General features: G+C 33.0%; 3 protein-coding genes and 1 pseudogene across 14 annotated transcripts; 2 read left to right on the top strand and 2 right to left on the bottom strand.

Annotated features, from left to right (window-relative positions):
- Window positions 1-4,945: 4,945 nt before the first annotated feature.
- LOC123211247 (ankyrin repeat domain-containing protein 13C-B-like) lies at window positions 4,946-12,423 on the top strand. 11 transcript variants are annotated; one of them, XM_044629849.1, is made up of 3 exons: window positions 4,946-5,515; window positions 5,819-7,448; window positions 11,705-12,423. In XM_044629849.1, the coding sequence occupies exons 2-3, from the start codon at window positions 5,835-5,837 to the stop codon at window positions 12,044-12,046; spliced, it is 1,956 nt and encodes a 651-aa protein (XP_044485784.1). In that variant the 5' UTR covers window positions 4,946-5,515; window positions 5,819-5,834; the 3' UTR covers window positions 12,047-12,423. The 11 variants fall into 11 exon arrangements, 9 of the variants coding, with proteins under 9 accessions (XP_044485784.1, XP_044485787.1, XP_044485779.1 ...); XM_044629852.1 differs by having other exon boundaries at window positions 4,946-5,513; window positions 5,822-7,448; XM_044629844.1 differs by having other exon boundaries at window positions 4,946-5,508; window positions 5,630-7,448.
- A 2,870-nt stretch (window positions 12,424-15,293) lies between these two features.
- Window positions 15,294-18,746, bottom strand: LOC123212472 (annotated as a pseudogene).
- A 27,514-nt stretch (window positions 18,747-46,260) lies between these two features.
- LOC123210081 (chromosome transmission fidelity protein 18 homolog) lies at window positions 46,261-62,716 on the top strand. 2 transcript variants are annotated; one of them, XM_044628274.1, is made up of 23 exons: window positions 46,261-46,815; window positions 47,181-47,242; window positions 47,722-47,859; window positions 47,982-48,257; window positions 50,020-50,106; window positions 51,396-51,497; window positions 51,579-51,644; window positions 52,524-52,634; window positions 52,713-52,774; window positions 53,514-53,558; window positions 55,064-55,137; window positions 55,326-55,393; window positions 56,513-56,581; window positions 56,676-56,776; window positions 56,865-56,946; window positions 57,051-57,129; window positions 57,240-57,327; window positions 57,419-57,572; window positions 58,560-58,751; window positions 58,843-58,902; window positions 60,569-60,864; window positions 61,882-61,984; window positions 62,379-62,716. In XM_044628274.1, the coding sequence occupies exons 1-23, from the start codon at window positions 46,314-46,316 to the stop codon at window positions 62,430-62,432; spliced, it is 2,871 nt and encodes a 956-aa protein (XP_044484209.1). In that variant the 5' UTR covers window positions 46,261-46,313; the 3' UTR covers window positions 62,433-62,716. The 2 variants fall into 2 exon arrangements, with proteins under 2 accessions (XP_044484209.1, XP_044484210.1); XM_044628275.1 differs by lacking the exons at window positions 61,882-61,984; window positions 62,379-62,716 and adding an exon at window positions 61,780-61,870.
- Window positions 62,717-65,100: 2,384 nt separating this feature from the next.
- On the bottom strand, window positions 65,101-68,605 carry LOC123212220 (cellulose synthase-like protein D1). Its single transcript, XM_044631300.1, has 4 exons — window positions 68,035-68,605; window positions 66,749-67,935; window positions 66,276-66,675; window positions 65,101-66,205 (listed from the first exon to the last, which is right to left on the bottom strand). The coding sequence occupies exons 1-4, from the start codon at window positions 68,565-68,567 to the stop codon at window positions 65,269-65,271; spliced, it is 3,057 nt and encodes a 1,018-aa protein (XP_044487235.1). The 5' UTR covers window positions 68,568-68,605; the 3' UTR covers window positions 65,101-65,268.
- Window positions 68,606-72,089: the final 3,484 nt, after the last annotated feature.

Raw genomic sequence — 72,089 nt, forward strand, 5'->3', positions numbered from 1 at the left:
TTACATTCCTGAATGTTTAGCTAATATACCAAATAATGCATATTCACAACCATCAAACAATTCAAATCATCAAAAACGGTATGCATGCTCATCGAATCTAACAACACATATGTAAGCATGTTATACATAGCATGAAAACATGTAAACAACATGTAACCATGTAAACAGTTTGCAAATATGTAAACAAAATGCATTTATTATGCAAACATGCATTTAGTAATGAATCATCAAACATCAAACAACATGCATTTAAACATTATTAGTATGGGGCGTTGTTAAATCAATAGACTTGAAGGTATTACCCCTTCTTATTGTCTCAGTAGCACTGCACTCCTGGATGTCTAGCCAATATACCAAATAATGCATATTCACAACCATTAAACAATTCAAACCATCAAAAACAGTATGCATGTTCATCTAATCTAACAATACATATGCAAGCATGATATACATAGCATGAAAGCATGTAAATAGCATGCAACCATATAAATAGTTTGCAAATATGTAAACGGAATGCATTCATTATGCAAACATGCATTTAATAATGAATCATTAAACATCAAATAGCATGCATTTAAACATTATTGGTACGGGGCGTTGTTAAACTAGGAGATCTAAAGTTATTACCCCTTCTTGTCATGCTAGTAGCATTGTACTCCTAGATGCCCAGCCAATATACCAAGTAATGGATATCCAATTTATATTCAATCATATTCAAACATAAAATACATTCTAGTAAGCATGTTCAATTAATATATTATAATACATTGTGTAAGCATGTAATACATAACATGAAAGTATGAAATACATTATGCACATATGTAATACATATAAACAGTATGAATATATTATATAGTAGGTAGTATTCATATATTATACATATAACCGTATATATTATAACAGTAAGCATATAACAACAAGCATGTAAGCATATTTAATTCATATTCAATCATATTATTCATATAAACAAGCATAATCAATAGCAAATAAACCTTAATCAGAAGTTTTATTTGCAATCAACAGTTAATTAAAAACATCAAATCCATTGGTACACATAAAAACTACACATACAGTATAAACCCTAAAAAGCTCATCATGAACTATACATTTTTTAATGTAAAGCTACAAAATAATTAACGAATACAGTGAAGAAAAACAAACCCTAAGTACTGTAGCAACAGTACGCATGAAAGCATGCAAAACCCACACATAAATTTGTTAGCCCTATTATATACGTAAAATACATCAGTCTAACATTAACCCTAAACCAACATAGCAGAACAATCAAAAAAACATTTGTTAACATCAACAAACACTAACGCATTTAACCTTTTTACCAACAGAGCAAACAATCTTAAATGATATAATGTTGAAATAATGTCCACGAAACAAAGAGACATGGACAGATCAAACCTGGAGGCCAAAGAACTTTTATAGCCCTTCATTGGTGTACCCTTCATTGTCATTACTGCTTCAAACAACATGAAAAACCACTATCCAAGAAGCAGATATCGTAGGTTCCAAGCTAGTAGCAAAAAACCCTTCACGTTGTCATTGGTGGGAACATTACTTCGTTCACCTTTGAAGATGTTGTCGTTATTGTTGTTATCACTATTTTCAGTCACTGTTCGCCATTGTCTATTTTTGGAACTCATAAGATGCTCAAATTTCAAAGAAAACACACAAGGCAACCTAATCATTTAAGAATGAAATGAAACCTTTGTTCTTTTTCTTTTGTTCAAAATGCTTTTGAAATTACCAGGCCATCCATTGTTTTTTTTTGTTCACTCTCAAAAGAATAAAAAATTCTTTTTTTGTTGATATTTATTCAAAACCCCGTTAAAAACGCCCCTACATGTGTCCAAATTTGATTGGTTTATCGATTCTGAAATTCTCCATGGTCATTGATTTTTATCTAAACAATATGATCTGTTGATTTTGAAAAATCATTGTGCAATAAATTCCACTGCAGGCATTGCATACGAGTGTGGCGAATTGCATTGCCTCTTTGTTTTTAAATCGGCGTCATTTTCTTTTTTCTCCCACATGTCCTCATTTTGTTTTGCCACGCCATCCATCAAAAACAAGTCACCAACTAATTCTCTACAACTCACCAAAAATGCTTCCTTCCTCTATAATCTTTGCCATGCTTCATGCTTTGGTGGATGGCATGCGACAGAAAAGTCTGTCACATTTAATTTTTACGGATATTGGTTTAATAAAATAATTTTTTATTCATTCACTTTTATAACAACAATATAACGTTTAAGATTACTAAAATGTCCCTTAACTCATATGGATTCTTGTAATGTTAATGGCTCATGGGTAAGAATAAGGGTTTTTGAATTGACGCAGATAACATTTTGAGAAAGCATTAAAAGTTGGGTGGGAAATTGTCCTTAACCCTTAAATTAATGATGAATAATTTAAGTTTAACATTTACTGGAAGATTATTTTATATTAGCTACGCATGTCATACCATGAATTTAATAGTTTAAAATAGTTTTGAGTTTAGCACAAAAATCATATAGAAACAATTAGACATGACATTGCTTTTATTTTGTCATCTTCATCACACATACAAATATATCATTAAATAAGTAAACAAATGGGGTTACGACCTAAAAAATTAAAAACTAATATCAAAACTAGATGAAATTCAATATATCTTATATTAAAAACATACAAAGGATATGAAATAATTATAACACAAATTTTTTAAAATACAACCAAAAGATCCTAAGAAGCCATTTTTTTACTAGGTATGATTGGGACATTACCAATACTGTAATGAACATGTAAAAACCCTTGAAAATGGCCATGCTCAATACTCAAGTGCGTATTATCCCACCACTTGTTTAATTTTAAGACAATATTATGTGCACATTTTTGAATACACAAATGGATACACATAAGATATATCATCAAGTGATTGGATGTTACTTTATTATTAATTCAAAATCATATAATTACATAATTTTATTGTTAATTTTATATTCTCCATTTTTTTACTGTGTATGATTAGAGCATGACCAATACTCTAATAAACATATAAGAACCCCCTAAAAACGACCAAAATTAATGTTCAACTGCGTATTATCCTACCACTTGTTTAATTTTAAAACAATACTATGTGTATACACTTTTGACTATATAAATAAATACATATAAGATATGTTATCAGATGATTAGGTATTATTTTATCACTAATTTAAAATATTTCAATTACAAGATTATATATTATACTCTATATATATTTGTATACTTAAAAGTGTGTATACATAATTTTATTATTAATTTTATATTTTATGATAGAAATTAGTTTTATTTTTTAAAGAATATAGGTGTCATAATGTTTTCCAAGAAATTACAAGACTAATGGAGGAAAAATTTTTAATATATTGGAAAGAAATATCATTACTATTTGTTACGGTCACTATTCTAGACCCTACGACAAAATTATTAAGCATACAAAATTTATTAAAAGCTAAGTGATAATTTATTAGAACCTTTTTCTTATAAAAATATAATATTCAATAATTTTTACTTAAAATGTATAATATTTATGAAAATAAATATGAAAAGATGTCACAAACTTCCGAACCACAAGTTAATTTAGGTGATTCATCTAGAGACAAGTCACATTTATGGTTCATCTTGTGCAAAGATAGGAAATAAATAGGTCAAAGTTTAAATTATAATGAGTTTTATAATTATATTAATATTGATTATTCTCAAAAAATTATGAATCAAGAAGGTGACTCATTCAATATTTTAGCATGATGGAAAGCATATCAAGTCACTTATCCTATATTTTTTATCATGATGCATAATCTACTAATGCCTCTAATATTTGTTGTAATATCGAAATCAATTTTTAGTGTAGGTAAATGCATATTAGATGATAAATGATCAAACTTGCACTCTAATATAGTTGAGATGATAATATACATGAAATATTGTTGATTTCAAATTACAAAATAGGGTAATAAAAGATATATTTAAAGATTTCAATAATTTAGTCGTTAAAGATAAATAAAAATTTTATAAATTAGAATTAAAACTTGTATATTATATTAATAAATTAATTTTTATTACGTTTGATTTTTTCTATCATATAACTATTTTTTTGTTGTTTTAAATTAGAAATTATCAATAAAATTTTTAAATATTATTCTTAATTATATTAATTTACAAATAAATATAAATTAATCATATTTAACTATTACCTATATAAAAATACTTTTTTATTAAAATTAACAAATTACCTCATTAAAAGACCACGAACCAATTTCTTAAGGCGTTGGTATGACATAACCTAGTACGGTGTGATACCAACCTCTAATACTTGGTAGGCAGCTCGACCTCCACTATGATAGGCCTTGGCACTAGGGCTGGATTCGAGCCGAACTGAGTTCGGTTCGGTTCATATATGAGCGGGTCGAGTTCGGCTCGGCTCGTTTCGGACTCGTGTTCAGCTCGGCTCGTTTCAGTTCGTTTTGACTCGTTTTTTTTTTATCAAAACGACGTCGTTTTTAATATATATTAATCAAAACGATGTCGTTTTATATAAAAAATTTTAAAAAAAAAATTATCGAACAAATTCGAGCCAGCTCGAGGTCGATCAAGCTCGGCTTAGCCGAGCTCGTTTCGGGCTCGAACTGAGCCGAGCCAAGCTTGGCTCGGATCCTGTGTTTCAGAAACACAGCTGTCGACCTCTCTCCATGAAGGGATAGAATTTTCTGTTTACTGTTGTTCTTTTATTTTAATCAATTAGCTGAGCTCAAGCCGAGCCAAGCTCGGCTCGGATCCTGTGTTTCGGAAACACAGCTGTCGACCTCTCTCCATGAAGGGATAGAATTTTCTGTTTACTGTTGTTCTTTTATTTTAATCAATTATTTATGCAAATAATCCAAAAGAAACTTTAAACGGTGGTCTGGTACCCAATAACCTTTAAGCCCCGCATTTACTTTCTTCTTAAACAACACAAGACATTAACTAAACTCTCTGTTTTCCAATCCAGTCCAATCTAATCTTTCTTCACAAAGTACTTGATTGTGCGCAACTCCTTAACTTTCGACTCTTCTTTTGTGATATTCGTTTTTCTCTAGCATAACTTGCTTTTTTATCTTTAATGGTGGGGTTTTAATGCCTTCTATTATTCCTTTCTTCATTCTTTAAAATCTTTAATCTTTTCATTTCTATACTAGATTCCCCCACCTGGGTGTTTTTTTCATCTCTTTTTGTTAGTTTCCCATCATTGCTGTTTAAAAAAAAAAAAAATCACTTTTTCAAAATTTAGTTCACACCCCACTTCCATGTTCTTGTGTTTGTCTGATCTGGACTGGATCACGCTAAGAGAGAGTACACCAAGAGAAAGATAGAGATAGACAGGTGTGTGGTGGTGGGGTTCAGTGTTTTGTGGAGGGAGCAAACTTGGTTTCTCTGAGGCGTCATTGAAGAAGAAGCAAAGGGAGAAACCAAGCAAAACTCTAAGAACAAGGTAAGGTAAGTTTTTTCTTCATTTTATTCTTTTCTTGGATCTTTTGTTTTTGGGGACCCATATGAAATAATTCTTCTTCTTCTCATTTTCTTTGTGTTCATAATTAGTGACTGTTTCTTTTTTTAGGTTGTTCTCTGGGTGTTACTTTAATTGGGTTCGATTCATTTCTCTTGTTTTATGTGTTTTCTCTCAGTGATTTCTGTGGGGTAATAATTGCTAGGGTTTAAATTAGGCTGTGATCATTTTTATCATGCTGGTTGAGTTATAGAATAATTGCGGGTTTGTCTGTGCGTGCTTTAGCGTGAGTTCATATTGTAGATACTCCTGAGGCATGGCGGGTCTTGATGTTTCAAAATATGCTCATAGCCCTGTGCACAAGGCCATTGCCACGAGAGATTATGCCAGTCTCAGGAGAATACTTGCTGCTCTCCCAAGGCTTGGTAATCCGGCTGAGATTTGTAGTGAAATGGCATCGTTGACTGAGGAGGAGAAGGCTGATGCCATCTCAGTGGTGATTGATAGGCGGGATGTCCCAAATCGGGACACCCCTCTTCATTTGGCTGTCAAACTTGGTGATGAGACTGCTACAGAGATGCTTATGGTTGCTGGGGCTGATTGGAGTTTGCAGAACGAACAGGGATGGAGTGCACTCCAGGAGGCAATTTGCAATAGAGAAGAAGGTATTTCCATGATTATAGTTAGGCATAACCAGCCTTTGGCATGGGCTAAATGGTGTCGGAGATTGCCTCGGTTAATTGGGACTATGCACAGGATGAGGGATTTTTATATGGAAATTACATTTCATTTCGAGAGTTCGGTGATACCTTTTATTTCAAGAATTGCTCCTTCAGATACTTATAAAATTTGGAAGAGGGGTGCCAATTTGAGGGCGGATATGACTTTAGCTGGATTTGATGGATTTAAGATCCAGAGATCAGATCAGACTGTTCTTTTTCTTGGTGATGGGTCTGAAGATGGAAAGGTTCCTCCTGGATCACTTTGCATGATCTCACATAAGGATAAGGAGGTGATGAACACTTTGGATGGGGCTGGTTCTCAAGCTACAGAAGAAGAGGTTCGACAAGAAGTGGCTGCAATGTCTCAAACTAATATATTTAGGCCTGGGATTGATGTGACTCAGGCAGTTCTTTTGCCGCAGTTGACATGGAGGTGGCAGGAGAAAGCAGAGATGGTGGGTCCATGGAAGGCAAAGGTATATGATATGCATAACGTAGTTGTTAGCATTAAATCCAGGACAGTCCCTGGAGCCATGACGGATGATGAGTTCTTCTCATCTTGCAATGAAAATGAAACAGGGAGTGAGGAGCTTGATGATATTTTGACAGAAGATGAAAGAAGGCAACTTGAGGTTGCACTCAAATCAGATAGGTCAGAAATGAGCAATGAGAATGGTGATGGGATTATCGCTCATTGTCACAGTTGTTATGACCATAGGGAGATTCCCATTGATGGTGTGAGTTGTTGTAGAAATGGAAACACTAAACAGGAAAAAAAAGGATGGTTTGGTGGATGGAGGAAAAGAGATTCTAAACCGGAAGAACAGAAGAAGATTGTACCACCAAGAAGTTCTCTTTGTGCTGAAGAGAAGTTGAGTAATCTTCTAGGGGACTCTCCTTCTGGAAGTCAGATAAAACCAGGAAGGCATTCTGTTGAGCTTGTTGCAAGGGATGAGCACCAGAGAGGAAGGGATACCAGAACATCAGCTTCTGTAATCTCTGAGAGTGGACATCGGCGCAAGGATGGAGGCCGTGAGAATGAGTATAAGAAAGGGTTGAGGCCTATTCTCTGGCTTTCCCCAAACTTCCCCCTGCAAACTGAAGAACTCCTGCCATTGCTTGACATTCTTGCAAGCAAAGTTAAGGCAATTCGTCGTTTAAGAGAACTGCTTACTACGAAACTCCCATTGGGAACCTTTCCAGTTAAGGTATGGAGCTCTTCTTTTAGTATTGTATCACAGCATATGTTGTTTGCATGTGAGTGTTTGTACAACTCTTACTTGAATTTTAGATATATTGTCCTATTTTTGTTGTTGGAAAATGCTTTCCCTCACTGATGCAAGAACTTTTATTTATTTATTTATTTTTGTCATTCTATTAAAAAGGCGTTTGCTCATTAGGGGCACTGAATGACGTGGGGAGGGGTAGAGGTTTTGAACCTGAAGGGTGCTCTTTTTTAAGGTTGGTCTTGTGGCAAAATTTCACACGAATGAGAAAAGTTCATGAACTCTAATAGTTTCTGGTTTGTATTTGAGATTTTCCTGTATAACAAGTGCCATTATGCTCGTTAATGCTTACTTGTTGCTCTTTTCCCTCTTTTACCATTCTATGGCAATAGGCATACAAACTCATAATTGAGAAGTATGTCAATTGGCTGACTAGTGTTGGTAGAAGAATAGAGTCAATAATGATAAACACTATGACTGTTCAAGTTGTCTCTGGTTTTGATGCTAATTGGTGAAACTTGAACAAAATTACTCGGTTCACTTAGGCCTTCACTCACAAATATTGACATCTGAGCAACTAGAGTCACATCAGTGCAGTCATGGACTCTTCTGAATTATGCTTCTTCAATTCTTTCTTTTAGTTTAGTCTAAGGGTTGATTGGATTGTCTCCTTTTTTACTTATTTACTTGTCTCCTTCACTTTACCGTTGTAGGTTATCTTATTCTAGTTGCTTTTCTCCCCCTGGATCCAAGCAATCAGTTCACGTTTTAAGTTACACGTTTCATACTGGATGCCAGTTTAGTGCTATATGGCCTTTGCCCAGCTGGGCTATTGGAGTTGATCAGAAAGACAGCAATATATGCCATGGTAAATTATGTTGAGCTAGTGAAACCTTTTTAGGATAGGATTGTGTAAGACTAATTGCTATACACATGCACAATGTTATAAATTTTTTAATGGTGAACATTAGCAATGTGCAGAATTTCCCATCGTATGATCCTGATGTTTTTGTGAGAGCCACTTGAACAGTAGTCATCATATTTGTTTGTATAATTGATATGAAAACTATAACTGATATAATCATATTAAAACTTCAAGCTATGCATGTATCAATGATACCTCTTATTTTTTTCTTTGTTATTACTGTTCAATTAGAACTCAGCTTTCTTCTCCTTAATTTATTTTCTCATGCTGCAGTTATGTCCATTACAGTAAGAATAATCCTTTTTTTTCTGATGTGGATTTTGTTCTGATAGAGTAGTGGATACATTGTCAAAAGTTGTATTCTTTGAAATTATTGAGTTACCCTTATTTCAAAGAGGTGTCAAGAGTAGATAATTTATTCATTAGTCCATCCATGATGAGATTATCTCTTTAATGATTATATGTATAAGAGAAGTGTGTAATTGCTACAAACATACTATGCATGTTTATATTTTATTTAGGAGTTTTTCATATAGATAACTTTACAAGTTGAGTGAGAAAGGAGATTTGTGGTTCCAAATTATAATTCATTTGACTCCCTCACTGAAATCATATATGTGCTATATCATGCACTGGAGACCTGAATTTGACTATTAAAATTGTTAATCTTTGTGAATAACTGATTGTTTTCCTTTTGTTCATTAGTGCACTATGTATAAAATATGTTCAGCTCCTGCATACTTTGCCTGTTATTGGAGATTGGAATATCTTTAGTTTGTGGTGTTGTCCGATTGTCATTTGGTATTTCAAGATGTGAGGCCTATGTCAACTCACAATCTTCTTACATCTAATGAGATTATTGTTTGTCAGAAGGTGAAACTTTCTTCTTCAACTGACTTTGCTTGTCTGTGGATGTTATTCTGTTTTTTTAAGAGTTAATTTTTGAAAGATAGCATTCATGTCAACCCCTTCAAGTAAAATTGCTATTGTTGTCACTGTTTTGTTCTTAGATGTTGAGCATTTTCTTTCCTCATATACATTTCATCAACTACTGGAAATAGGTATCTACATGGTATGATTTCAAGCTCTGAATGGAGAATGAATTATTCTAATTTCATTTATTGCACACGAATTCAATTCATAATAAGCGGCTTATACGCTTGAAGAAAACATTTAGCCCAGGATTACACATAATATTTCAGTGAGGATGATATCTGAGATATGTAGAGTCATTGATTTTGTTTCCCTTTATTTATATAATCAAGAAATGATATGTTGTGTCATATCAGTCTACGAGGCCTAAAGACAGTGTGATTCTGTTAGATACCCAGCCAATATTCACCCACCAACAGCAAACAACACAACATTTAAGAAGCATAAACTATTTTATTGATAAAGAGGGATTTACAAAGGATAAACCGGCAATTCAAAGAGTCAGACTTCCCAATTCTGGCCATTCTAGGTGTTGGAATCCTCCCAAATCAGCCTAAAAGGCTGCCCTTGGCCAAAGGTGCTCAAAACCCTAATTTTCTTTCTTCTCCTCCTTTAACAATCATTTATTTACTCAATCTAACCTCTAGAATTTGGACATGTGTCCCAAAAAGCCCTAAGTCCTTACATATTCATTTTACATTGGTCCAATCGTTCTCACTATCTGCAAGCAATCTTTATTTTGCCTATCTTACCTAAGTTTCCCTTACTTCTCTACAGAGCAACTTTTCATGGTCATCCAAGAAATCCGTGCTAGGCACCTACTTATCTAGTTGAAGAAGTGCTTATTAAATTTGCAATGTTAGAAGCAAGAATGAGGTAGAATTGAGTTTTCCTACTTTAGGCAAGGCCTCTTTGTTGTCAATCTTGAATGTTGGAGTGTTTCCCTCATATAAATTTTTCTTGAAATCTTCTAGTAGAAAAAACACCTTCAAGTAATCACCTCTAGTTGCCCACATGTAGTGTAAATGCTCAAATGCTGAAACTAGGAAGAAATCTCCTTGCGTATGGGTCTGTTCAGAGTGAACTTTGAAAGGGGTTAAGAACTTTGAGAAAGTTTCCTTTAGTCTTTTTATATAGAGATTGTTTTCCTTTATCAGTAAGAATGGGAACTTGTTTTTTGGAGATAAATTATCTGGAAATTCTGAAGTATCTCCCGTAGGATCTGTCAATGTTATGTTGGTGTGTGGGTTACACATCTTGGATTGCTTCAATAAGTCTTTTCATAGGAAAACCCTATTACTTGGCACTTTATTATTACCAGGTTGTTGGTTGTAGCTGGTACCCACTTAGTTGAGGAGTAAAAAATGAGCAACGGAGAGAAATGCTATAAAATAGTACTTTGAAAAAATGTTCTTAAGCTGCCACTCAAGAAGTTTGATTGATATACCAAGTCAACTGATAATCACATTCACCATAGTTATTACTCTGAAGAATTTAAACCAACTTGCATAATTGTGCATTGTGTCACAAGAGAATCAGTGTTACACATTTAGACTCCTGAGGCCAGCTATCATCGGTGCAGAACTGATCCAAACATGTTTAGTTTGGTACAATTAAAGTTGTAGTTTTATTAAGAAAATGAATAGAACATTTTGTTTATAATTTGTTGACAACCAGGTTGGACTGAGTTACTGATGTCTAACCACCAACCTATGGTACTCGTGACTGAGTCATTGACATTGGACTATTCTATATGATACTATGTACATAAACCAAGAAAATAAATTATCTTTGGGATCCTTGGGTTTTGTATACTGGTGAGGCTGATGATGTTTAACATCAGAATCTAGGGAATTTGAACTTGTTGAAAGTTTTTGATTTGTAGTATGTGTAAACCTAAGATCTGGTGCTGCCGGGTGTATTTATGTGAACTGCTTTAGATTGGATAAAGAAAGTGAGGGTCTTGATTATCTCAATCCCTTTGAACTTGGCCCAGATTTCTGACACCAAGAGTTTGACTAATATTGAATTCTTGCTTTTTAAGTAAAAAAACAGAGGTGGTAGGTTCATGGCGTCATGAAATAAACTTAGGGTGCAAGCATTTCTAAATTCAGGCCATTCGATCTTTGTTGTTGTTGACTTTGAATTAGTGTAACAAGAGTGTGTGTTTATACAAGATCAACAGGTAGAAGTGGATCTAGCTGGTTGGAGTTACATAGAGCACTTTGTGGTAGCCTGCTTTTGCCAAAATTTTGTTCTGCTTTACTTATGGCAATTTTCCGGAGCAGTACCTTGAACATTTGGTTTTACTATTTTACTTCTGTATTATTGTTAGCTGCCTCATTATACCTGTTCATTAGTCCTTTGTTGCTGCATTCAGGTTGCGATACCAGTGGTTCCCACTATCAGAGTGCTGGTTACTTTTGCAAAGTTTGAGGAGTTACAGCCAGTGGATGAGTTTGCAACTCCGCCTTCAAGCCCAACAGCTGCTGGCAGAGAAAGCCCGTCAGTGATGCAGTTCACAAGTTCATCTTGGTTTCATTGGTTAAAAGCTTCTTACCAACGCCCTAGCTCATCCACTGGTGGATCTAGCAGTAGGATAGAGAATATCCAAGATCCATTTGCGATTCCCCAAAATTATTCTTGGATTACGGAAGAAGCGAAGAAAAAGAAGATGCTAGAGAAGAGCAAATCAAAGAAAGGGAAAAGTCAGAATACATGAAGTGAAGAAGGCAAAGAGTAAGCTCCTGATGTAAAAATGTTTTAGGTTCCAAAATCAAGTCAGCAGATGACAAACAAATAGGAAAAAAACAATGTTCCATTAATCCTGAAATTGTGATACTTAAAAAGGAAACAAAGTGGGGATCATTCTTCTGTGTTGAAGCAAATGATCCCATGTGTGAAGGGAAATTTGGTATATCATTGTGGGGGTGGAATTAGTAAAGGGGAAAAAAGAAAAAAGAAAAAAGATATTGTGATTCTTACAACAATTGCCTGGCTTTTGGTGGTGGTTTAGATTACTGATTCACTTTCTTTTGTATGAGTGACTGACTTTTTAACTGTTACAAATGGTTCCGACAGATTGGCTGATTCATTTTACAACTGTTTATAGTATGATAATTATTAAAATTAATTTTATAATGTTAAAGAAAGTAATGTACACTTTCAATTTTCATATAATGTTTTAAGATATCTTATGACTCTTAAAGTTTATAGGGACATATACAAAGCTTAAACATATTAAGGAATCGTTTTGTTTACCTATTAGTACAATATATGATTATTGGATTATGACAGTAAAAATCATTAATTTGTAATGCAAATCTAGAATATTTGATACAAATTATAATTATTTATGAATAATTATAATTCATTTTATTTTATTTGTTAAATAATCTTTTAAAAAAAAAAAAAAAAACCTTATTATCTGCATTAAAATATTTAATGTACTTAATATTTTATCTATTTACTAGTATATCATTATGTTTTCGTAAACTAATTTAAGAAAAACTTATATAACAAATTGACTATAAATTATCTAGTTTATTATGGATTTCTGAAGATGAGTTGCCTTAAAAAATCAAAATTTCTTATGAAATGTTAATTATATAAGTACCCTCTTGACAAAAATAAAATTTAAAAATATTTTTCAAAAAATAATAATATAATTAAAGTACTAATTTATTATATATAATATGGATTTTCAGAAAATTGAAAACCGATGGCTGAATCGCTGTTGCTGTCGCTAATGCTTAAATTACTTGTAGCATGCTTTGATAGAGACTTGATTTAATTCTAATTTAAGATGAAAGAAAAAAAACAGTTGTACATATAGCCAGGAAATTCTGGTCCATCTGATATATTAAGCTCAATCTAGGAGAAACCAAATACATTAATAAACAGTCGAACTCTTTTGAACTCTTTTTTGTCAAACTCATGAAAGAGACATTTAAAACTCACGAAAAAGGCATTTAAAGATAAGATATAATAATAGTATGCAAAGACTAACCATGTCATCTATTCATAGAGATGCAGATAGAAACTTTTTCACCGAAAAATAACATTAATTAATCATTTTTTTAATATTATAAAAGAAGAATTACATAAAGGTGAAAAGAGATCTCGAAAACTTTTTGTATAATTTATAATCTCTTTATTGAATCTTGTTACTCTCAAATAGCATATCAAATCATATTAAAAATGTCGTGTTCTTTATTATTTCATCATTATCATTGATTTCTTATACTCAATTATATCATTCATTCAAATTATTACCATCTCCTCGGGTAATGTCTCGTCTTCCATGCTTATCAGTGGCATGATAGGGAACAATCAAGATTTGATGTACCACCGACTCAACATCAATCTTGAAATGCAAACTAGCAAGCGATAAATGAGAGCGATGGACGTAGAATGTTACAATGTGTTAAAAGAAGAGGTAGACAAACTCTTTTCTGCCCAATTTGGCTAGCCAATCTTGTCCTGGTTTCAATAATCAACGAGAAATGGAAGACATGTATTGAGATCACAAACCTAAACAAGGCATGTCCTAAAAATAGCTTCTCCTTCCAAAAATTGGCCAACTCGTTTATGCAACCACTGGACAGGCACTATTAAAGCTTCACAGATGCCTACTCAAGCTACAATCAAATCCATACGTTCAGTCCAAATGAAGAGCATGCCTCTTTCATCATCGATAAAGGGTAGTACTGTTAAAAAGTCACACCATTCCAGCTCAAAAAAGTTGGAACCACATGCCGGTAGGTTAGCAAAATAATATAAGTATTTCTGTTAGATCATTTCGCACATCTTGACAACAAGTGCACTTTCCGCTGAATTCACCAGAAGAAGCTAAATCTCTTAAATTGTGCCCTTGAAGTAAGTTTTGGGAAATTCTTTGGTTTCATAATCAACTAGCGTGGCATTGAAGCAGACTTAAGAAAATTAAGGCCAAAAAGACTTGCTCCCACCAAATATATAACAAAATTTTAAAGACCTCCCTCCTAACTTTAAAAAATTCAAATACTTATCTATGAAACAATTTTTATAAAAAATTTTAGTTACGATTAAGAGTGAACCCATCATTTATTAAAAAAATTAAAATTTTATCACATTTTTCTTCCCTAAGTTTAAAAATCTTGCAATTCTTTTTTACCCAAAGTTTGAAAAGTGACAATATTTCTTTAAAGTTTTTTTCTCTTTTCTTCAACTACAATTCACCGTTGACCGTCCTCCCTCCTGGCCTCTCTCCCTTTCCTCTCCAATCATAGATGGACAAAAATCTTTTGAATTTCTAAACAATTTTTGTCAATTTGTGACTAGAGAGGAAAGAGAAAAATCGATAAAGAGAGATAAGACAAAAAGAAGGATGGTTGATGAGTAGAGACGACGGATCATCGTCAAAGAAAAAAAGAAAAAACCCTAAAGAAAAAATTACTACTTTTTAATCTTTGAAAGAAATTTTAAAAGAAAATTGCAAATTGAAGAGAAAAAAATACGATAAAAATTTAAATTTTTTTATTTTTTATTAAATAATTATTTTACTTTTAATTTTAACTAAAATTTTTAACAAAAATTATCTTACGAATGAACATTTAAGTTTTAAAAAATTAAAAAAAAAATTTAAAATTTCTCTATACCTTGGATGAGAACGAGACTTTTGACCAAAAATAAAAGCTCTTATGGACAGTAAATTTAATATTATCACTTGTTTGGTTTGCAATACCGAACTAAATAATTTATTTTATTTTATTTAAAATATAAATAAAGGAAAGAGAAATGATGATAAGTTTTAAATAAAAATTTGAAAATTAAAAATATATATTAAAATCGACCACTTTAATGTTTTCCTTCCCTCCCACTATCCCTTAACTGCCGAACTAATTTTTAGAAAAAAGATGATTGAAGCAAAGACCTGGAAGCCATTAACTATTTGGTCTATATTTTGTGATTCAGTAACATCAACAATCTCAATCAAACAACATATTACTTATGGTATTACTAATTATAAAAATAGACAATAAAAAACATAGAAAAGGAATAATTTGTTCCGCAATCATCCAATTCATTACATACATATAAAGCAACATAAAAAACTTGTCTACTTCAAAAGAGTTCGACCATATAACCTATACAATCAATGCAAAATATAAACTCCTCCCCTTCAATCAAGACTAGGAGGAGAGAGAAGACCTAATCGACAAAAGACCCCAAGTGAGAAATATGCAAGAAGGATGGTCAGAACAAAAAGACAACGAACCAGTTCACCAAGATGACAAAGTCAGCATGACGGCAAGGAGAGTATCCAGGGAAATCCTAGCGAGATCAACACTTGAAACCATGGCAAATTGAGAGGATAATGATAAGAATCAATGCTACGATGATTCCCAAAACAATCAATTTAATCTTCATATTCTGGATCCACATCTTCCTTCTCATCTTAGTTCCTTGTTGCCTGAAATCTTGTGCCTGCACCATGACAATGACAAAAATGCCAAACCATGAGACCAAAGATTTCAGAGAAGATAACAGTAGAGAAAGTGAAAGAAAGAAAAATGGAAGACAAAGGATATCATTGCAGAATCTCAATTTCATTATACTGCACTAACTGAATACTGCAGCTCCATATCATGTATGAGATGTTCCATCAATTTCCAGTGAGGAAAATGAAAATGCTAAGAGAGTGTATTCTCCAACTGAATGCAAAGCATGCTGTCAGCAACAAGCAACTAACCTGTGATCGGAGGTTTTCAGTTTTATCCACTAGAAGCTCAATCTTCTCACCACGGTCAAGAACCTGAAGAAAAGATAAATCTCCTCAGCCATTACCATCATCATATGCACATATGAAAGGATGGGCACCCTTTATAGCAAAATCCATAAGTGTTACCCCATTTAGTAAATGCATTATTACTTCATGAAAAATCATGAAAACTGATTTATCATAAATCTTTTGTTTCAAAGAAAGTCGAAAACATGTGATGCAAGATAAGCCAGGAGCTACTTCTCACCTTCTCAATGTTTTCCATCATAACTCCCTTGACCTCGGAAACTTGAGCTTTCACTTTGGCAAGTTTACTGATCTCTTCAGGGTGATCCACACAATACTGCATGTGCTCCTTCAATTTAGGCCTATTGAAAAGACAAAATTGTTAATAATAGCTGTCAAGGGCAATAACAAAAATAAGTTTTTAATCAATTGTAAGAATATAAATACCCAAACTCTCTTTTAAGGCTATTTGCACCAGCTGTTGCAGCTTTCCCTCCACCATATCTCTTGTTGAAATCATCCTTAACTCGCTCAAGAAAGGCAATTGGAAGCTGTCTGCCAGCAGATTCAACAGCCACAACACAGTATGCTGCAGCATCCACCATCGAGTGGCAGAGTTAACACAATATCCAAAAAGGGATTTGAGGTTATCAGCAAAGCAATAATGAATTTGCATAACATAAGTAAAAAATGAACGATAATAAACAACCAGAAACAAATTAGTACTCTGGACAATCCTCCAATGCTTATTTCAGACGATTTCTTGTCAGCTAACACAGTTCAAATGAATGAATCACCAAGCCAAGAGCAACAAAATGAAGGTGCAATGCAAATTGTTAACTACATAAATGTGGAAATCATAACAAAATTTGTTTAATGTTCCAAAATCCTGGCAACAAGGACTGATGCAGAACAATTTACATGAATGGAAATGTTTGAAGCTAACAACAATTACAGAATAACCAATTAAAAAAGTCCCATCTAACTTTTTTACGCTCTATGATATACACTAAAACATACATAGAAACACAACATAATGAAAAAACCAACACTGTGTTGAAGAAAATACAAAGTAGCTATGCGTTTCATAAGTGGAAGAATAGTACAGCAGAGACTTGCAAGCAATGGCAAATATCTACACAGTTTATCCTCCATGTCAGGATAAGCAAAACAAGCAAATTCCTGTTCCAACACATCTTAAGAGATTGAGAAATGGAGAAAATCCAAATAAAGAATAACTGATTCTTCTCACCAATGGAGAAAATCCAAATTCCTGTTCCAACACATCTATTTAACAACTGATTCTTTTTTGGAAACTCCACTTTGTGATTGTAAACCAAATAAAGAATAAAGTTATTAAGAAGTTTAAAAATGTTTAGTTCGCAAAAAATAAAATAAAGGAATGAAGAAGCAGAAATTATAAAAACAAAGAAAAATATCTTAGTTCCCTCAGTAACAACTAAGCCCAAATAACTATTAAAAGTTATTTGCCTAAATAGATGAAATAAACATATAGCTAAATCACCAACCATCTACATTTTGTTAGAAAGCCACATGACCAAGATGGCAATCTTCATGTTATTTGCAATCACATGTGACTTGAAAATTGTAAGACTTGCTCCCATGCCACACCAAACTCTAATGACATCCACTCTAGTACCCCCAAAAAAATAAAAAAGAAGAGAAAATAAAAGAAGAAAGAATAGCTTCTTCATCACTAAAAGAAACGGAATCTTACATGTTGTATTGGAGAAAAACATATTAATTGAGCATGTTAGATGATTTTAACCATCAAACCAACTGTTAATCAAATATTAACAACCAAAACAAATACCATATAACAAAAATATAGAAAGATTTGATTACTAAATAAATTATATATCACGACTTTAAATCTTTAAAACCCCGAAATGAAACAGAATCAACCTTGAGAAACTCTCAGTTCGCATTTATTACTTCTTTGCGTTGCACAACAAATACAACCTTTTCAAATAGTCTAACGCCATTTCTAACAAACCAAAAATTTCTAACACCCCAAACAACAATCTCGTGAAAGATTCAAAGCATTGACATGAACGCGTAACTAATATAAAAATTAATAAAATCAATTCTCAAATATCTTCATTTTCCATTACCACGTTTCACGATCCATAGAGGATCCACCCAAATTAATTCTTAAAAAATCTCCTATTAATCAACTGAATAATCTAAACACAATTCGAACGGTCAAACACATAGATCCATCATAACAATTGAAATAAATCAGAGAAGAAACCTCCAAAAAGATTAAAAGATTTATAAACAAAATAGATAATCATCCTGATCCAGATCAGACATCACCATTTCGTCCAAACAGAAATGAAACTTACTGAAGCCATTCTCAACGAGGTAATTAAACGTATGGCCATCACAGTTATAGGTAAACTTGTTGTTCGTAGCAGGAAGTTTCTGGAGACATTGCGAGGCGATGCTGGTGAAATTTCCAGTGAACTCAGTGTATTCGGTGAGAATTACCGTACCACGAGCCACAAAGCTATAGATCAACGATTGTTGGCCCATGTTCAAACCCTGAGGCTGAGCCTAACTCCGAATCGAAACGGAGGAATGTGTAGAAAGAGAAAACGGGAGAAGTTTGGGGAAAAGGAAGAGATGGGGTGGGAGGAACAATTTAAATAAGGCGAAACCACCCAAGGTATAGTGAACTAGCAATTCCCACCCACCAACTTTGAAAAACCCAAATACCCACCCACAATCAAATTTCCGTTAAAAATTTCAATTAATGTTAGGGGTAGAATATTATTTAACAAAAAATTAAAGTTTTATCACATTTTTCTCCATATTTAAAAACTTACGTTTTCCCCCCAATCCAAGGTTTGAAAAGTGATAAAATCCCCTCTAGGGTTTGTTTCTCTTCCTCCGATGTCTATTTCTCCTTCCCCGGTTGTCGACCGTCCTCTCTTCCCCTCTTATCTCTCCTCCAGTCTCTTTCTATAGTCTCTCTGGTCATCTTCGATCAGAGACAAAGACAATCGGTCTTCGTTTGAAATGAAGACGACGCATCTTTGTTTCATACGAAGACGACGCATCTTTGTTTCATACGAAGACGACGCATCTTCGATTCAGACGAAGACCGTCTTTGTCTGAGAGACGAAGACAACACGTCTTCATCCCAACGAAGACGATTTCGTCTTCATCTTCCTCTCTAGTTGAAGACGGCCTGAGAGACTAGGCAAAGAGACCGGAGGAGAGGTAAGGGGAAAGGAAGGATAGTTGACAGTCGGAGAAAGAGAAATCAATACCGGAGAAAAATGAACAAATCCTATGAGGGTTTTTGTAACTTTTCGATCCTTGGGTTGGGAGAAAAATATAAATTTTTAAATATAAGAGAGAAAAATGTGATAAAACTTTAATTTTTTGCTAAATGATGATTCTACTCCTACTGTTAATTAAAATTTTTAACGGAAATTTGATTATGGATGGTTTTTAGATTTTTCAAAGTTGATGGGTGGGAATGGAATTCACTATACCTTGGGTGGGAACTAGTCTTTTGGCCTTTAAATAAATAAGCAAGATTTATGCTGAGGAGACTTTTATTTGCTCTCCTTTTTCTTGTTCGATTGTCTGCCAGTCTTGATGATTTTTATTAATTTATAAATTAAAATAAAAGAGACAGTCACGCTGTTCTGTTGGAAATTTTGTGAGGGGATACCCAGAAAGGTCGAAAATTGAATTGGGAAGTTTCTTGCTGGCCAACAATATAAAATTGGCCAAAACATTGGTCCCACCCAACGTTTAGGAGAACCCACATAACTTTTAAAAATTTAAATATTTATCTGTTTGTTAAATTTTATTATAATTATTAAAAATAAAATTATCATTTAAAAATTTTATTTAAATTCATATTTTAGAATTATTTTCAAATTTTAAAATTTTTATTTTGTTCTAAATTCCATAATTTTTAGGTTTAAAAATTGATTTTTTTTTCTAAGTCTAAGGTTATAAAACTCTTATATTTTTTCTATATGCGTCGCCTCCTCAGAGTTTCCCAAAACTTCATTTTAACCCTAATTCTCCCTAAAATTTTCAGATCCTTCTCTCTAGTGACCGTTTGTCATCTCCGACCGTCAATTATCTCCTTCTCAATCATTCTCTCTTCTCTTTTCTATTATCTTCATTAGAAATAAAGATAAAATTGTTTCTTCTCTGATGAAGATGAACTGTCTTCATCAAGTTACATTGTTTTATACTTAAACAATTACAAATATAGCTCAGGTCTCCAATAATATAAATTCAAGATTATGAAAATGCTAAGAGCAGACATATTTAGCACCCTAGTAGCACTTTGACATTATAATAATATTATTATTTTTCTTTATACATCACCTTTATAATATCACTATTGTTACATAGACTTTTTGTTTTTTGATTGAATATGTCAAATTATTATTTTTTAATTCTTTTCTATCTCTTTACACTAAATTCCATAACAATTCATTCATTGATTCTTATCATCAACAAAAATTAAAAAAAAAAAATTATTAAGAAGGTTAAATTTATCCTTTTTTTCCTATTTTGATGCCATGTTTGTAGAAAAAACCAAGATAACCAAAGATTCTACCACGTAAAGTACATTTAGTATTTTTGTTCACAGAAATATTAAATAAAAGTTAGAAAAATATTTTATATTCAATAATTACTTATACTTTGGGGGAAGAAACCTATAACTTGCTCTTACATATTTTTGCCCTAGTATTGTTTTGGAATAACATAAAATCCAGAGTGCGTTTTTCACATGTAACTTGTCAAAATTTACATTCAAATAATACTGACATGTTTTAATGCATTTAATTATTAATTTAGAAGATATAAAACGAGTTTTAATAAAAAAATTTGGTGGTTGAATGTCAATTTAGAAGCTTTGAGGAAAAAAAAATGGATTTATATATATATATATATATAAAGAAAATTGACCAATCACCTACTTTTGGGTAAATATTTATATAAATAATCTTATCTTATTTATTTGTATATAAAATGTTTTGGTGGCTGAATGACTATTGATTGCCACTCACTCTCGTTAATTTATTAAGTTCGTTATATGAAACCATCAAGTAGCTTATTCATCCACATCCTTTCTTTTCTTTCTTCATTTTTTCATATGGGACCTTTTTCTAACATCAAAGGAAATTGAATGACTAACCTTACATTGGCTTCTTTCTTCTATAGAATAACTACCAACCTTACATTGGCTTCTTCCATTACCAGTATTCGGGTACTTCAGATTCCCTAGAAAAATAATTTAAGAATCCGAATGTGTTGATTTTAATGGGAGGGTGTTTGTAAAAGCTGATTAATGTTGAGATGAAATAGGTCAGCACCTAGTTTTCTGTAGCAAAATACGGTGGCTTGAAATCTTGCATGAAGCCACAACATTCATCTCCAAACTCACAGACATCAAGATGTTAAAGTATAACATCTCTCTCCAGATATATACCTCTACCCAAAATATGAACTCAAAGAAACGAGTTAACTTAAATTTCACTCAAAACAAGAAAAATAAATAAATTAGAAGCACAATTTAAAACTCATTCCAACATGTATTGTGCAAAAAGGTGTAGACACACTTAATTATAAGCATATATATCATAAATAATCCATAATAAATCATCCATAAGTACCAAGGTGTTTGAAATCCATAAGACAACAATGCATAGCATAAATGTAAATCCATAAATATATAATAATGTCTATATGATAAAATGACCAAAATGTCCTCCTCATGCAATGTCCCAAGTTGACCCGTTAGCTCCCTCGTTGTCCTGTTGCTTATCTCACCTACCTGTAAAACCATAACAAGAAATACAATGAATGATAAACATTCACTAAATAGGTGACTTTTTGACACCTTGCACACAATATATATCATAATTCATGTGTTTCAATTATAAATCACAATATGGTACTCTCGAATGTTTCCTAACATCCCAATTGCCCATCCAAACCATTTCAAAACTCTTATGTCAAAAAATCCTTTGGCGGTGTCATCTTGGAAGACTAATACCAAACAATATATATCAACATCTCAAATATCTGATGAAAGCATACGACATCTTAGATATTTATCATAAAAGTGCACCTTATACACTGTCGAGGGTTTTGGGCTAAGGATACCTTAGTCACATGAAAAATTAGATCCTGGGTCTTTCCCCAATCTCGTACAAGCATTTCAAATGCTAAGCATACCAAGTGTATGTTTGAGCATCTTATATGCTAAAATACCTAGTGCCGAGTTTATAATATCTCTCCTATGGGTATCAATCTCTAAGAATATCCCAAATGTTTTCACAATACTGTCACACTACACATAGTTGGTGGCTAAAAGGATATACATCACTTTTATATTTTCAACTTGAATCCACTCTAATGAGGGTCCGTGTCAACGTCTATATAGTCAGACACTCTTAAAATATCCAACTAATCTTTTTTGCCTTTATTAGGGTCTTTATATACCTATCCCTTTTCCAACACATAAAATATAGGTAAAATGGTCATTTACTTAATGCATGAATAGGTGTCCATTGCCCTTGCTCCTCGATCATTTCACATAATCATGAACATGTGTCACCTTTACCTTAAAGAGTTGTTTATCCAACCTTTTAATTAATGATGTTAATCTTCTTCGCCACCATGATCGTTCGTGCATGTGCTTGTTGTTCATCCTAATGCATTATGAATAGACGTTCATCCTATATTGAACAGTTGTTCATGATAAAACCTTAAAAAGAATATGCATCAAATGCATGAGGACCTATTGTCACAAATGAGGATGAACGGGTGTCTATGCAAGCATGAACATCCATTCATTAATGCTTGAATTTCATAGACTTACTATTTTTTATGTTTTCCAACCATGTTTTGTCAATTGTAGAACTTATAATTCTACATCATTATTCATAACATGTTTCTATACCAATAAAATCAATAATATTACTTCCAAACTATAGATCCTACCATAATCAATCCTATTATCATGTCTAATAACTCATCAATAAGCACATAAGTTCATATAGCATATAACACAATCGGAATCATGTTCTAAGTTAGTATAACCATGAAAACATATCTACACCTTAATACATTCTCGATAGACCATAAACACATGAACAATCTTCCAATAAATATGGTCACTATACTTACATTTCTTTTAGCAAAGCAAGGATCTTCGCATAACTTAGATTGAATCTAGCATCTGAGGCTACTCCAAAATCTCTCTCTAGTGACACTTTTGGCTGTGGAAACACAAACAATGCAAAATAAGTCAAACAATCTATGCAACCCTTTAAAATTTTCCTGAATAACACCATGATCAGCCATTTGTCTCCTATGAATGGTCATTCATTCAATTTCCCACTTAAATATGAATTCCAAAATCACTACAAAACTAATTTTTATCCAATTTTAAATTCGATGAACTAATGAATAGGAGTGCATGCCCCATGCATGGTTGTTTATCTTCTCACAATCATTTTCATGCAACTAATGAGAAATGACATTATGCCCTTCTTAAGGCATGAACGAGCGTCCACCCTATGGTGCACATTCATTCTAGCTCCAAACAACAATTATGCAATTCTAAATACTTCAACTCAAATAGCAATGCAAAGAGATATAAATATCCTTAAACATAGGTGCCAAAGATTCCACAACCCTGAATTGTTCAAAGGGAAACACTATTGTCGTTAAAGTAGGTGAAACAACATTATATTCTGGTGGTAAAACATTATCAAAAGATATGGGAAAAGTTTGATCATCACCTCATATAGTACCACCACCTCCATGACCACTAAAAGTTGCATAGCTTGAAATGGCACCATTGGAAATTGTTCCATTGGAAGTTGATACATGATCAACATAGTTTAGGCTATCTCCAATGATAGTTGGGTATGAAAATTGTGAAAAATTGCTATAAAATGAATGGTTAGGAAAGAACTAAGGAATTGGGTAGGAACGCTGCACAACTTCTTCAAAACACAAAACAATAAAAAATCTCAACCCTAAACCAAAAATTATTTATATTAACTACATTATATTCAACAAACAATAATACAACATATAATTCTAGTTTTAATTTAATACAAGATTCAATGTTTTTAAACCTAGATTAGGTATCAATCTGATAAATGGACTAGCCCAAGTGAACCAACAGTTGGACCAAATTGTAAAAATAAATCTTAGAATTAATATTCAAAATAAAATTTTCTATGTAGTTGCTAAATATAAAATTTGATTTTGTTTATTAAAGATTTTTTTATCTCTATGCTAACATCATTAACAACAACATAAAGGGTGAATCGGTTTGTAAAACCATGACAAGAGTGTCAAAAGAAAAATAAAAAAAATATTTTTCATCAAACCAACATCATTTTAGAGAAATCACAATTGATGTCCAATTTAAAATTGAATTAATATTACACAAACTCCATTAAATAGTTTTAAAAGTGTGTGATGGTTGCAATATGATATTGAACATTGATTATTATTTTTGGTTAGTTGATAGACATATTGGATTAAACATTAAATAAATATATTATCAGTCATTTCTTCTCAATATATATGAAAAGTATCCATCACATCTTGAATTAAAAAAATATAGAGTAAGTGAGAGAAACTTATTTTCGAATAATCATAATGTCACTTTCAACAATACCCACAACTAACAAAAGTACCTTTGATATGTTTTAAATGTATATCTGATGCATCTATTTTAGAAGATCGTTATAAGATGTTGCATTCTTTCTATTATGTATTTGATATTAGATTAACATGTAATATGAAAGTCTTATTATAAAATTAGATGTACTCTACAAATTTGTACTTTGTTATCATGAAATCCTGCAACTATGTGTTTGATTTAATTTGTTAGAAAGTGATGTTGCATGATTAAAGAAAAAAATATATAAGAAAATTTGGAAAAAAAATGTTTAGATTATTTATGGTTGAGTTTAAAAAGTGATTACGATAAATTAATGATGTTGATCTTTAGAAAATGAAATTTAGAGCAAATTGCATTAAAATCATCAAAATCAGAATTTTGTTAATCTAGATGATATATCAATGATTCTTAATGCAAAAGGCACGTCATTTTTTCATTTCTGTCATTTTAGACAAAATAACATGTTATTTTGTTAATAATAATAAAAAATTTGCATTTTAGGATGCTTGAACATAAATCTCCCATGTGGCAAAATAGCAAATCTAAGCTACAGTTCAATTTAATGATTAATCTTAGTTGAGGCATGAATTTAGAACCCTATGTTAAGGAAAACATAATTTTTACAATCCTCTCGTACATGCACACATATATAGTGGATTGCTTTAATTACTTACTTTACTGCAGGTGTGTCCACAATAGAGCTCAAAGGGTTCCCCGTTGTAACAACTAAACATAAAAGCACATAAAAATCTCTTAGGATGTTTAAAACTCTTGTAGAGCAAATCTTTAAATTTGAAAACATCTATGTGGACTTGATTCATAACTTAAAACATGCAAATATTGTTTTCATGTTTCTTAAGCTTTACATGAGTTGACATGACATAATTCATATTTCTCATAGCAATACATTCCACAATCAATGCTTGTCATAGTGCTTATAAATTTTGTACGCAATATCTTACTTGCCGCAAATACTACACATGCTTAAATGAATCAACTTACATGAAATGACAATAAAAAATTCTCTACTCTTATCTTAGCTTGTCATAACATAACTTAACATGCCTTCATAGTTCTTAAACACATCTTGATTCTATCGTAAACATGTTAACACTCTCTTATCTCTTGCATAAACATCTTACATGTGCATCTATTCTCATATAGGGCTCTTACATAACTCTATAAGCATTTTAAGGCAAAATAGGGTTGTGTTGCGGCATTAATTTCTTACTAATGCAACATTAAAACATTGATCAATTTGTCTCAAGACATGAAGTTTCTGCCCCATTAGGATATGCCTTCTTGCAATCATGCCACGACATGCATTTCTTGTGTTGCAATATTAATCTCCCAAATTAGTCATGTCACGACGTGACTTTTCTCTATTGTGGCCCAAAGTTGTTGTCTCAACAAATTCGACTATTCAAGACTTCTAGGCCATCCTAGGGTTTATCATTTATCCTAAAGTGTAAAAATATTTTCATTAATACGGTCCGTGTGTAATTAACATAAAGTATAAGTTTGATAATAAATTATGGGTTAAAGTGTTATTAATCAATCTGGAATGATTGATATAGTATAATACACTTTGATAGGGGTGTGAGGTTTTCCTAATAATTATATAATATTAGTCTTTTTTTTGCTCAAATATATTATTTTATTTCACCATCAGTTTTACATATAAAAACTACGGGAGAAAAGGAGAAAAAACCAAGTCTAGGGTTTTCAATAGTCATGTCAAAATCAAGTCAAATCCTATATTAAATCACCAATAGAGCTAGGTATGTTTGAAGATTTTATTAATCCATGGTAATTGTAAGTTTCAATTTCTTAGAAATAGAATTAGGAGAAATTTAGGGTTAGTAAAATTCAAGAACAATGTTGACAAATATTTAAAGTTTTACATTGATTTAATGCTCATTAAGATTAAGAGAATATTTTCTATTTTTATGTGAGTCTGTATTATGAGTTTCTTGAATTATAGTATTAAATATTACTGTCATAAATTATTTATCTTAATTTTAGTAATATGAATTTACATGTGGTACCTGAGCCTTGATTATGGAACTTTTAATTATTCATTAAATGGATTAATTAATGTTGAATTTGGTGGTGTGGTGTTTCAGATAGAGTGATGATTGTTTGTGATTGTGGCATGTTGGTATTAAGATTCATAAAAGTGCAGTACGTAAGTCTTAATATGCTATACTTCTATTTGATTTGATGCATAATATAAAAATTCAATACCTAAGTCATAAAAGAATAATGCTATACGCAATTTGTCTTGTTTTTATTTATTTTTAATTGGTTTATGAGCTTTGAAATGAATTGAGTATTTCCTTGGATATTAAGTTTATGAATAAGACGCTTATAGTTACATATGCAAGAATTTAATGTATAAAAACGTCATGTCTTGTGATGGCATTACTTACCCATGTGCTAGTTGATATATATATATATATATATATATATATATATATATATATATATATATATATATATATATATATATATATATATATATATATATATATATATATATATATATATATTTTTATGAATAAATTAACATTTAAGCCGATGTGCTAATTCTATTCATACTTAATTCATTAATTATGAATCAAATACCCATATGTATGTCTAAATGAGTATTTTTTTATATTTTCAATATATTTATGAGAATCATTTGATTTAATATTTGAGTACAAGATTATTGCTTGAAATCTGAAGGTGTTTTTAATGGTGTTTCATAGAATTAATTTGATTAAATTTAAATAATGTCTTCATCCGAATGATTAATTGGTTTGATTTAGATGAATATAAAATTATCTAAAATAGGCACATTAAAATGACATGAACAAATGATGTTGATATTAAGTATATTTTGTTAATTACCAAAGTAGCTGAAATAAAAAGTTTTAATAGACATCAATAATTAATGAAAATAAATTTAATTACTTGTGATTATGTTATATTGCAAAAATAACATAAAGACATAAAATATTTATATATGAGTGATTGAAATTCATTGAATATGGAATATTTAAGAGTCGCCCAAAGGTTGACTAGTTATTTCTAAATTTATGAACATAATTGTGGTTAATGAATATATTTGGCTAGGTAAGTTTATTATACCCAAATGTAACGAACATATTTAATTTGAGTATATGACATAACCAATTTGAGTTTTCAAATAAAATATAAATTATGGTTAAATTGTTTATTGTTGTAACTCCCAAAGAAGAACGACGATATACATTTAATGTTTAATATTATAAAATAATTTGAATATGTATTATAGTTATATGTAATTACCCAAAGCATTATTGTGTATTAGTTTTTTTGTTAATTATTTTATTTTGTAGCATCAATTTCTATTTCACTACATTCGTAATCTTCATCTGTTGTCAAATTCAATAGGCTAACTTTAATGAATGGAAGAAATATGTTGAGTTTAACTTAGGAGTGTTTAACTTAGACTAGTCTCTTTTTTATGGTAAGCCCGCTGAACTCACTAAGGTTAATATAGTTGAAGAGAAATATTTTCATAAAGTTTGGGAAAGATTAAATAGATTAAGTCTTAAATTCATGCGGATGACAGTGGCTAGCAATATTAAGTCGACCATTGTTGACACTAATAATGCTAAAGAATACATGAAGTTGTTAGAAGAGACTTCTCAATCTAAATATGCTGACAAGTCTTGTTCTGCAACATTAATGAGTACATTTATCAACATGAAGTTTGATGGTTCTTATACTATGCACGAGCATGTGACTGAAATGGACAATATAGCAACAAGGTCATGAGAATTAGAATGAGTGTGGATGAAAGTTTCCTTGTTCAATTCATTATTAATTCTTTACCTCTTGAGTATGATCCATTCCAAATTAATTATAACACAATTAAAAAAAACCATGCTTGTTCAGGAAGAGGGAAGACTTAAGAAACAAGGAGTCCATTTAATCAATCTTGTAGGCTCATCATCAAGAGCTAAAAGGAAACCAAGAAGAAAGTTTGGAAAGGGCAAAACACCACTTAAGATAAATGAATCATCTGCCCCAATCTACAAGAAGGAACAAAAGAATGATAAGTGTAATTTCTATAAAAACTGGAACACTTCCAAAAGGATTGCTTGAAACGTAAGACATGGTTTGAAAAGAAAGGTAAGCCTAGTGCTTTAGTATGTTTCAAATCAAATTTATCAAAAGTTCATTATAATACTTGGTGGATTGACTTTGGTTGTACCACTCACATTTCAAAGACATTGTAAAGATTCCTTATGACCCAAACTATAAATGACAATGAAAATTTTGTATTCATAGGAAATAAAGTCAAAGCTTAAGTTAAAGCTATCAGAACCTATCGTTTAATTTTAAATACTGGACATCATTTAAATTTGTTGCAAACTCTTTATGTACTTGAGTTATCAAGAAACTTGGTATCTTTATATAAATTTGATTTTGAAGGATCTTATTTTAAATTTGGGAATGAATGTTTTAATTTATTTGAACATAACTATCTTGTTGCTTCTAGTGTGCTTTGTGATGGATTATATAAATTGAAACTTGATAATTTGTTTGTTGAGACATTATTGACCTTACATCATAGTATTGGTACAAAATGTGTTTTTGTTGATGAAAGTTCTGTTTATTTGTGATATAAACGTTTGAGTCACATATCAAAGGAAATAATACAAAAATTAGTAAAGAATGAAATCCTTTCTAGTTTGGATTTTATTGATCTTGATATTTGTGTAGACTGTATTAAGGGTAAACATACTAGTCACACAACTAAAAAAATAACCACAAGAAGCACAAAGCTTATTGAAAAAATTTACATCGATATATGTGAACCTTTTGATATTATATCTTTTGGAAAAGAAAAATACTTTATCACTTTTCACATTATGGATATATCTATTTGTTACATGAAAAATCTCAAATAGTAGATGCCTTGAAGGTATTTATTAATGAGGTTGAGAGTCAATTTGACAAAAAAGTGAAAATCATTAGATTTGATGGAGGTTGCAAGTAAACAAAAGATATGATGAATTAAGATAAAACCTTGGTCTATTTGCTAAGTTCCTTGAAGAACATGACATATGTTCTCAATACATAATGCTTGGTACACTGTAACAAAATGGTATTGTTGAAAGACCCTGATGGATACAATTAGAAATATGATAAGTAATTCATCTTTATCCTTATTATTATGGATGTACACATTAAAAACAGTTGTATATTTATTAAACAGGGTTCCTAGTAAAGTTGTTTTAAAGACTCTTTTTAAATTGTAGACTAGAAAGAAACTTAGTTTAAAACACCTGCATGTTTGAGGTTACCCAACATAAATAAAGATTTATGATCCACATAAAAAAAAACTAGATTCAAGAACAACTAAAAGTTTCTTCATTGGTTATTCAAAAAAATCAAAAGGACATAGATTTTATTGTCCTAACCACAGTATGAGAAAATGCTAGATTTATCGAAAATGTTGAGACTAATGGGAGTGTAGTACCGCGTAAAGTAGAAATCCAAGAAGTTAAGATTCAATCTCCTTTACCTACAACTTCTATTCATGTTGTTGTTCTTTTGGTTGTAGAACATTCAAACAACACGCAAGAACAACAATAAAACAAACAACCACCACTCCCTAATAAAGTTATTGTTAATAAGTCTTCAATATTTAAACCACAAGAAGTAACATTAAGAAGATCTCTAAGAGTAAGGAGATTAACCATTTCAATAGAATATGTGGTTTATCTCCAAAATTTTGATTATGATTTAGGAATTGATGAAGATCTAGTTTTGTTTTTAGAATCTATGGAAAGTGTCAACTCTAAAAAATGGTTAGAAGCTATGAAAGAAGAATTAAATTCAATGTCATTTAATGAAGTCTGAGACCTCATAGTATTACCTGAAGGTTGTAAAAGTGTTGGATGTAAATGGGTTTTCAAAACCAAACGAGACTTGAAAAGTTATATTGAAAGGTACAAGGTTAAACTTGTTGTCAAAGGATTTACTTATAAAGACTATATCGATTACAAAGAAACATTTTCTCTGGTTTCTAAAAAAGATTTGTTTATAATTGTCATGACAATAGTAACTCATTATGATTTAGAGTTACACTAGATAGATGTGAAAATCATTTTTCTTAATGAGAATATAGAGGAAAAGGTATATATGGAACAACTTGTAGGTTTCATAGTTGAAGAAAAAGATAACATGGTGTGTAAACTTAAAAAAAGTCAATAGATGGACTTAAGCAAGCTTCCAAACAATGGTATTTCAAGTTTAATAATATTATTACTTCCTTTAATTTTAAAGAGAACACCTTTGATCGGTGTATTTATTGAAAGGTCAATGAGAGTAAATTTATGTTTCTTATTTTGTATGTTGACGATATTTTGTTAGCCACTAATGATCTTAGAAAATGTATGAAACCAAAAGATTTCTCTCTAAGAATTTTTAAATGAAATATATGGGTGAGACATCTTATGTGATAGGAATAGAAATATTTTGTAATAGGTGACAAGGTTTGTTAGGATTGTCTTAGAAAGAATATATTAACAAAATTCTAAAATTATTTCAAATGGATAAATGTCCTACTAGTGTTGCTCCAATTTAGAATAAGGCTAAATTCAATCTTATGCAATGTTTAATAAATGAATTGGAACACACTCAAGTGGAACGAATTCCTTATGCATCTATTGTAGGGAACTTAATGTATGCTTAAACTTGTACCAAACCAAACATCAATTTTGCTATCGGGATGCTGGGCAAGTATCAAAGTAATCTAAAGGTGGACCGTTGGAAAACTACAAAGAAATGATGAGTGCTTATTTTCATATATGTAATTTCTTGTATTTGATCTTTTGAGAGTATTTTATGCCTAATTTTGTTAGTTTAGGTTTATTTTTACAGTTACAACATAGTTGGATAGGTTAGAATGAAGTGAGCATTTAATTAGAAAATTTAAGCATTTTAGTGGTTTCAACTTTCTGTGCTTCTTGTAGGTGCTTAACCAACTTAGAGTTCTAGAATAAGGAGGAGGCCTTCAGAGGTTCTGTAGAGAACATTCTGACCTTTCTGGAATGGTATTATGGGCTGAAATTTAAGTTTGTTTGGGTTACCAAACATTGCTTCAAATGTAGATCTAGAAATCCTTATTAGAGTAGAATATTTGTCCGAACACTGAATCTTTTAAAGGTCATAACTGAGGCTTTTGATGTCAAATTGAGGTGATTCAAAAGCCCAAATTCATCTACACATCCTAATCTACAATTCTTATGAAGGGGTCAGAGTCCAGGAAGATTTTTTTCCTATCCAAAACTGGATTGAATATTATTGCTAGAATCCAAGAGCCCTAATCCTTAGCTAGATTGGATTAATTTTGGCATGGCTCACATGAAGACTTAGTCCAACTTCAAGAGTGAGTTGAATATAGGTTTGGAAGGCTGGAAATATGTGTGAATTAGCTAGAAATTTACTTGCCTAAATTTTTAGGAGTTGGATATAAATATAACTCTTAGGCTGCTAGGTTAGGGAGGAGAAGAAGACAAAACATAATTTTTGTTTCTCTTTCGTGCTCTTCATTCCATAATGTCTAGCTAAGTTCTTTAGTTTGATTCAAGGGAATTTCATTTGTTTGTCAAAACTGTGAGACTTTATTCGTAATCTTATTTATTTTTCTATTCAAATATCTATATTTTTTTTATTTTACATGTTAATGATTGCATGATTTATTTAATTAAGAACTCTATCAATTGATTGAATTGTGTGGTCTATAGCTAATTTGAATCCATAATCCATAATTGTTATGATGTTCAATTAGAGTAACAATTAAGCAAGAACAATTATGATCCAAGTTTTTAGTGCTTGTTTAAAAGAGACATAGAATGAATTAAATAATTTGACCCTTATTAGATTTTTATTCATCTTTAACTTCTTCCTAGTTCATAATGCTATCAATAAATTCATAATAATTGCTTAATACCAATTGGTTTATTGATAAGAATTAATTTGTGTGTTAGGCTCAAATTGACAAAATTTGAGAAGGCATAGATTTTCTAACTTTGGTAATCTAGAGTTAAATATTTGAATGGATAATAAAATTTATATATTAGATATTAGTGATCAGTTTGCAAATGTAGTAATTTTCCTTGAAAAGAGATTGCCTTTGATTGAACTTTTATTACTCAATTCAGTTTTAGGAATTTTTTTCTTGTCTATTGATGAGTACCTGAATCTACTTTCAGTTCTTACAGGCTGAAGCTGTCGAGATTCCTTCCACAACCAAGCTGCACCCCACCCTTCAGCACCAGACGACTCCTTCGCTCAGTCCCTCAGTCCTCAACTGTTTCCAACATCAACCAATCACAATATTGAGAATGAACAAAGCAATGTAATAGTGCAAGCAAAGAACCACAATAATGTAACTGTAAATTCATTAATCTCTGTTAATGTATACATTCAGTTTTCATTACAAAAATAATGCTCCTTTTCTTTTTCCAGAATCTAATTTCTAATTACAGAATACTAAGTACAAGATTCATAAACAGTAACAAAACATTCCACACGGCATCCGAGAGGCCTGCACTCTCCCTTACTTCCTTGCTATCAATTCTCTTCCCACTCCTCTGCTCTCCTCTCCTCCTTTTTCTCTCATTCTCTCATTCTTACCAACTCTCTGCCACACCTCATTCTCTCTATTAGGGCCTCCTGGTCAAGGTAGACTGCCTTCAGAGCCAATTGTCTTTTGCCAGGCTAGCCATATTTTTTCCTACGTGTGACATACACATTAGTTCTAACATTTCCCCTCCCATCGAGAGACACCTTGTCCTCAAGGTGAAAGTGAGGGAATAGGCTGTGGGAAGAAAAGAAGAGTTCCCAAGAATTTTCACATTCTGGCAGTCCCTTCCACTGAACTAGTATTTCCAGCTCCTCTTTTGCAGAGTACCTGTGTTGCAGTATTTTGAGTGGTTGAACCTCCAATTCTCCATCTTCAGTTATGCACTCCAACAGTTGCTGAATTGAGATAGAAGGTCCCACATGTCTCTTAAGTTGTGAGACATGGAAAACATGATGTATCTTAGCTGAAGGTGGAAACAACAATCGATATGCCACTACCCCTATCTTCTCTATGATTTTATAGGGCCCATAGTAGCGAGGGCTCAGTTTTTCATTAGGACAGGTAGCCAGCGAACGAAACCTGTATGGTTGCATCTTCAAATATACCCAATCTTCGGGTTGTAACTGTATTTCCTTTCTCCTTTTATCCGCATACCTCTTCATTCTTTCTTGGGCTTTAGCCAAAGTCTCTTTTAGTTCATCCAGAACATTATTCTTTTCTTTAATCATCTTATTAACTTCTTCCACTCTCGAAGTTTCTTCAACCCACTTTAATAAGATAGGAGGTCCCGACCATACAATGCCTTGAAAGGTGACATGCCCGAAGAAGAATTATAAATGGTATTGAACTGGTATTCTGCCCACAAAACCCATTTAGGCCACTGTTTGGGCTGTCTGAAACAAAAGCTTCTTAAATAAGTCTCCAGGCTGTGATTCACCACTTCCGTCTGTCTGTTTGTTTGAGGATGGTATGAGGAGCTGAATTTGAGGGATGTACCTACTGCTCTGAAAATTTCAGCCCAAAAATGACTTTAAAATATTTGATCTCGGTCTGAAACTATGGTTCAGGGAAATCCATGCAACTTGACTACCTCTCGAATATACTTTTGTGCCACTTTCGCGACTGTAAAAGGATGCTTCAGAGTTAGAAAGTGGGCATATTTGGTTAAACGGTCAATTACCACAAGAATTGTATCCACATCAGAAGCTTTCGGAAGGCCTTCTATAAAATTCATAGAGACATCTTCCCACACCTGGTTAAGAATCGACAGTGGTTGAAGTAAGCCTGTAAGGGATGCACACTCGTACTTCATTCTTTGACAAATGTCACATTCGGATACAAATCTTTGGATATCACCCTTCATGCCTTCCTAGAACAACACCAAGGCAGCCTTTTTGTAAGTCCGAAAGAAGCCAAAATGTCCTCTGTAAGGAGAGGAGTGAAATTCTTTAAGAAATTTGGGAATGAAAAAAGAACCTTTAGGAAGGACTAACCTGCCTCGGTAGAGCAATCTGCCGTTTCTCAGACTATATCCTTCATAGGCTTTTGGATTTTGCAATAAGTCATGTATGATCCCTTGTAATTTCCTATCACTAGCCACCTCACGTTCCACTTCTTCCAACCTTACCATATGCACTATTGAAATTGCCAGCAATTCACCTTCAAATTTTGGATTTCATGAAAGAGTGTCTACAACCTTATTTTCACATCCCGACTTATACTGAATTTCGAAGTCGAAGCCTAACATTTTCACGACCCACTTTTGCTGCTCGTTGCCTAGAACTCTTTGATCCTTAAGGAACCTCAGACTGCGCTGATCCGTTCGAACCTTGAAGTGGTGCCCCAGCAGGTAATGTCGCCATTTCTGGAAAGCTAAGACTATTGCCATTAGCTCTCTCTCATACATTGACTTCTGACGGTTCTGAATGGATAAGGCTTTGCTCATAAATGTCAATAGTTTTCCCTCCTGCATTAGCATCACTTCTAGTCTCAATTCGAAGGCGTCCGTCTCTATTACAAATTTCGTAAAAAAATCTGGAAGAGCTAGTATAGGTACCGAACTCAGAGCTTCCTTTAGTTTTTTGAAGGCCATAGTGGATTCATCCGTCCATTGGAAAGCATCCTTCTTTAGAAGTCTTGTGAGAGGTTCGATGATTTTTCCATAATTACGTACAAATCTTCAGTAGTAGCCAGTTAATCCCAAGAACCCTTTGAGATCTTGTAGGTCTCGGGGATTAGGTCATTCAAGCATTACTCACACCTTATAAGGGTCGGCAACCACCCCCTCCGTTGAGACAACATGCCCCAAATAACTTATCTTCGTCTGATCGAAGGCACATTTCTTCCAATTCACCACAAATTGGTAGTCTCGAAGCAGCTCCAAAACCACTTATAGCTGTCTCACATGATCTTCAAACCTGCAGCTGTAAATAAGAATGTCGTAAAAAAAACTAATACGTAAATAAGAATGTCGTAAAAAAAACTAATACATATCGGCGTAGATAAGGCCGAAGCAGTTCGTTCATCACCCCTTGAAAAGTGGTAGGTGCGTTCGAAAGCCTGAATGGCATTACAAGAAATTCGCAATGCCCATCGTGCGTCCGAAAGGATATTTTCTTATTATCTTCTTTTATGACTCAGATTTGGTGGTAGCCCGACTTCAAATCGAGCTTGCTGAATATCGTGGCTCCGAAAAGCTCATCTAGGAGTTTGTCAATAGCAGGGATGGGGAATTTATCCGAAATTGTAATTTTATTGAGCGCCTGATAGTCAACACAAAATCTCCATCTATAGTCCTTTTTTCTCACGAGGAGCACCAAGCTTGAGTAAGGGCTCACACTCGGTCGAATCACCCCAACAGCTAGCATCTCTTGCACTTTTACTTAATCTCGTTCTTCTGAAAGTGAGGGTACCTATACGGTCTGATGTTAGGAGGTGGAGCCCCTGAAATAAGTTGAATGGCATGATCACGTCCTCTCTTTAGGGGTAATCCAGTAGGCTCTCGGAATAAACATTCATATTCCCGTAACAAGGGTGTGAGTCTTTAGTCCACCATGGTTGCTCTTGGTTCACTGTCCGGTGAGGTGCTTCTATATTCAACCAAAATCCTTCACCCCCTCTACCATGGAGTTGACTAAGGCCTTCAATGTGGATTCCATCCGGCACATCGAAAGGTCACCGTTAATTCTCGCACGTCTCCCGTCCCATCAAAATTTCATGGTATGTAATTTCCAATTCATCCTTACCTCCCCTAATTTATATAGCCAATCCAACCCCAAAATCACATCTACCTTCCCCAATTCAAAGACGAAGAAATCCTGAGTTACGGAGATTCCGTGAAATTTTAATTCAATTTGTTGGCATCTCCTCATCCCCCTAATTTTCCTGTCATCTCCTAGTGTCACAGTAAATTTGGTGGGAACCATCGATAGAGCCAATTCTTCCACGAGAGTGCGCGAAATGAAGCTATGGGTAATTCCACTGTCCAAGAGAATCAACACCTTCATATTCCCAATTTCCCTAAAAAATTTCATCGTTTTTGGATTATGAAACCCGCTCACTGAGCTAGTCTACAACGCCAGTTCCATCTCCTTCTCTTCTGGATTCACTTCTGTACAGTCACTCTCCAGGTCAACTTCTTCATTTTCCTTCCCTTCTGAAGTGATCATAACCCTAAATTGCCAATTTTTACAACGGTGGCCGGGATGATATTTCTAATCGTACCTGAAACAGAGCCTTTTCTCTATCTTCATTCTAAACTCGTTGTCAAAAAGGCGTCGATAGGGGTGTTCACACCGAGGGTGGCCCACAAATACCACCGAACTCATCGTTCCTCTACTGGGTCGAAGGTCTCCCGAGTTCGTCGAATGAAACTCTTTGGAAAGAAGGGAGTGCGTTGGATTAATCGGTGGTTGGGTCAGGTTGGGTTAAACTTTAGATTGGGCCGGGAAGTTAGGTCGGGCATAGCTAGGGCCTGGAGAGGGTCGTGGGCTTGGACCATAGAGACTGGGGTATTTGGATTGGGCTAGAATGATTGGGCTTACGAAGCGAGGGGCGGAAGGGCTAAAAGGCTGTAACTATGGGCTTGGATGGGTAACGCGGGTTCCGAGTGGGAGCCCCATTCTTGCGTCCAAAATCCAATTCTTTTCTTCAACCTGCAGAGCCCTCTCCATCATCTCCTCCAAGCAACGAGGGTTGAACAATCTGACTTCTTCTCGGACGTCGTCTACCAGTCCATTCAAAAAGAGGGTTGTTAAGGTCTCTTCGATCACTCATTTGACTGTCGTCAATAAAACCTCAAACCTCAGCCTATAATTCCGAACTGAGTCTTCCTGCCAAAGGGACAACAGCTCTTCATAAAGGGTGCAATCTGGGCTCACCGAAAAGCGCTTCAACACCTCACTTTGAAACTCTGCCTACCCAGTAAAAGCCTGTCGTTTCCTTCTCCATCTGTACCAACTCAGCGCCTCTCCCTCCAGACAAATACCCACAACCAAAAGCTTCTCACCCTTCGTTAGCCTATTGACCTCGAAATATCTTTCAACTTTAAACATCCAGTTAACGACATCTTCTCCGTCAAACAACCAAAGGTCGAGTCGTCGGTATAAAATATCCCTACGAGCCCCATCTGATTCTGTCTCTCTGCTCCTTTCACCAAAGGTCTCCATCTCTTCTCCCATCCTTCTCTCAATTCCAGGGGTGGGCATTGTCGTTTCGCCCACTAGGGGAGAGTAAGATGGTGACAGCTCTTGACCGACTAGAGTTTTTCCCCTGTCAATGGGTTCTTGTCCCAATGCCGCCCCTCTGAGTTCCCTCAAATAATTTTTTATTGTCTCTAAACTAGTTTGTAATCCCTCCATTCTTTGGCTCATCTCCCCTCCTACTCTGATACCAATTTATGAGTACCTGAATCTACTTTCAGTTCTCACAGGCTGAAACTGTCGAGATTCCTTCCACAACCAAGCTGCACCCCACCCTTCAGCACCAGGCGACTCCTTCGCTCAGTCCCTCAGTCCTCAACCGTTTCTAGCATCAACCAATCACAATATTGAGAATGAACAAAATAATGTAATAGTGCAAGCAAAAAACCATAATAATGTAACTGTAGATTCATTAATCTTTGTTAATGTATACATTCAGTTTTCATTACAAAAATAATGCTCCTTTTCTTTTTTCAGAATCTGATTTCTAATTACAGAATACTAAGTACAAGATTCACAAACAGTAACAAAACATTCTGCACGACATCCAAAAGGCCTGCACTCTCCCTTACTTCCTTGTTGTCAATTCTCTTCCCACTCCTTTGCTCTCGTCTCCTCCTTTTTCTTTCTTTCTCCCATTCTCACCAACTCTCTGCCACACCTCATTCTCTCTGTCGGGGCCTCCTGGTCAAGGTAGACTGCCTTCAGAGCCAATTGTCTTTTGCCAGGATGGCCATGTTTTTTCCTACGTGTGACATACACATTAGTTCTAACATCTATCAACCCCTTTCCTTTTTCATTAGTTATTTGTGAATTTGATTAATTAGTCATTGTGGATCGACCTTCACTTGTGTTACTACTAATTGTAAATAAAGAAATTTAATTTTTGGTTGCGTTCAACACATATCAAGAAAGTATTGAGGTACTTACAAGGAACGAAAGATTATATGTTCACTTACAGGAGATCTAATGGTCTTAAGGTCATAAGTTATTCATATTCAGATTTTATTGGATGTGTGAATGTCAGATAGTCCATTTTTAGATATTTATTTTTATTAGCGGATGGAGAGATTTTGTGGAAAAGTGCAAATTAGTATGTTACTACTACTTCCACTATGAAGACTGAGTTTGTAACATGCTTTAAGGCCATAGTTTAAGGATTATTGTTGTAAAATTTTATTTCAAGGCTTGGGGCTGTCAACAGTATTGTCAAGCCATTGAAAATTTATTATGATAATGCTGCAATAGTTTTTTTCTTTAAAAAACGACAAATATTCTAAGGGTGCTAAACATATAAAATTGAAATATTTTGCTATTAAAGAAGATGTTCAAAAGCAAACAACGTTGATTGAACACATTAGAACCAACCTTATGATTGTGAATCCATTAACTAAAGTATTGTTACCTAAGACATTTAATGAACATGTCAAAAGAATAGACACTATTAGTAACGATTTATTATGTATTGTGTTCTTATATGGTTTACACTATAAGCTTTTGTATGTATTGTCTCTAATTCATATGTGTTTTATCCTGTTATTAGTTGTGTTATTGTGTATATATGTAATTGAATGAATATTTTATGAGAATATTAATAGGATGTGTATTTCATAAAGACATTATCATTGGACAATTATGATATCCTTCATTATGGATCATATTAAGTGTAGAACTTATTTAGTGATACATAGAAGAAACTATGTCAATTTAATGACATATGACCATTATAATTCTTATTAGTTTTTGCTTAATGTTGACTGATTTAAGATAAATTTTAGTCTTATTTCGCGAATTATATTTTATTATTAAACCATAAATTGTTTAATAACACTATAGACCAAATAGGAGAATATATAAATATTTTCATTAATGTGGTCTATGTGTAATTAACATAAAGTGTAAGCTAAAAAATAAATTATGAGTTAAAGCGTTATTAATCAATCTAGAAGAATTTTTATATGGTATAACATACTTAGATGGAGGTGTAAATAATGTTTTCCTAAAAACTATGTAAGACTGGTTTTTTCATTACCTAAATACATTATTTTATTTTACTATCAGTTGTACACATAAAGACTATGGGAGAAAGAGAGAAAAATTAAGTCTGGGTTCTTTATCAATCATGTCAAAGTCAAGATAGATCTTATATCAAATCACCAATGAAGTCATGTATGAATTTAATTAATCCATGATAATTGTAAGTTCCCATTTCTTGGGAATAAAATTAGGGCAAATTTGGGGTTAGTAAAATTCAAAGATATTTAAAGTTTTACATTGATTTGATACATATTAAGATTAAAAGAATATTTTGCATTTTTATGTAAGTCTGCATTATGAAATATTAGATATTATTGTGATAAATTGTTTGTCCTAATTTTGGTAATATGAATTTACACTAAGACCAATTTTAACCTTCCCTACAATCCCTAACTTGCATCAAACAACAAATTCTTGGCTTTCTAATACATCAACACATTTAATTCTTCAAATTTAAGCCAATCATCACTACAACTCTAAGAATATTGTATATCATTTAAACTCTTCAAACAAGAATATGTTTGAATTCTTCAAACATATATTAAACCTTAAATATATTTAATATTATAGGAAGAAGGTAAGATTCCACATTCCTTAATGGAGACTCGATCCCAATTTGTTTAGTGATACTTCAATTGATGAGATCTATAACCCTAATACAAAATCATATTAGGGTTCCTATAAATTCAACAAGTTGACCAAAATTGACAATTAGAGAAAAAAAACTAGAATCATTCACCTTAGAAGGAAAATCACTAACTAGACTCTCTCATATTTTTCCACTAGTATCATGAAGCAATTAAGCTGCTAATCTAGACTCTTCTACCAAGCAGCTAACATTTGCTCTAGCAACTTGAAAGTTCCTCTCTGGATTATTCCATCAAGCAGTCGGCACTCAAGAAATGTGAAGGAGCATTAAGGTCGGTTACTTAGCCGACATAAGACTTGTATAAATAGAGATTAGTTGCAAGCATCTGTGTGCGCAAATTAAGAAGCAACAAAGTGAGTGAGTGTAGAAAATGAAAGAGAGTGTGTGCAGCCAAAAAGCAGTGAATGCGTGTAGAGGATTAAAGTCTGTACAGTGCGCATGAAATTGAAGGGTGAGTGTTAAGTGAAGTGGGTGATGTGTGACGTGCGTGTTGTGTGTGTAGCAAGTGTAAGTGTGAGTGTATTGAGTGTGTGGGTCTTGTACAAATTTGTAAGTGTTGTATATTAATAGAGTTATTGTTTTATAAGCACCACTCTTGTTCAACACCCTAATCATTCAAAATTCTTTCAATTAACAAAAGCCCTAAATCATAAAATTTAGGGTTATTTAATCCAACTTCGATTAGTCTAAATACTGAAATTGAAGATCAATCTTGTTTACTTAGAGTCTCAATTGATGTAACTTTCTTCAATTGTAATGGCTTTTTTTTTTATTACCATTTCAAGATTTTGACCGTCTTTACCATCTAAGAATTCACTTAAAGTCTTCAAAATAATGTTTTCATGTATCGAATTTTACAATGCCTAAAACAATTTGCAATTGTTTTATATGAATACCTATCATCCAAGTTGAGATAGCAAAAATCATTGTATCTAAAAGATATATTTTTTGGATTTGGCTTCCTTACTTCATAACCATCCATAAGGCACTGATAAATTTGACGATGATAATGCATCTTGAAAGCTCCTATAATTTTTGCATCACAAGGTTGATTTTTTTTTTTATGTCATATTGGGTGGAAAGAAAAGTAAATCAACATTTTGCAATCCTTCAATAACTTTTAGATGGACATAACTGTCATCTACAATCAAAACAATCTCTACATTTTTAATATCGAAAGATCTATCATATTCTTTAAATAAAGTCCTAGTCATCCATGCCTGTTTATTGAAACAATACTCACAATTCATGCTATGCAGGTTTACATTTGTGGAGCACCTATGTTTTTCGTACTTACCTATAATCCATGAAGGATTTTCCTTTAACCATCCTCATTGTAACAAAATGGTAAGTCTTTCTTTGTCTTACTATTTTTTTTTTTTTCCTTTTAAGTAGCTTTGTTGCAAGAGAATGATCAAGTTGTAACCTATAAAACAATTCTGTTTCATCCATATTGAAAACATTTTTCATCTTAAATTGATCTTCTTTCTCCCTTATAACCTCTAATTTTTGTTCTCCAAACCTGCCATGTAAATAAAACCAATTCCTCTAAAATGATTAATATTTTTATTCCAAATTTGATTTAAAATGATTGAGCAAATCTAGAGAAAAGTTGAATTTTGTAGTATCTCGATGATATGCCATTTTTAGAATATATTTTGCAAGTGCCATTATTACTTCTCTTGTCATATTCATGCACTCTTGATATTGAAGTATCCATTCAGTAGTACCTCCTCTAAGTCGGGATACTTTATTGCTTCGTGGTGTTTGGCATCACCTTTTTGAATAGCATGAACTTGACTTTATGCCTTTATATATATATATATATATATAAATTCTTTTTTTATCACTCAAATTACTTCTTATAGTACATTTGATTGAGAGGGATTAAAAATTACTCTGACAATATATTTTTTATTATTTACGTTACTTTGTTTGATTTATAAGTAATAAAATATTTCAATAATCTTCTATTACTAATAGTAATATAAGAGATAATTTTATAATCATCTCTACTTTAGATACTAAAATTTTACTAATGTAATTTTGATTTTATTATAATATATAATTTATTTATTAATTTTTTAAGGAAAAAATGATCATATTTATAATTAATATAACAAATAACATAAAAAATATTTTAGAATAATTATACATAAAAGTATTTAAGTAAAATAAATATTATTTTTCTTTTATTACCTCTAACCAAACATAATAATTATTTATACTTACCTATTTTTATCAAATATAATAATAATTTATATCTAATAATTTTTAAGATAATCAATTTTTAAGATAATCTTTTAATTTTAGTAATAAAATATTTTAAGAACTAAACGCTTGCTTAAGGACATACCTTGAGTAACTTACAAGTTAAAATTTTCAATTACCCATTTATGAAGTGTTTTTAAGTGCAAGATTTTTTTTTTGTTGTACTTGCACAATAATTTGCACATTTTATCTAACATTGTTGATTTGTTTACTCCTTTGAGATTGAGAAACCATTTTTTGATATGTTTTTTAATACACCAAAGGACTATTTTGTTGACTCAAGGAGTCATTATGCTCTAATTTTGATGATAACAAATTTATATATCCCTAAGCATATTTACTAATGATTTTACTTGAGTGTGCGCTTAGATTGCAAGAATTGATTTAATGCATTTGAAAGAGTTTCAAGATGAAAATGAAAGAGAAGAGTCAATTGAAAAATTATTGAAGATTTGAAGAAAAACTCAAATGTTAGGTAGATATATTTGTAATTTAGAGCATTTGTTTTGATTAGAATATTTATGTGCATAGGATAGCTCACTTGAAAACTCATTTTCATATCTTTCACTTTTTGGGTTAAAATATCGTTTTTCAAACTTATTGGGTTAAGCCAAGTTTGTCACTAAAGTTTATTAATTCTTTTAAAATGATGAAGTTTTGTGAACTATATTTTCATATCTTAAAGTTGGTTTTGAAAGAATTTTCAAAAATGGGTTAAATTGTCACTTCTCAAAATTTTATAGGTCAAACGATTTTTGAAAATTCAGGGGGTAAAATATAATAAAATTTGATCGACCGAATTTGACCGATCGAATCAGCTTCCGAATTGTCCAGAAGCCAGGTATTTTGGCTTCAAAAATTCGGTTAACTGAATTAAATTCGGTCGACCGAATTTTGGTTTGAATTTTTCCAACAGCTAGTGCCACGTAAGCTCCACAGAAGTGCCACGTCACATCCGGTTGACCGAATTACATCTGATCGACCGAATTGTGCATTTTTTGGAAAACTAAAACGGCTATCTTTGTGCATAATGGTAACTTTCCTAATTTTCCCCTATATAAACCCAATCAAATTCATTCAAAAAGAACTTTTGCCACAAAAAACTTTCATATATTTGAGAGCAAATTAGTTTTGAGCTATTCACTTGCAAATTCTTTTCTCTAATCAAAACTCTTGCTCATACACTTTGTAATTTCATTTGCATTGGGTTGTACTAGACTTCAACTTTCATATACACTCTTTGAGAGAGATCATATTTCAATTTCGTACTAAAATTCGTGCTAAAAAAGAGTGAGGTTCACTCTTGGAGGGATTAGAAAATCTCTAGTGAGAGAAATTGAGTTTCAACATTTGTAAAGGTTAATAACACCTTGGAAACTATTTTGGTTGTGAAGAAAAACTTAGTTAAGGTTTTGGTCAACCAAGGATTAGTGGAATACTCCAAGGGAGAAAGCTTGGAGGAGTGGACGTAGGCCGGGTTGAGTCGAACCACTATACATCGCGTGTTTGATTTTTTCTTCCCTTAAACTCATACTTTATGTTATTTTGATTGTGTTTGTTATTTAAAATATTTTAGTTATTCTCACAAATTAGATTAAAAATAGGCAATATTAATTGATTTGAATAAATTGTTCTAATTCTCTAATTAGGTAAAGATTGTTTTAAATTGCCTAATTCACCCCCCTTCTTAGACCATTCGATCCTACATATTTTTCACCTAAGTTTAGTTGCATTTTCAAAATTATACTTGTAAGATTTAAAAAACCTAAAACTGCATTCATGACCCAATTGCCTTCAGAATTTTCTATTAAAAATAGAGGTAAAATCGTCATTTTATTAATAATATTTTAAAAATCAAATTTATTACATTTTTCTCATAAGTTTTAAAAATTAACAACTTTACCTTTACCTAAAGTTTGAAAAGTAATATTTTTCCTCTTAAAATTTTTGTTCACCCCTCTCGCTATCATCTTCGACACCGACGATCTCTTCTCTCTATCTTAAACTGTTGGTTGACACATAGAAAATGATTTGAAATGAATCTCTTCTTTGCGATGAAGAGATATGAAATTTCTTCATGGAGATTAAAAGATTTGGAGGTCTCTTCGTTGTTAGATCTCTTCGTCAAAGACGAAAAGATCCGTTGTAAATCAATTTCTATGCTCTGACCAACGGTTTAAGGTGGAGAGAGGAGGTCGTCAGTGTCGGATGGAAAAGAAAAAAGGCCTAAAGAGTTAGAAAACTTTAGGTAGTGGTGAAATGTTAATTTTTAAAACTTAGGAGGGAAAATGTAATAAATTTTATTTTATTTTTAATGTTGTTAATAAAATAATGATTTTACCCCTACCTCTAATAGAAAATTTTAACTCTAGTTGGTCAATGGGTAAAATTTTGAATTTTTCAAACCTTATAATGTGACTTTAAAAACATAACTAAATTTGGGTGGGAAATAGTCCTTTGGCCTTTTCCATAAGGTTTTGTCAACCTCTAATTGTTTGGGGTTTTATGTAAGTAAAATTATAAGAAAATTAATTAAAGTGCATTCTATCGATATTGATAATTAAGTATACTTGTCATTTTACTAAGAGTTATAAATAGATTAATTAGAGAATAATATTATGTATATCAATTTTTGAATACATATATGACATGTTATCATATAATTTAGTGTTATATTATCCTAAATTTAAAATTATTTAATCACTTAATAACATATATCAAATATATATTTATTTGTGTATTTAAATAAGTATGTATAATTTTATTATTAATTAAAAGTATATAAATTTTTGATTGTAGTAAGTTGAGAAAGTATCATAAATCTTAGTCAACTAAAAAAATATTAAATTACTAGTTTATTAAAAAAATATAAAATTAAGAGATATATTGATAAATTAATAAATTACTAAGATTAATTAATACTTATTTTTTTAAAATAATAATAAGCACAAATTTAAAAAATATAAGTACAAACTTATTATTTAATTTCTGATTTAATATTGAGAAGACATAAATCGGTTATTTCAAATCATTTCCCTCAAAAAAATTTCATGACAACCAAAAAAATTTCATAGGGCAGTTTGGTAATTTGGTCAGCCGCTGGTCCCGCATCCCTAATGTCCTCGTTCGATTTCCCGCCAAAATTACATTTTGGCTTCAGTTCCTTCTCACTTTTCTCACTCGGCACACAATCACTCTCACTTTCTCTAAATTTTTTAATGGACATGGACTTCGACATCCCTCTTCCGGAGGAACTGGAATTACTAGAAGCCAACGCCCGCTTCCACGATCCTTACGGCGACGAGGACCTCGATCTCGACCTCGAACCACCTGAACAACATCCGCCCGATTCACCGGCCCGCCAACTCACTCCGCACAAGCGCACCCGATCCGAATCTCCCAGTCTCCCAATTGACGACAACGAACCCGAATTCGATGACAAAAGAACCAAAATTGTTGTTAATGATGATGAAAACAACGAGAAGGACGAGGATTGGCTTCGCTACAGCCCGCCAAAGGAGAGTAATGGTGACGTGGATGAGAGAGAAGATGCGACCGATGTGGTGCAGGAGAAGGTCTTGTCCAGGTACGCGTTTGAGATTGAGGGCGATTGCTTGCCGGTGACGGCGCCGGGTGGCGGCGATAGGGTTTACGTGAAGATATGTAGGGCTCAGGGAGAGGAGGGAGTGAAGAAATTAGATGTCAAATCATACTCAAACGGTATTGTTTTGTTATTAAAAAACTTAAACATTAGTTCATCAGATCATTTTAGGCTTTTTTTTTAATAGAATATATTGATTTTATTATTATCAAGATCCACTTTAATTTTCATTTTAGAAACAAGAAACTGACATAGTTTATCGTAATTATATGTTCTTATAAAATATTTAATTATAATTTACTTACTAAATTCTTTAGAGTTCTTTCCTGTCTTGAAATTGCTATGCAAGTAAGACTTAAGATTTCTTCTCTGAACCGATTGCCATTAAAATGTTCTGGTGTAATACAATGTTGTACTTACTGTTTCGTCGGAGTTATTCCATTTTCATTTCAGTTTACCTATTGATGACTTACAAAATTTGCAGGTCTTATTCCAGAACCTGTTAATGTTCTATTACAAAAAATGGAGCAGGAGGCCTTCGCGAAGGTGAACATTGCACTAATTAGTTTTGGTTGAAGTTTCAAAATGATATCTATGTTTTTGAAACTGTGATTATTTTGCACTAGTTAAATTTATTCACAGATATGCTGGTCTACATTCAATTCTCTTCTTTGCCTTTTAGCTTGAGGGCTTTATATTGTTTTTCCTCTTAATATTTTTCCAGCATGACCTGCCAAACTATCAGGAACAAAATTTTCAACATCTACGTAATGATAAAGTGGAAGAAGGTCTTCAAAATCATCAAGTTTTTTGTGATCCTTGTTTTTTTTTTTTTTTTTCTTTTTTTGGGTTTTCCTAGGACCCTCATTACTTGCTCACTGTTTGAATGTTCAAAACTGAACTGATTTATGATTTCTTATGGCTTGAAATGTTTTATTAATTGTTATCGTCAATTCTAATTTGATTTGTTGAGTACATACTATGCGTTATCATATTCTTTGTAATTCTTTCTTCTGCTTCTGAAGGCCTTGAAATCTAGTTCTGAAGATCAAACTGGGATAAGTCTGCCAGAAAAACCACTGATGCATGAACAGCTTTGGGTGGACAAGTATGCTCCAAATTCATTTACAGAGCTTCTCAGTGATGAACAGACAAATCGTGAGGTACATTGTTAAAACTCTTCAAGAGTCTTACAAAATAGAAAAGGCATATGATTGTTTGAGGTTTCTGTCTCTTTTAACTATTGTCTTCATTACTTAACCTTAGCTTTTTTTTTTTTTGGTAGGTCCTCTTATGGTTGAAACAATGGGATTCATGTGTTTTTGGCTCTGAAGTTAGGAGTACATCTGATGATGTTTTGTCTGCTTTGAGACGGCATTCTTCTATTGCTCACCATAAAAAGATAACTTTTCCTAATTTTTCAAGGAAGTTCAGAGGACAGAGATGGAGTGAGGGAAGTTTTAGACATTCTAATAATTTGGAGCTTGAAAATAGTAACTCAAAAGGCATTCAGGACTTATGGAATAAGCACACAAGGCTCAGTGGTCCCCCAGAGCAGAAGGTCAGCTATATTTTTGAAACAAACTTGTTTCCAATTGATAGATATCTTGTTTTGTCTCTGACAGTGGATACATCCATTTAATGTACATTCTTCCTGCAATTTGCTCGAGATTGGGATGTTAGCTATTGAAATGAATGTCATTTCTGGGTAGCATTGTATCTTTCAAGTGGAAAATTGACATTAGAGACTCCTAAAGCAGGACTACTCTTCACATTTATTCTAACTGGTAAAAGCTGTCTGTTATGAACCATATAATCTGATGCATCAAATATAACCGTTATCTTATTTATTTCACTTTCTTAGAAACTATTTTTCATGAGTCACATAGTTTCAGGGGTTATGACCAAATTTCAGCTTTTTTGGTGAATGCTATCATCTTGCCGCATTTAAAGAGTTGATCTAGGACGCCTAATATGATGAGCTAGAAGATGAACTGGGATGCTATGAAATTCAGTTAGACTAGATTTAATTTAATAGTACTAGAATATATATAGAATTATTTGGTGTTTATGGATTGGACTAAAGTTACTACCAGATTTATCTAATAATATGATTGAGACTAATCTAAATAAAAATAATTTGGCATTTATTTTGTTGTTATTAAATATGTAGTCAGTTTATATTATCAATTAATTACATCATAATTAGATAATTGGTTATTTAATTTTTTATAAGACTTAAATTATTAAGTATTTTATCTATATTAATAATGCATATTATTCAGAATCAAAATCAGATTAAAAAGAATTTAGCTAGATACTAATTTTGTATTCAAATATTAAGTTGTAATGATTATAGTAAATTTGGGATTTTTTTTTTTTTTTACTAATACTGGAAAAATATTGGTAATAATGAAATAGAACACATAGTACTAACTTGCCCCCATGTTTCCTACTGGTCTGTTTAGTGAGCTTCTCGCATCAGTGTTTACTCAAGTCAATCAATCCTGTCCAAAGCAAAGACCACATCAAACAAATGTCTCAAGCGATTTAATAGAGTCCCTCGCTTTTATACTGTCACATTAACATGCCTTATGGGAACATATGGCGAATTATGGAACATGTTTCCCTTTACTTTGTTTATATTATTAATGTTTGCTCATGTACCTTGTTGAATTCACATCTTATACATATCTATGTCTGTGTATTTTACATGTGGACTTTTAATGTTTTAAAGTTTCCAGTAATATAGTTCAGATGGATGACCTGGATGCTCCTAGCTGTTATTCGATCTCTCTGGTATATAATACATCTATAATATGCTTGACATTGTTTTTGGTAATACTTGGATGCTTGGCTCACAGTGGCCAATTTATTTGAGGTGGATGATTTTTGTTGGATCATTGAATTAGTACTTTACGAATCAAGAAACAATTATTGTTATTATGATTATTATGATTTTTTTTTTTTTTTAAATTGCATTGATATAGCTGAAGGAATTATGTGTGCAACTTTTTCAATAGTGCTTGCAGGCAGTTCTTATTTTAAAAAAAATAAAATTATAGTGTTAAGTGTTAACTTGAGTTTTTCTTGGCTGACTGACAGATGAGTAAAAGGTTCAAGCTTTGAATTGATAGCCTAGTAGCTTGTGCATAATGTGCCTTGCATATGATAATGAACTTCTTTAACTGCAATTATTTTGATATTCATGCTTTGTAGAATTATCTTTTCCAGTGGAAGCTTAAATCATGCATCTATGGGAAATTTATGCAAGCATTTGAGGCCATGAAGTCTTCAGTAACAGATTCTTATGGTCCTTGCAGATCCTTTTACTTTGTGGTCCACCAGGGCTTGGAAAGACTACACTTGCGCATGTGGCTGCTAAGCATTGTGGTTATCGTGTTGTGGAGGTCCTTTTATCTCCTCTGACTCAACTGAAAGAATAATTTTTACTGAAGTCCATACTATCTTTTTTCTTTGATAATTAATTTTACATAACTTGCTTGGCTATTATGTGTTGAATATATATATTTTTTTGGTTAATATAGGATGGTTTATGATGGCTTTGAAGGAAAGGAATTTTTATATTCAGATGTGTAGAAAAGATATTTTGTTTAAGGTTTGAAGAATTTGTATTAACTAGCTGTTGATAGTACTTCAGTTAATAGTGCTGTGAATATTATCCCATGGATACTATCTCAAGCTTTATAATAAATAGAAGAGGAATAGAGAGGAACAATAGACATCCATTCCTTCAATAGTTTATCCATGTATGTTTTTGATTAGGAACAAGAAAATAGTTGTATCATTAAAGAAGAATTATAAAAGTAGACTAGCCGTCTGCAAAATCGAAAAGCCATTGGGGGAACAAGCAATACAACAAATAGTTTGTTTTAATCTATATCTAACTAGCCAATATAGACATGCTACTAATCCTTATTAGTTACTACAAAAGCACTGTAAGCCAAAAAGATATGTTTATTGTTGCTGGACTGACTGTTTTAGTTCTGGGCTTCTAAATTGGATATAATTTCTTTAACTGTGCTATAGATCATGCATTGGTTATTCCCTGTTTCTAAAAGTTGACTTTGGCAAGTTAGGTGCTACCTTTCAAACCAGCACCTTAACTACTTTAGCATTTGATGATGGATTTGACAGCTTCTTTTAATTTTGCAAGTATAATAACTTTTGTTGGCACAACCTTTCTCTATTTTACCACAGTGAGAAGGCATCATGTTGGACCTTATTATCTAATAACCAAGGATGGTATGGAATAATATGACAAACTTTTAGAAGAGGAATATCAAATTGAAAGGCTACCTAAGAAGCTTGTGGTGCTTGGCTTTTGAAATCATCATGTGCATTGTGCAATATTATCCAATTTTTAACAATATTGGGAAGGTTATGATTTTGAACAATAATTGTATGCAAAAATGTGTTTCAGTAAATATCTATATATTATTTATTGGTTTGTTTGTACTCTTAAAATTCTATAAATTACATCGTACGAGGCATTTTCTAACTATCAGGAAACCAGGATTTTATAGCACATATTACCGTGAAGTACGATGCTGGTACTCATTATCTTAGCTTCATTATTTAGCATTGCTTTTGCACTAATGTATAATGAATTTATGTAGATACACTTCTCATTCTTTTTTCCACAATTTTATTATTGATACCATTTTGGTTTTTGTAGGTTAATGCTAGTGATGATCGATCATCATCAACTATTGAGGCTAAAATCCTTGATGTGGTTCAGATGGATTCTGTTATGGCTGACTCAAGACCCAAGTGTTTGGTTGGTTTTATTTGTCCTAAGTTTTGCTCTTGGTATTTGCAGTATGGAATGAAGAGAAAACCCTTATTTGATTTTCTATAGGTCATTGATGAAATAGATGGAGCTCTTGGCGATGGCAAGGGTGCTGTGGAGGTTATTTTGAAGATGGTACTTGGTTCTACAATTGATGTCCTATTGTTTTATGAAGTATACTATGGGCAGCAATTGTTTAACCTAGTTATCTAATAATCTTCTTCATTTTTTTCCTATACTCTCATTTCCAACATTATGGGTATTGTTTTCCATTGCATGGTAGATGGTCTTGATAGTTTCTTGTACTTCCATGTAGCAGACTAAGAAAGTTGAATGGTAAAAGAAGGATTAACTTTACTACCACAATTACATAGTATACTAGTAAACCTAGGAAAATATGAACTGATATCTTAACGTTAAACTTTGCTTATCAGTGAAATTGGTAAGTGAAAATTATCTTATGTATATCTTAAATATGAATTTCCTTTGTTGGTATAATTTTTTCCTTGGTATAATTTTTTCCGTTATTGCAAGGCAGTGATGGATCCTGTGCTGTCATTTCATACAACAAAAGTTGCATGATAGAGGAAGAATTAACTGTCCTACCATGACTGTAATGTGGAGCAGCAAACCTAGAAAATATGTACCAAGATTCTACTGTTTACCTGTGAACCTTTTTGTGAATGACTTACTTGCTTCACAACCTAAATCAGGCTTCTAGAATGCTTCAGACTGTAGGATACAAAAAAAATCTATAAGACAGTAAACTGCATAATATTACAGTATTAATACTTTTCTTCTAACATATTCTTATTCGTTTTCTGTTTGAAGTAGGGTTGTTTCACTTTCATTTTTGCAATAAAAGCTTATAGGTTTTAAAGCTTCAACTTGGGGCACATTAGGTAGAAATTATCATATGGGTATCCTGTGTTTAATAAGTAATTTTGATTTCATGTCAAAATGGATGTGCTAGTTTACAATTTTTGAATTTCAATTAATAATTTTCCACTTTAGGTGTCTGCTGAAAGGAAGTCTCATGCTGGGAAGGAAAGTGTTGCTAAAGAAGAGCAATCAGGAAGAATATCCTCCAAAAAAGGGCGTAAAGCTACATCACTTTTAAGACCGGTGAGTTTAAAATGTTCAAAATTGATGAATACTTGATTGCAAAATTTCCCTGTGCATGATAATGGGTGTTCTGCATAGGTAATTTGCATATGTAATGACCTGTATGCACCTGCCTTGCGACAGTTGCGTCAGATAGCCAAGTAAGTGTTCTTTTTAATTAATTAAATCTTAACAAATGTATACACACATGGATACACACATTCAAATGTAAAGAAGGTCTTATATTGGTAGAAAGGAGCAGTTAAGCAATTAAGAATGTCTCGTATTGCTTTCCTAATCCCCCTCATTGGTTAGATATTTCAGACTTCCCTCATAAGTATTTATTTGATAATTTATTGAAGAGTGACACTATGTGTACAAACAATGGGTATAAACCTTAGTATATATAATGATATATTACAATGCGATTAGGTCTTATTTTATTTTTAGTTTAAAATCACTCAATCATATGGTGATATATCATTATTTATACTCAAGTTTGTGTTTATTGTTTGCGCATATAGTTTTATTTTTTATTGAATGTTATGAATGCACTATATTAAGTGGATGCCAGGAATGCATTATGTTAAACAAAATGTTAAGGAGCAAATTTTGTGATATATCATTTACATAATTTTTCCTATATATATTTTTTCATTTTTCATAGTTTATTGATTTTTTTTATTTAGTTTAAATTAGCAACAACCATATCTAGTGCTACTAGATTTAGACACTGGCTATAATCATGCCTTTTGTGCTTGGTATGTATGGGTTTGTTGCATTTTGATTGAACAGTTTTTGTTTGAAATATCTGTAATGTATGATCACCATTCATGGAAACCTTATAATTGTTGTTAAATTTTAAAGTGTCCCTTGAAAACTTAGTGCTTTTCTTTACAGGGTTCATGTATTTATTCAACCAACACTGAGCCGTGTGGTAAGCAGGTAATAATTTGCTACCAGTAATTTCATGGATCTGATTAAAAATGCTTAATGCTTTTTGGATATTCTTTAGGGTCATGAAGTTACTGGATGAGTTCCCGATACAATATAACATATGTGATTGTGATTGTTGCTCTATCTTAGTTGCATCATATGTTTCTTTCTCATGGTGTAGATACTTGCAGAGATTTCTGCATCAGTGATCTTCAAGTAATTTGTGTGTGTCTTCTGGAAAATCTATCTCACTGTACTGTAAATGGAAACATCAATATTTAACTGGTATTTTAGATTATAAAACTCTAATCAGTTGTAGATCTAAAGGTATGAACATTACATAAGCTCATATCAAATGTAAGTGAAATATAACTTTTCCACTAACAAAAATTTTGATAAATGTCCAGGTTATCTCTAAGTGGTAAAAAATAAGAACTTATGGCAAGGCATGGTTAAATTTAATTTCGAAAGGTGTTATTTTATTTGAGGCAAGTTGTAAATTGACGGATTAGAATTAAACTCCATTATGCTCTCTCTATTTATATGGGATTTATGTTACTCCAAATCTGTAGATCTTCCTCCCTTTTCTCTTTCACAGTTGGCTACAGTTGGGAAAATTGGAAATTGCAAATCCTATAACTTTATTAACCTATCGTCATTTCAACAAGTAGTTCTTTTTCATATGGTCCAATATAAAGTCTTATTTTTGACTTTGTTTCATCTAAAATGAAAATCAATGATGCACGATCTGTCCTAAGCACTTTATATAATGAGCAATACTATGTGTACCCACTTTGGGTACACAAATATATACACACTCATATGTGTCATCATATGATTGGTTATTGTTTTATTCTTAATTCAAAATAATCTAATCACATGATAACACATATAAATGTGTATACATTTGTGTACCCAAAGTGGGTACACATAGTTTTATTGTTATATAATTTCTTTAAAATGGAAAATGGTTATTCTCAAAGCTTAGCCATGCATGAGTATTTTCTTTTGATGTTTAAACTGTATCCTTGTTGATGATATGCCAGAAATTGTGTTGTCGCCTTCACTGTAACAGTTGTTAATGGAAGATCAGAGACAACCAATTGTCAAGTGATTTGAGATGTTTTACAGAATTTTAATATTAATCCGTTATTCTTCTCTTTCGTGTTTTGGGGGAAAACTCAATTATTGAGCAGCTGGAGAAGAACTCTGTAGCTAGTTGAGTTAAAAATAGAATTTCATTTATTTAAGAGAGAGGTAAATTTGTACATGTATGTTTACTATACTTGTGCTAAGTGTGTATTTTAAATTAGTACATATAGGTATTATTGTCATCTATTATGCTATGCCAAGTAAATATGACTTATTGGATATATCGCTTTTCTGTCATATTGTATGTTAGACTGCCTATCCAGATTTGAATTTCTTTGTACAAATTTTTATTTGTTTAGATGTGATGTATCTTTAAAACCTTAGATTTATGATAATGATTTTCTAAAACTGAATTGTCCTAGGCTCAAATATATTTGTCACAAGGAAGGCATGAAAACAAGTTCAATGGCACTTACTGCACTTGCGGAGTACACTGGTGAGCAATCTTTCCTTATGGTATTGTTTCCGTTTTTTATTTTTTTAATTCTGTCTTCAACCTTTGAAGCAATATGCCTCATACAATTTAAAATGCATTAATTGGTTCTAAATATTAATTACCTTTATTGTTTTCCTAACTTCCAAGTTATCTTCTATGCTACTCATCCTTTTATTTTGACTTCACAGAGTGTGATATACGATCATGCTTGAACACTCTTCAGTTTCTTAACAAGAAGAAGGAAACCCTTAATATGGTAAGGGTTTTCTCATGAGCTTGATGCTACTCATAAATTTATACAAATAAAGCTTAGACCTATTTCTAGGATTTTGATGCTAATGGTTTGGTAAATTTCCAAGTGCTGGATTGTTTACTTAGATCTTTGGTTCCAATGAAAGGATTATGGGTTCAAATCTATTAGGACCACCTACTTGAGATATCATAAGTATCTCGACTATCACAGTCATAGGATTGCAGTAGTCCCCAATTTTGAACTTAGTGAACTAGTTCAAAAGGTTGGGGGTTTTTGGGTGTTGTAAATAGAAATCAAGGGTTTGATCAATTTCAAGAAAGAAAAAGATTTGAGTTTTTGAAAATGGTGAAAGATTTGCCTCTACTAGAAGAAACAAATGATCACAATTGTCTGGTAAAGATGAAGGACAAAAATATTGAGTCTATAATGCACTCTTCGTTTTTTTAAAACTTAAGGATAGTTCATGAAGTTCAAATCGGAGGCCAATTCTTGATTTTCAAACACTGGAAGGAAGGAAATTTGAAAATATAACATCCCAAGTAGGTGGCCCAGGAGAGTTGCATCCCTAACCCATTGGTTAAAACTGTCTCAACCACTCAACCCTGACCCTAGGGGTTTTATCCATTTGTTTGAACTTCTTACAACCATTTGATCTTGAGTGTTTCATGATGACCATAAATTTATGTTAAAAGGAGAAACAAAAGCAATTTGGTTGATGTCTCTGGCCTCTGTAACCAGTATATTATATAGGGAAATTTATCTAGTTATCCATGAGAACCTAGGGGTTAATCTTATCTTTATTTACTCTTGGTTCCATCAGCTTTGTTCTGTACTTTCAAAACGCTCCATCTGGAGTTTTCGAGTTGTAACTGAGAACCACCCATTTTGTCTTTGAATACTGATAGATAAATTGTTGGGGAATAGAAATAATTGTCTATTGATTTTATTACTTCGCCTATTCATCTACGAATCTTCATGGGTTTTAACAATACCTCTTAAGCTGTCATCTCCAATTCAAATAAAGACGACCCACATCCATCAAATATAGAATCCATGGCATTCTCCCCCTTCCCTTTTATTTCTTTTAAATCACCTAGCACTAATGCGTTTTGCTGTTTTTAGTTTGAAATCAGTTCACAAGTGGTTGGCCGAAAGGACATGTCAAGAAGTGCTTTCGATATCTGGAATGAGGTAATGTAAAGCAGTGAATACCATTTATGACATTTCCAAGTGACTTCATTATTCATCTCTAGCATCTTATGTTTGAGGATAATCCTCTCTCTAGATTTTTCAAAGGCAGAAAATAAAGCGGCTAAGAAAATCTATCAATAACTTTGGCAGTTCATCCAGTGAATTTGACTTTCTACACTCCCTCATTTCTAGCCGGTGGGTAGTAAATTCCACTAAATAATATATGTTCCTCTTATTTTGTTTCAATGGAGACTAAATATTTAAGTGCTTAATGAATTTGTAGTGGTGATTATGATGTGATTTTGGATGGGATCCACGAAAACATTTTGCAGCTCCAATATCATGATCCAGTGATGCAAAAGACAGTAAGCCTTAGTTACATTTTATTGATAACTACTTTATTTACTTAATTCTGGACATTAGCTAGTTTTATTGTTGCAACAAGATATTTGACTTACTTTATTTGAAGGTCAAATGCTTAAATTACCTTGGTGTTTCTGATTTGGTGCACCAATATATTATGTCCACACAGCAAATGTCCCTTTATGGTAAGGGTGTGAAATTTATTTTTAATGGTTATTTTTTCAGTTCTACTTTTCAAAGTTGATAATTTGGTTTTTATGCTCATGAAAGGTGCTTTGACTTCTACTTTTTACAGTTTATCAACCACCTCTTGCAATTACTGTACATCTATTAGTTGCTCAAATTCAAAAACCAAATATTGAGTGGCCAAAGTCTTATCAAAGGTATTCCTAATTCTATCTCTAAGTTCACCAGGTCAGGAAGTCAATTTTAGAGGATTCTCTCTTATGATTCAGATTGTATACAAATCTCCAGATACCGGACAACATTGATGGAAAAGAGGGACATTTTCAACTCTTGGCATTGCAAAATTCCACCTTATATATCAAGGCACTTGACAAGCAAGTCATTTGTAGAAGACTCAGTTTCTGAATTATTACATATTTTGTCACCACCAACTCTTAGACCGGTATTTTTATATACTTTTCATGGTCATTCTTTAACTGTTTTGCATTTCCATTCCTTTTCCTATTTGTTATGTGAAGTGATGTTGCAATTAATTGATACTTACAAATTGTACTTGAAAATAGTAGGAAAAACGAAAAATCTACTGTTTACCTGTCTCATTTATGCTTCCAGCATCATGTCTATTGATCTTTCATGCAATTTCTGCCTGATATCTAGTTGGCAGTTCCTATGTTAATTAAAGAGAAATTACTGGTGTTGCTCCTGCTGAACTGGGTTCTGGGATATGAACTTGGTTTTTAGGCAGGTTTACTTCAGCTGCTGATGAAAAGTCAGTACATGTTACTTTCTGATAGAAGTTTGAAGTGAAGAAACTTATTGTTTATCATAGTGGTTGAAGTATAATATAATGGATAGATAGAAGCAGAAAATAATTTGTGGAGAAAAGACAGGAGGAGATGGTAGCTATAGACACGCCAACCCTATTTACCCTGTATTTATTTCTTATTGACAGACATAATATAATCTTGTTTGCATGCCATAACAATAAATGAATGTGGCTGACTTTTCTAACAGTAGTATTATAATTAAAATTTCTAAAGAAGTCACTGTCTCTCTGCTAGAATCTGTGTGTGTTTGAGTGTCCAACACAAAACCTATGTGCAACAAAAAAATAAGAATATTCAGCCAAATCCATATTTTCTTTCATGCAACAAGTTGGCCAAAGTTTCTTGTGTATCAATTGTGAAGAAGAACAAAATGAATAAAAGATAAGAAGCAAGATAGAAGAAAAGCAGAGCCTAAAATATGTTTAGATTGTAATAGCTAATACCAAAGTATTTATTAGCTCCTTTGCAACTTTGCTAGTGTCAGTGAATTTTTCCTATGTTTCTTTTTTCATTCATTTTTTATACAGGAAAATCTTTTCAGAGATTGTAGTTTGCTTTCACTTATTGCTGTCATCTCAATGAGCTTTGATGCCCTTTTTTAGGTAGCATTGCACTTACTATCAGATAAAGAGAAGACTGACCTGGCTCAGTTGGTTAGCACAATGGTATCCTATTCTATAACATACAAGAATGTGAGATTTGATCCTTTGCCCAATAACCTGGGACAAGATGGAGGTTCAGATGCCTCAGCACTTTCTTTGGATCCATCAATTACTGACTTCATTAACTTCAAGGTTCAGAACATTCTTCACACTTCATGGCTTGTATGTTTAGTCATTATCTTTTTCTTTTTTCTACTGAATATCATTTCCTTTTATTAAACAGGGATATAGATTAGTTCATCATGTACTTGCCTTGCCAGTGAAGCAAGTCTTGGTGCATGAGGTAAGCAGTGTATTTCCTAATGTTGAATTCCTAAATGATAATCTTCTGCAAAACTAGGATTCTGAAAGAGGAAAAATAATACCCAAAAAGGAAAATAAAGGACTAAGGTGATGTTCGTTTTCTTTTCAAAAGCCGAATATGTCTATTAGTTGAATATGTTGAATATACAAGTCCAATTGATGTTTTTGTCCTTCATTTTCTGATTGTAAGTGTTAAATTATTTGGTTTTGTATGTTGTAAATATCTTAAAACTGGTGCTTTGACACATATGTAAAACAAAATGTTTAAAATCCGTGTTGTTATATTGTTTTGATATAATATTTAAAATCTGTTATAAATAAAATAAATTAAAAAAACTAAAAGATGACCAAATAAATAATGAATAAGAGTTTCATTATAATTGGAACTATATAAATTTAATGAGGGGTATTGTTGACAAACAAAATTGCTATTGGTAAAATGTTTTTGTTTTTGGTAAAAGCTAATTATTCGGCATTTTGTTTATATTTGATTAAAAAAAAAGCTAAAAACGAATGATTCTAAAATATTTGATTAATTTAAATTAGTCGCACTTAGACTTAGAGAAAAGAAGAAATAGGTCCTAAGCCAGTCTTTTGTCTAGAGCTTGTGGTGATCTAGCTAGCCAAACACACAAGTTATTGATGTAATATGATTTTTTCCTATCAATTTTTGAAGGACCATAAGTTTGGATGGGGCTGCATTTCACATTTGAAATTTTAGAAAATATCCTATATGTTCCGACGGAATAAGTTGATAGAAATAATTAGACTGGGAGTTTCTTGCTCATTTCAGGTTGCTATGCAGTAAACATATATCTGATGTGTGTGTGCACTGTTCAGTTGTAATTTATTCATTGCTCTTGTTGAATCCCTTACTAAATCTGAAATGAAATTGCATAATTGTGGTTTTAAACTCCAAAAGCCTAAACTCTGACAAGGATATGCAAGCTTTTAGCTATGGTTGCCAGGCATTCCAAGGCATATGCCTTCTGAAGATGTAGCATGCAAGAATGTCCATGTGGTGATGTTGCAATCATAATTTGTTATTTTCATGCTTGGTCAGTTGTTTGACATATTTCAGTGTCCTTTATGCAGAATTTATTGGATATTAGCTAATTAATGCGGTAGATATCTACAATTTAAAGAAATTTTCTAAAGCTATAATTTCCTAACAAGAATGTTGCCATTTCTACTAGCATATGAGCCTCAATAAATCCTTAAGATATGTCAAACTTGGGAAAAATTTTTGAGGTGCCAAACACAGGGAGGATGTGCCTAGGTGCAATCCATCTGGGTTTCATTCCAATGTCTTCCAATATAGATAGTCTTTGCTCCTTTTGAAACAATAAATTTCTTGTTTGGTTGTATTATGTCCAATTCTTACATCCTTCTGTAGGCTCTAAGATTCTTAAGTCTTCAAGACACTAAGATCTTTTATTGGGAAGTTTGATGTGAGAATGGATATTTTGTGGCCTTGTAATGATCGTTATCCTCTATTTCAAAGGGGGAGAATTATTTTACATTTAGTGTCATATAAATGAAAAATAGTGTCACCAAAGTTGCTGCACTGCTTAGCTATTCCCGTTGGATTTTCCTTTTTTTTTTGAATTTTAATTTTCCTTGTTATAATCAATTTTGCACTTCAGGTTGAAAAGCAAAGGATTATGCAAGCAAGCATTGGCAAACCTGTCCATAAAACAGATGGACAAAAAGGAAACCAGGACTTGGTAGGGGTAGAAACAGGTAAAGCAGGGTCTACAAAAGTAAATCATGGACCTGCAAGTTCTGTAATAATGGGAAATGCAAAGAATATGTCAAATCCAATTACTTGTACCATATCATCAACCTTAGATTCCAGTACAAGTGCTTCAACCAATCTGAAACTGAAATGTTCTGGTAATATGAAAAAGCCATCCAATGGGTCCTTCAGTTTCTTTGACAGGTATTTCTTTCATGGCCAGTGGTGTTTGTATTTTATAATATATATTTTTTTTTACAAGTTACAATTAATGAAAAAATTGAGTGAAAATACATACTTTAACGTATGCCTTTAATTCTCAAAACCATGAATCAACCAGAAATAGTGAACCTTAGTCTTGTGATTATTATCATACAAATTTTAGTGTAGAATTAGGAACTTAAGAATTAATTGATTGTAATATGATTATTATACATCTCTCTCAAAAAAATTATGTATCTATAGTCATTGACCATTTCTTCATTGAGATTAACAAGATTATGAATGTTGGATGCGCCTATTAGTGATATTTGGCTTTGAACTCATTTTATGTACTAACGTAGCTGTAGTACTTTCTGCAAATTTGAGAAAAATGTTTGCTTGTTGGTGTGCCTTGTGATCCCAAGATTTATCTTTTAAGTTGGAGTTGAGACCTTGTTTCTACATGATTCTGTTGGCAAAGTTCGTGTCTTGTTTAGTTGCGTATATTTTCCAGTTACCTGTAAATCTGATATGTACTATTTTATCAGTTTACTTATTTCTCTCTGGTGCAAATTTGTAGCTATCATCTCTGTAGTAAATCTGCATTGAGTACTAATTTGCAATGAAAAAGCTAATGGTGTCTAGGGCTGGAAGTGATAACTTACTAGAATAAGAATAATACTGCACTTTATTTACAAACTTATTTATACAAACTAATGTGCTTTAATGTTATTGGGTGATTTTAAATTAGAAATAAAGTAAATGATTATATAACTTAACATATTAGGACACTTTAGTTTGTATGAATAAGTTAAGAAAAGTTAGCAAGTGTAGTACTATCCCAAGAGTAAATGTTATCATGATATGCAGCAGGTAATACCTTTTTAAATCCTGATAAATCTTGTTCATCATAAACAGGTTTAGGAAATTGAATAGTTCTATCCCAAGAATAAATGTTATCATGATATGCAGCAGGTAATACCTTTTTAAATCGTGATAAATCTTGTTCATCATAAACAGGTTTAGGAAATTGAATAGTAAAGGGTCTCAGAATATTGATAGCGTTGTACAGAAGGCAACAGTGGAAAGAGATTCACGCCCCCTCTTATTTAAATTTAATGAGGTATGCCACTATGCATAGTATTCTAATTTGTTATCTTGTAAATGCCAATCATGAGATAATTAAGCTCATAGCTACATATATCAGCTTTTCTATATTTTGTTGAGTGGTTTTAGCATGCCTTCAATTGTTAAATTAACTAAACTTAGGGAAAGTTTGATGATCTCTGAAACCTAAGGGGTGAGTTTATTTTCTTTATAGCAGAAAGGGCAATTAATTTTACCCTGTTTTCACTTGCAGCAATCTAATATTTTTGGCGGCATAAATTTGCAAAGTTTGCTGTCTTTTCCATCTGACTCATTAAGAGTGCATTTACCTGTGTTGACAATTTACAAGCTGGTACTATTAATGTCAATTTCACTTTGTATTATTAATCATTTTGTATTTTTGTATGCAGGGTTTTACAAATGCTGTAAAAAGGCCGGTTCGGATGCATGAATTTTTGCTATGATTATTTCACTTAGCAATCTGGATAATCACCGTCCAGCCTCAATTATCTTAACTGCTTACCGACATTTTGAACATGTAATATATTTTGTGTTTTTATGGATTACCCATCGGGATGCTGCTAACTGTCGGCAATACTGCTGGGAAAAAAAGTTGCGATGGGGCGCCACCCAATTTAGTGTATCAAGTATTTATCATAATTTTTGTATAGGAGAAGACTATTTCCCACCTAACTTTTGATACGTGTTCAAAATGCTATCCACGGCAGATAAAAATCTACTTTTTTCACCCATGAGTTGTTAATATGGATGATATCTGTTTGCATAAGGGTAAAATACTTGTTAGATAAAATGACAAAAATACCCTTCAATTTAGTCTGTAAAATTCATCCCAAAATTGATGTGAGGGTTTTACCATTCACCCTCTTTAGGTTTTAGAAACTAACATTTCACCTTACCTAAAGTTTTTAAACTTTGAAAACTAATATTTTCACCCCCAAACCTAGGGTTTCCATATTTTTCAAAATACAGTCGCCCCTCAGAACTTTCAAAACTAGCAGTTTCACTCCCATTCTTCAACTTCATCTCCCGACGTCGTCTCCGGTGTCGTTATCGACCTCCTCCTTCTCTTGATGCGACGACGACGGTGCGATGAAGAGACGGAGATCTCTTCGTCGCACGGTGCGACGTCTCTTCGTCGCACGATGCGACGAAGAGACGAAGATCTCTTTATCGCACCATTGTGCGACGAAGAGGTCTCTCTTTGTCGCTCCACCCAGACGACAAAGGATGACTCTTCGTCATCCTTTGTCGCTCGTCGTTTCGTCCAGACGCTATGACGAAGGACGACGAAGCGTCGTCCTTTGTCTGTTCTTTCAGATCTGGACGATGTTTCATCGTTCAGATCTGGTCGACGAAGGGTCGTCCTTCGTCGTCTTTTGTAGTCGGAGATGGGAGATCGATCGATTGTATCGGCCGTCAGTGGTGGCCGGAGAAGAAAGCAAACTCTAGGGGTGAAATCTAAACTTTTCAAACTTTGAGGATGGGTTAGTTATTAGTTTTTAAAACCTAGAGGGGGAAAACTGTAAAATTTTAAAGTTTTAAGGTTTTAAAAGTAAATAACGATTTTGTCCCTGTTTCTAACTGAAAAATTGGACGGCAGTTTGGTCATGAGTGGAAAAAGTGGATTTTCATCTGTCATGGGTGACATTTTAAAAGCGCATCAAAAGTTGGGTGAGGAATAGTCCTTCTCCCTTTTTGTAATGGCTAATATCCAAGTTTATGTTTCAAATTCAAACTGATGTACTGTGACTCCTATTAGTCGACAAATGAAGCCTGGCGGGTGAATAAGGTAGAATTTTGCCTAATCTAACTAAATATTTACAGTCTGGAGTATTAGAATAGAAATACACTCCGCATCATACTAGGTTGGATAAAAATCTTCACTATGAGTGATTTACTTTTTATTTTTTTTAAAATTTGTTTTCTATTTTTATAATACTAATGAAAAGTTTTGATTAATCTAGATTGTTTTCTTCTAAAGGATTCGTATTTCCTTTTTAGAGAAATCTCATATAAACTATTGAACATGATCTATTTTGCATCTTATTTAAAGGGTTTCCCAATTTAGGCTGAAGAAGTGATGTTAATAGCTATCAATTTGATTGCAATTGTTTTCCTGCTTGTGAGAATCATAGAAAGATGTTTTTCTGTTTTAAATAGATCATGAACTAGATCAAAATTATTTTCAGAGTTTAGAAAAAAGATCTCTTTTTCATCAGGCTTGAGAGGCCAAATTCCTTGGCCATTAATCAAGTTAGAGACGGTATAGAGCGAGACCAAATTTTTCATTCCTCGCCATTGTTCCCATTAGACGAAAGTAGTCTCTATCCTTGCTGTCGGGATAATGGAAATCAATGTCTTTCATCTACCACATCAATCATTAAGAATCTTCAAATATATCTAATCCATCACAAATCCACTACTACGAAGAAAAAGAGAAGCCTTAATTGGACTTCGATGGGCTGGAAGCTGGTGTTAGAGAAGATAGGGTAAAGAAGGCCAGATGGGGAAGATAATTGGTGGGGATAGGAGGCAAGAGACCGGGAAAAGTGAGGGCAATGGAGTTGGGCAAAATAGCTGGGTTTTATATTTACTTGATAGTTTTTGTTAGTTTCATATTAATTCAGGTGAACAAAATAGGGGCACTTTAGACCATTCTCAATATTTCTAGGGTTAAACAAAATAAGCAAAGCGAGGCGGGAATATTTCTTCCCAGTCCGGCCTTGTCTCTACTCGCAGGAAATTTTTTATCCCTACTCCCGTCACATTTTATTCTGAAAAATCCTTGCTTTGTATAAGACAGGGTTGGGCAGGGACCCAAATTGGAAGGAAAACATCTGTAAATCTAATAGAGTAACTTCCCAGACAAAGAAGCTAAATTAATTCAACTTAAAGATAAAGAAGCTAGATTAATTTCTTTATGTTGGTACCATTTGTAAGCCTTTCAACCATCTTTCCATGGCTATTAGGCCTTATCACTTAGTGCATAGAGGTCATCTGCATTCTAATTTAGTTCTACTTGAAATTTCATATTGGTTTGATCCATGATAATATCATCCAAAAAGTTATAAGGTAGGAAACAATAGACATAGTGGGTAAGAAACAATTATATATCCTTTGAAAGGTAAACTAGGAAAATAAATTGCTTAATACTACATATATAAGTCTTACATTTCTCATCAAAAATGTTTTCAATGAAGCCAAAGAATCAAGAACAAAGTCTACATCACCGACAACAATATTCATAGTGTATCTCCACTTGCCTTTCAAATTGTTTGCCTATTGAGAATTCTTATTATCAGGGGGGCTAATAGATATCCATAGCAATGAAATTGTAATGGAAACCAAACCTGCCCACACGTATACAATTGTGGGAACTCTTCCTCGTCTCCCCAACAATCCTTTGATAAATGGATACATGTGAGCCAACACCCAGAAGCTGAAAAATACTCCTCCCATTAGCTTATTCCATTGCGGAATTATGCTGTAAACAGTTCTCGAGAACCCCATAATTATTGCCACAATGTTCACCACTATGATTACAAGAGGCATTATGAACAGACTTGTCCATTTTACTATATAAAGATCGGCGTAAATGTCATCATCATCTTCAGATGCAGACTTTGATGTTAACGTGAATGAGATTTCAATTCCAGCAAGCACTTTAAGGAGACCCTGAATTACAGCAGCCAGGTGAGCACTAGTGCCACCAATCAGCCAAAATTGTTCATTTCTCCAAAACTCTTCCAGCCCAATTCCTGACCATTTCACTTCCAGAAGGCAGATTAGTATTAGCGTTAGTGAGATGATGAGAAGGTAAGTAAGGAAAGTGGTGTTGAGGTTTTGAACAATGAATTTTCCAGTGAAGAGGCACATAGCTGGAAGGAAGCAGTATAAAACCAGGAAGAAAGAAGTGAAAGGGTAGATGCCAACGTTGAGATATGCAACGCGCTGGAGAAACTTGAGGCGTTTCGTTGCAAAAATGGCATTGTTACGGGAAAAGTAGATTTCCACGGAACCTGTTGCCCACCTAAGAACCTGATGGAGACGGTCTGTTAGATTAATGGGTGCTGAACCACGGAAAGCATCACGCTTTGTCAGGCAGTAAACTGACCGCCACCCACGGTTGTGCATACGGTAACCTGTCACCACATCCTCCGTCACTGACCCGTAGATCCACCCTACTCGCTCCCCCCATTCTGTCTTGTCCTCAAACCTGCATTTGGAGCCAAAACAGTTAGTGATTCCGGAAAACTTATCTGCAAATATAGACATTAATTAATTACCAGCAGGAAATGACAGCAACTGCCTCAGCAACGGTGGGCGCATCGAGGGGAGGACGAGGGGCGAGCAATGAACCAGGAGGCCTGCCATTCTTGACAGAAATATGATCGGCTAGCGGCCTTCCTTGAAACTCGGCAACAGCAATGGATTCTGCAAACATTTGCGAATTCCCGAACTTCCTTGGCAAGTCCAAGTCAGGGTGCGAGGTTAGAGGTTGTGTCTCTGCATCGTCTCCATCGGATCGTGGCTGAACATCAGCAGCTGGTGTTTTATTTTGCCCTACAGCGCCCAAGTACTCGTTTGCCCTTGGTGGGTTGAATCCATAGAGTGCATATCTCCTGAACATTGTCCCAGTTCCCACATACACGGGTCCCTGCAGACCGTCCAATGCTCTCATATTTCCTGCTCCATTTTTAATTTCATTGAGTTAGTGATGTGGTGTATGCGTTAATTATGAAAATGCAAATTTTATTACCATCAAAGAAGACAGTGTTATGATTAGCATATCGATCAGAAGGATCAACCCCTTCAAATCTCTGAGGAAACTGAATGTAGCAGATTCGATCGCCACCACGGTCCATCATGAAACACATTCCCTCCTTGATAGCTTTGCAATTATATATGTAATGGTCACAATCCAAATTGAGAATGAATGGCCCATTTGACAATATAGCTGAAGCTCTAACCAACGCATTCATGGCGCCAGCCTTCTTATTGTGATCGTATCCTTTCCTTTTCTCTCTTGAAACATAGGCAAACATTGGTAGCCGAATATCCACCCCTGTAAAATCCAATCTTTTCTCGTCTGGTTGACCCATTACTGGATCAGGCTCTGGAACCTTGATCATTACCTGTAAAATTCCAGCATGATCGCCTTTGGCATGATCGGCAGTTGGATGAAGCCACGTGCCAGGCCAGTGGGTCCCATCAGCCATCCACGTGGCTTCGGTGACATTTCTAGGCTCTTGTGTTGGATCGTCGCCATTCTTTTCCCGGGACATGTTCCTCTCTTTCATGTTCTCTCTAGAGTTGTAAGCTTCACTACGTCGTCGTATTACCTCGGGTAGACCGTTGATCCTGACCTTGAACTCGTCATATTCTCTCTTGATCCAACGCCGGTCCTTGACAAAGTCCGGACGCTTCTTGTTCTTGGTGGGATCCCTCTTTTGGCTGAAGTAACTTTCCGGGTTCCTTGGCTCAATGTTATGCTTTCTACAAAACGGCACCCATACCTCGGCAAAACGAACGGCTTCAGCCATGGCCTCAAAGGTGAAAATGGCTCCACCATCATCAGAAATATAGGCAGTGAGCTTCTCAATAGGATAGTCCACGGCAAGAATGGATAAAAGGGTGTTGCAAGTGACAAGTGGAGGCTCTTTCTCGGGGTCAGCCATGGAAATGAAGACGTCGACGCCCGGAAGATCGGAGCGGCCTTGAGGGTTGGAGGGAGAAGGAGTTTCGAACTTGTCCCGGAGGGCAACGAGGTCAGTTGCTCTACTAATGGGGTTTAGCTTTGGGAGAACATCTAATATCCAAGAAAATGCGAACCAAACTTCACAAACTACGGATATCCCCCACAACCACATTGCATCCGGGTTTGGGTTTCGGATTCTCCATAGAAGGAAGAAAAAAAGAGCAACCAAACGCAGAAATATTAGAAGTCTGTTCCACCAAGCAAACAAGAAGCAAATGTTACAATGATTCATATGTGAAAAGTAAATTAGACTGTGACACTGTTTCTTGCAAAAATTTCTCTGTTACCTGTAAGGGCTGAGAATAGAAGGCGGAATCTTAACCTTCCTGGTGAGTGGTTTCCAAGGCTTGTCCATAAAATCTTGCATGCTCACATCAGGTCCACAAGAATCCTGGTCAGATGGTGTCCAAAATGCATTTCCAATTCCATATTTCCCTTTTGTTTCAAACAACCAACGATTATGATCAAAATCACCCGTTTGGCTCCTCAACAACATTGATTTACTATTTGATTGCATTACTGACATTCTTCCATTACCACTACCACTACCACCATCCCCGGCCCCCGCCCGCCCCCCAGCCTTTGAGCCCGAGCCTTGTCCAGTGGGCTGGTTATCCGGTGTTGGGGGCATAAGAACGGTGTAATTGACGTAGTCATTTTGGGGTGTAAATTCACCAGACATGTCCAAATCTTGGTCCCTGGAGAGGCTCACCACATGTCCACTCGATGTCGGACGACCGAATTTTACAGCTTGAGGTGGACGTCCGGCATTTGATGTTTGTTTAGATAATGATGATTTCTTTGGACTTGGGGTTGCCATGTGAATGTTGTCCTGGTGAATATGGTTAATATATATAATACTTTTAGCTAGGATTTTCCTTGCAGATCATGAATGAAGCAGGGAGGTAGGTGATTAAAAAAAAGGAATGGAATTGTTGGATGAACGACTGCTTGAAGAAATTATTTGAATATGAGTTCAATGGTCCGGATTTTTCAGTTCTTAATTTAGTTTTGCTGCTGCGATTTTTTCTCCCTTGTTTTAAGCTTGTCCTCTCTTGCTCTCTCCCGAGTAGGATTCTTCACACACCCCAAGGGTTTGTTTTCTTGTAGTAATTAATTATCTTCTAATTAACTCCATCTCACTCTATCATATCTAATCTAAGTGAAGCCAAATGATTTAGTAATAATAATTTTAAAGATATATATTTTCTCACATAAGAAACAGACTAGGGTTTGCATTTTCAGTTACTGAACATGAAATTTTATGGGATCATCAGAGTCTAGTTTATAATTATAAGCTCAGGTTATACTTCCATCATAAAATTACCAATCTTGAAGATGCTGAGGAAATTAATTAATTGGAATAAATATTCTATGCAACATTAGATAAAATTTGGTTAATATAAAACAATAAAATTAAATGTACATATTTTTAATATACAATTTGAATAAACAAATGATTTATTATCATGTGATTGGATGATTTTAAATTAAAGATAAAGTAATACCCAATCACATAATAATACATAATTTATATACACAAATTATGTATAAAAAATATGTACACATAATATTATTCAATATGCAATCCTATTTCTTTCTTTCTACTATTAATGGGTAATTATATGTAAATATAGGCATTAAGGGAAGAAGTATTCTAGTCCACCATCATCCAGCACAAATGATAGAAAATAGTTTCCAAAATCATATTTGATCACGCTTGAATACAAATATACACACCATTTCTTTTACCTTTATGCATCTTAAATCATAAACAGTTTAAGAAAGCTTAAACACATGAGAGATTTGCACACTATATAAAAGGTAAGATTGTCTATTGATACTAAGTACATGTATTAAGTAGTTCTTTTGCTCTTTGTTGTTGCAACATACATCAACAAATTTTGCTCTCATATTAAGTTTAAATGTTATAAGATGTTAGGTAGTAGTAAATCTGGAAATTCATATGAGAAGGGGCAAAATTACAAAGAGGAAAGTGATTTTGACTCCAACTCTTAACTATATACCTTACTCCAAAGCTTTTAAATTATTGAAACATTTTTTTTTTTTTGGAAAAGGTCAGCAGACGGTGGTATAGATATGTAGAAGAAAAAACCTAGTTAATAAAGATGCGTTTTATTAACATATTATATGTATTTGTTGGATTTTACCATTTTAAATATGTTTAGTCATATTTTTAAATGTAAAACATATAAAATACATATTTTATATACTTATCGTAATAAATCTATTTTAAACATCCGTATTAGATGTTGTCATATTTTTAGTTTTTTCTTTGATAAAAGGTAAAACGACATTGTTTTATAAGATTAAAAAAAAAGAGACGTCGCATTATATAAAGTATATAAAACCAACCCAAACAATGGCAAGTTATGTTTTTTTTTTTTAATTTCAAAATAAAAAATCTCTTATAATCTCATATATTTTTTTTGAGTTCTATTTTTCATCATACACTCATCATTTTATCCTTCAATTATTGATGCTTGAAAATGACAATTCACATCGATTTTTTAAAGAAACAGCAGTGCTATATATTTTTTTTTATAAAATTTGATATTTATAAAAAACCTTCATATTTTTCATATTTATATGTTTTTCCACATTTATGTTTCCTATATTTTTAGGAAATACATTTTAGTGTTTTCGTTTTTTCGTTTCAATGCTTCTTTGTTTTAATTTCCATCATTCCATGCTATGTAGATCAAAACTCATAAAACTTTTAATTTTTAAGAGTAAACTAAATTAAAGAGACATGTTAAATATTATAGCTAATGTAATAAATAATTTTTCCTACTCAAAAACCCTAATTTACTAAGTTTTCATATGATGTGCCTTATATAGTTATAATCTAGATTAGTCTTGTTGATTCATCATTAAAATTTTCTTTTGAGTTTAAATTTGTGCAAGATTAGTCTTATATATTTGTAATCTATAATTTCATTTACTTTCTTTTCTTAATTATTGAATTGTGAATTAAATTTGTATTACATACGGGGGTTAAAGCTCTAAACACTTAAACAATACGGCTATGAAAATAAACAATTCCACTAATATCATGTGTAAGCCAAGGTAAAATCCCATTAAGAGGAGATGAAAATTCATGTAGCTCCAAAGATAAAGACACCACAAAATTAGTAAGCCAATCAGTAAATATATTAGTTTCCTTGTAAACATGACGAAAATGTATCTTCCAATTGTTATTTAATAATTATCGAATACTATTAACAAAAGACTACTTCTACCTCATACTCTCTTTTGCCCTACGGAACATCAACTACTACTTTATTGTCAATTTCCACAAACAAATTACCCACACCCCCTCTTCCAAGCCATAATAAGACCAATTAAAACTGCCTATAGTTCAACTTGAAAAATAAAACAACAACCAATATTCATTGAATATCTGCCATACCATGAACCTGTGTGATCACGAAGTAGACCACCTGCATAAGCTCTATTAGTATTAGATTTATAAGCTCCATCAATATTAAACACATGCCACACCAAGTTGGTGGCTTCCAACCAATAAGCATATTCGCATGAGGCATGGTACATTTGTCATTGAGAATGGAAAAAGAATCCTGGGCCCAAATTATTTCCATAGATTTTTGCTTAATCATGGTAACTATATCCTGATGATAGTGAAAAGTTTCCTCAAAGAGGAATTTAATCCTCCAAAGCCAAAGTGACCAGCATGCAACTCCAAAAACAATGATCCAATCAATCTCAATGTGTATACCATAATGATTTCTTAAATTGTCTAAAAGCCCACTCTTTTCTATTACCTCTAAAGAAAACCATATGGTTACTGATTGGAAAAGGTTGAACCCACACTTGTCTTGCCAAAGGACAATCTCACAAGACGTGGATGATTGTTTCATCTCCACCCATACAATGCATGCAAGTGTCATCACTCACAAGATGTCTGTGAACTCTCTCGACATTAGTAAATAATTTGTCATGCACAACCAATCAGAGAAACACTCAAATGCACTGGGGACCATTCCAAGACCAAACTAACCTCTAACTAGTGGCTGGTTGATTCTAAGAATCCCATAAAATAACTACATATGCACTATGGGTTGTGAACTTACCCACGGTGGAATGTGCCTGATAAATACTATCCTCACCATCATGAGCTTGTGGTGGCTCCATTATTGCAATTTTAAGCATAACATTAGGAGGGAGCAAATGTTGGAAATTCGCCTAGTCCTAAGTCCCATTTGTTGTGAATAATCAACAACAAATGAACTTTTTAAATTTATTATCTAAATTGTTATTTAATTTATTTTTGGACATAATTATTGAAATAAGTAGCTAG

The sequence above is a fragment of the Mangifera indica genome, chromosome 3 (assembly GCF_011075055.1).
Source record: "Mangifera indica cultivar Alphonso chromosome 3, CATAS_Mindica_2.1, whole genome shotgun sequence".
NCBI classification, from domain to species: Eukaryota; Viridiplantae; Streptophyta; class Magnoliopsida; order Sapindales; family Anacardiaceae; genus Mangifera; species Mangifera indica.

What these genes read in the sequence shown, in the direction of transcription:
- LOC123210081 (XM_044628274.1), top strand. Translation starts at nt 46,314, where the DNA reads ATGGACATGGACTTCGACATCCCTCTTCCGGAGGAACTGGAATTACTA. An exon ending in CTACATCACTTTTAAGACCG is followed by an intron (nt 52,635 to 52,712) that starts GTGAGTTTAAAA and finishes TGTTCTGCATAG; the next exon opens with GTAATTTGCATATGTAATGA. An exon ending in CACTCCCTCATTTCTAGCCG is followed by an intron (nt 56,777 to 56,864) that starts GTGGGTAGTAAA and finishes ATGAATTTGTAG; the next exon opens with TGGTGATTATGATGTGATTT.
- LOC123212220 (XM_044631300.1), bottom strand. Translation starts at nt 68,567, where the DNA reads ATGGCAACCCCAAGTCCAAAGAAATCATCATTATCTAAACAAACATCA. An exon ending in TAACACTGTCTTCTTTGATG is followed by an intron (nt 66,676 to 66,748) that starts GTAATAAAATTT and finishes AAAATGGAGCAG; the next exon opens with GAAATATGAGAGCATTGGAC. An exon ending in GTTGCTGTCATTTCCTGCTG is followed by an intron (nt 66,206 to 66,275) that starts GTAATTAATTAA and finishes CTCCAAATGCAG; the next exon opens with GTTTGAGGACAAGACAGAAT.
- LOC123211247 (XM_044629849.1), top strand. Translation starts at nt 5,835, where the DNA reads ATGGCGGGTCTTGATGTTTCAAAATATGCTCATAGCCCTGTGCACAAG. An exon ending in TGGGAACCTTTCCAGTTAAG is followed by an intron (nt 7,449 to 11,704) that starts GTATGGAGCTCT and finishes TGCTGCATTCAG; the next exon opens with GTTGCGATACCAGTGGTTCC.